Source organism: Lytechinus variegatus, chromosome 1 (genome assembly GCF_018143015.1).
Source record: "Lytechinus variegatus isolate NC3 chromosome 1, Lvar_3.0, whole genome shotgun sequence".
NCBI classification, from domain to species: domain Eukaryota; kingdom Metazoa; phylum Echinodermata; class Echinoidea; order Temnopleuroida; family Toxopneustidae; genus Lytechinus; species Lytechinus variegatus.
In genome coordinates, this window is record NC_054740.1 from 68,722,015 (window position 1) to 68,794,103 (window position 72,089).

The 72,089-nt window shown below is 36.4% G+C and overlaps 4 protein-coding genes across 7 annotated transcripts in view; 3 read left to right on the forward strand and 1 right to left on the reverse strand.

Annotated features, from left to right (window-relative positions):
• The first annotated feature begins 3,331 nt into the window (after positions 1-3,331).
• Positions 3,332-23,615, forward strand: LOC121421043 (solute carrier family 2, facilitated glucose transporter member 8-like). 4 transcript variants are annotated; one of them, XM_041615668.1, is made up of 11 exons: positions 3,332-3,421; positions 5,744-5,878; positions 8,818-8,968; positions 11,039-11,251; positions 11,800-11,899; positions 12,752-12,966; positions 16,888-17,146; positions 17,787-17,846; positions 18,320-18,528; positions 20,223-20,333; positions 20,500-23,615. In XM_041615668.1, exons 2-11 carry the CDS (start codon positions 5,766-5,768, stop codon positions 20,539-20,541), a joined length of 1,473 nt encoding a protein of 490 aa, XP_041471602.1. In that variant the 5' UTR covers positions 3,332-3,421; positions 5,744-5,765; the 3' UTR covers positions 20,542-23,615. The 4 variants fall into 4 exon arrangements, with proteins under 4 accessions (XP_041471602.1, XP_041471585.1, XP_041471577.1 ...); XM_041615651.1 differs by having other exon boundaries at positions 20,223-20,316; positions 20,483-23,615; XM_041615643.1 differs by having other exon boundaries at positions 20,223-23,615.
• Positions 23,616-27,009: 3,394 nt separating this feature from the next.
• LOC121421063 (ADP-ribosylation factor 2) lies at positions 27,010-37,215 on the forward strand. Its single transcript, XM_041615679.1, has 5 exons — positions 27,010-27,088; positions 30,956-31,141; positions 32,197-32,307; positions 32,743-32,867; positions 34,410-37,215. Exons 2-5 carry the CDS (start codon positions 30,997-30,999, stop codon positions 34,563-34,565), a joined length of 537 nt encoding a protein of 178 aa, XP_041471613.1. The 5' UTR covers positions 27,010-27,088; positions 30,956-30,996; the 3' UTR covers positions 34,566-37,215.
• Positions 37,216-38,100: 885 nt separating this feature from the next.
• On the forward strand, positions 38,101-58,543 carry LOC121431693. The gene is made up of 9 exons (XM_041629351.1): positions 38,101-38,192; positions 42,711-42,896; positions 44,028-44,138; positions 45,022-45,146; positions 45,773-45,934; positions 54,365-54,524; positions 55,971-56,081; positions 56,485-56,609; positions 57,405-58,543. Exons 2-9 carry the CDS (start codon positions 42,752-42,754, stop codon positions 57,567-57,569), a joined length of 1,104 nt encoding a protein of 367 aa, XP_041485285.1. The 5' UTR covers positions 38,101-38,192; positions 42,711-42,751; the 3' UTR covers positions 57,570-58,543.
• Positions 58,544-69,776: 11,233 nt separating this feature from the next.
• Positions 69,777-72,089, reverse strand: part of LOC121421074 (serine protease 30-like) — a 13,042-nt gene continuing 10,729 nt past the window's right edge. The window contains exons 6-7 of the mRNA XM_041615688.1: positions 71,722-71,864; positions 69,777-70,482 (exon numbers count right to left, since the gene is read on the reverse strand). Of these exons, the coding sequence (XP_041471622.1) occupies positions 70,297-70,482; positions 71,722-71,864 (329 nt within the window). The 3' untranslated portion in view covers positions 69,777-70,296. The remainder of the gene's footprint in view (positions 70,483-71,721; positions 71,865-72,089) is intronic.

The window sequence follows — 72,089 nt, forward strand, 5'->3', positions numbered from 1 at the left end:
GGCATGGGTTGTGACTCGTCATGGGGGGGGGGGGCAGATCGACTGTCCCCCGTAGGTACGCTAGTGCATCATTGTGATAGTCCTTCAAGTGACAGATGGTAGTATATGCACGCAGTTATACCCTTATATATAGAGCCCAAGAGGTTTGGGTAACATTCTTTCTTCCACCTACTGAAAGTTTGCTCGCTCGCTATGCTCATTCGCCACATTATCCAATAATCACACCTCATGAAACGCGATTTTGGTCATGTCTTCCAACTAAAAAAAATTTGCTTCAGCCACCCTTCCGCTCCACTTTTTTTTTCCAAAACCCTGTACAAAAAACGTAAAAATGACCATTTTTATGATTGTGATTTTTATTCATGGTCAGCCCCCACTTTTGGCTCAGCTCCCCAACCCACTTTGAAAATCGTTCCGCGGCCCCTGCGAAGAAGCGTCGCATAGTGGGCCAGAATGAGTTGAAAGTGCGCCAAAATTATATTCCGAGCTAGATTTTTACTTTAACATGTTGAATATGGGTACTTTTGGGCGTAGAATCGAATGAACATAATTTAAATCCGATGTGACGTCACCTTGATACCAAATTTTGATTGGCTAGTTCAAACCCATCTGTGAAAAGACAAATTACGCTAAACAATGTGTATATATAAACTTTGTGTTATGTGCTACTCTAACTATTGAACAGAGTGAATGTTGATTTATGCTTCTCACATGCCTAAAAAGTGTGTATGAGATGCCGAAAATAATCAAAATGATCATTAATTAGATTTATAGAAAAAAACCCTTTAAAATAATCTGAAAAATATTAACCGTGCTTTATCAAGCTGTATTGACTTGTGTAAAACGCAGACTCAACGCCACGAATGTATCACCTTGAGGAGAGTTTTTGGCTGAAATTATTCTACAAGTAAGTTTTATATCTAGAAGAGTTGTTTCCGTTAGCAACCTTATTTTGTAAATTATGCCCGGAATTCATGTCATTTTCATGGAATGGAAGGTGCAAAAGCGAACGGCAATTTACACCCATACCTACGGTGCGCTACGACGACAGCGCGATATAAAATGCCCGTTTTTAACAGGTTTTTGGGGGGTGATGTGTCAAGTAAAATCGGCTCTAATATGAAAACGGGCAAAAATGGGCAGCTAAATTTGGTATCGATTTAAGGCTTAGACATCGGGAAAAATTATATCTATAGAATTTAGACGGAAATCCAAACGTTTCTATTGTAAAATGCAAAAAAACATGGATTTTCAGCCTATTTCGAGGAATAATCATCCTCTAAACCTCATGAAAGGTGTCTTTTATCTACCTTGAACCCTTTCACACGAAAAAGGAATACATCAGGATAATGTGGGAGCCATTTCAGATTCAAAAACCTTTTTTGAAATTGCCTGTTTTTCAACTATACGCGACACCGATTTCGCAAAATGTCACATTTTACGATTTGAGGTAGGAAATTAACAACCTTTATGCAAATTCTGGAATGAAATATTTTGCTGAAGTATTCTTCAAAGTGTTGTCTTTCAGCTGGGCATGACGAAAATTAAAAATCTGAAATTGCCTAAAGTGACTTTTTGCGCACTTTTGTTTCGCCCCGGCCCACTGTTGTTTCAAATTTACCATTCACAATATAGGTAATAGTCTAGTGCACTGTCATATTATCTTATAGGGACAGAAGACAACTGCCCCAGGAACTCCCATATAATTTCAGGGGCGCAAAAGAGAGAGAAAAAAGAAAAGTATACGGACTAATAGTTGAATAGCATATCCATGCTGGGCGGAAATCCCAGGGGATAGGGGGACACAATATCAAATGTCCCTCTACTATTTTTGTTTTTATGATGGAAGAAATAGATCATTCAAAATCCAAATAAAACATTATTTTGGACGAGATGACCTTACGTTTTGGGTGATAACCTTTTTTTTTTTTTCTTGTCATTTTTTCTAGTCCATGGTAAACCTATATACTTTTGGGGAGAGAATTCCGCCCTTGAGCTTATCTGTAGAGTAGGGCCTTATCATGACTTTTATCAGGGGCATTTGTTTTTCTAAAGTTTGGTCGCTATATTTGACCTATAATTCATGTCAGTAATGGAGATACGTTAGTGCAGTCAGGAAAGAGGGCCGTCTTCAATTCCTCCCCCAAGGGGGGGGGGGGGAGCTGTGGGCTTCAGCCCCTACTTTTTTTTCCAACTGACTGAAACGAACAAATTACCAGCTTTTGTGATTTGATTGCATGGCCAGCTTCCTGTAAAAAGTACCTTCTTCTGTTTTGAATTCCTCTGTTCACCTGAAAACTGCAATTAATTAAGCCTTTAGTTGCAGTACAGCATGGTGTAAAAGTACCATGGTATTACTATGGTATTTACATGGTATGTGTTTTTGTGTTTAATGCAATGATTCCACCACGAAAAAATCAGAAAAACACACATAAATATTTTGGAAGAATGTTTTATATAAGGTTAAATATGGAAAATTGTTTACCATGCTTTGTCAATCAAGTTTTGTGAACTCGCTCAATTAATATAGAAGTCAATGACAGGTCTCTAGGTGTAGGATAGGATTAGGAGTTAGGATTATGTATAGGATAGGATAGTATGAATATGGCAAATGTGCGTCAATGACCTTGACACTATTTTTTAAAAAGAACCCACATGGGGCCCATATGGGACACACATGGCCAATATAGCCCACGCAGACAATGAAAGAATATGGTGTTCATGACTCATGACATGGAAGTACCAGCGTAATTAATGGTACAACCATATAGTAATACTATGGCATTTGTACCATGAATTTACCGTATGGTATATGTACTTCCTTAATTCATCTGTCAATTACTTTTACATTGGTAGTATTACTATTACTGAAAGTACTATGGTAAAACCATGATTTTATGGTCTACGGTACCCCCCCCCCCCCCCCCCCACTTTCAAAACCTTTCCATGGGTGTGCATCAGTGCATGACCCCCTGCAGCTGCCTATATATTATACAGCGCTGTCCTGCCTAAATTTTCAAAAGCCTGGTAATAAACAGCCCGGTCATAACATTTTAATATAGTCTTAGTAGATGCCTACTCCTCACTCCCTCCTAATTAGTCGATCATCCTATCACGAAATTTGGCAGCATGCGCAAATAATTTTTGTTCAAAAGCCCCGGTAATAAACAGCCCGGTCATAACATTTTGATATTTTAGATGCCTAATCCTCACTCCCTCCTAAGTCCTATCACGAAATTGGCAGCAGGGCGAGTAAACATTACGATACCCCCCCATCCGATCGCCCACTATCAAACGATGGACCCCCTCCCTTTTTACCGCGGTCACCGGTACGGTCACCTGACTAAAACTCGTCACATGATCACGGTGCTCGAAGGAGGATCGTTTTTTGTCAAGGTTGCGAGTGCGTTAAGGTAAACAGGTAATGTATTTTCTCTTTATTCCTTTTAATTTCAAGAAAAAATCACGATAATTTTTAGACTTTGTTCTTGAATTTCAACATTCTTTGGGTTTAAGTCCCCCCACCATCATGTCCATCCTGGATCTATCACAAATTAATGATAAACAAACGGTCGTATTTTAGTCGTGAACACGGCGAAGACGAGTCGACAACTTCAGTTCAAGCAGGCTGCTCCGCTCCGCCTCCGGGCCCGGCCACGCAGCGCAGCGCTAGGGCTAGGCGCATTGAAGACTGATATTTCTAGTAGGCCTAGAGTATAGTGTTAGAAAAAATCAAAGAAGCTTCTACATTCTACCTGAGGCCTGCTGAAAGCCATACTATAGTAGGTAACCTCACGACAATGGGCTAAGGCTAGACCAAAAGCTTTGGTCTCTGTTTTATTATGTTGGTTGTTCAGCTGAACTCCGTTGGCTTCCCTCACCAAATACAGAGACCGAAGTTCTAGCGCGATCTGTACAGGGGACTCAGTGGCCATATGTTTATGTAGCCTACTTTAGATCGGATAAAACGGGGGATTTTGCATTGCAAGTCCCCTAATGGTGGCTGCACGATAGCGAGCCATCTGTGTACGAGGAGAAATTTTTAAAAAATGTAAAAAAACTCCTCGAAACAGACGGATGCCAGCTGTCTAGGCTAAGGCTAGCTATATATGCCTATGGCTATGGTAAAACTTTATGCTAAAACGAATGATGATGATGTGGATAGATTTGTGTGACTGAGGCACAGCCTAGTATGTTGTTAACCCAGGGAGCTCCGGCACCCAAAGCGGGCTGGAGCCCAGGAGTCGATGTGCAAAACGAGGGAGACACGGGACTGGGGTAGATTTGGGTTCTCAACTTAATATAAAAAATGTTGAAATAGAAATTATGCACTTAGTTACCACGATTATATGGATAAACTAAACTTTTCTAAAGGTCTATCGTGACACACAAATCCTGACATTGAGGCACAGACTGGAACCTCGATAAAACAAAATAAAGCCTCGGTCTCGATCTGCCATTTTGTTTTGAATTTCGAAAGAAGGAAAGTTATGGCGACAGAACTTTGTTTTTTTGAGGTTCCAATCTATGCCTTGATGTGTCAGGATTTGTGTGTCATGATAGACCTTCATCCATATAATCGTGGTAAGTGCATAATTTCTGTTTCCACATTTTATTAAGATTACTATTGAGATCCCAATCTACCTCATGCAGTGTCTCCCTCGTTTTGCAAATTCAACTCCTGGGCTTCGGCTCGCAAAGCGGGCCGGAGCTCCCTGGGTTAGTTTAGTGTTAATGTCTATACTCGACTATAAGTCAATACTCAGTCATACTGGGGAAGTATTCTGGAAACGGAACATTCTTATCTCAAAATGTTCATCATATCTCTGTTAAGTTCTCAAATTGGTATTCTAAAAACATTCTTATAATAATTAAGTGCAATAAAAATTAGGACCAGGCATTATGCTTGAACAAGATAAGCGTATGTTATTCTGACAACATTCTCATCTTTTCTTTTTTTTTATCTTTCACAATATTCATGATGATATTTACAATAGCTAGAGGGTTTTCACATCTCATGATGGCCACATTTTTTTTTTTTTTTTTTTTTGGGGGGGGTTAAAAATCAACAGCCACCGGTAGTAACAAGGAGACTATGGTAATCGGTCTTCCTTCCATTCTTTCTATCATTCACCTCTTATATTGGTTTGTCTACTTTGAAATACTTTCCCTGTTTCTGTTTCCTTTTTTTCATTCATTTTCTTTCTCTTTTTTATTTCTTTTTAAAAATCTTTCTTTCTCTTTGTTTCTCTCGGTATTTTTCTTTCTTTCTCACTTTTCCTTGGCTTTATTCTGTCTTTCCTTTGTTATTTCTTTATTTCCTTACTTGTAGACCTACTTTCTTTCTTTATTTTGTGCATGTTTCAAGGAGTGAAAATAAATTATTGCACATGATATTCTGTTGACATGCATATAATTAAGGAGTGATTCTCTTTGTTAAACTGCCAATACAAAGTCATTTTGATTGGCAATATCTAAAAATTGGTGTGTTGAAGATTAGAAAGGGGTAGTCCTTACAGAGATAAGATTGTGTTAAGAAGATTTTCAGATTACTGATTTTAATTGATGTAGCATCTCGGTAAGAAATAATAAAGGATAAGAATGGAGATACAAATGTTTTCCTTTTATATAATCATCCTTTACTCCTATTGTCTAAGTTGCCTCACCTTATTTGCAATATATGTATAAAGGCTAGACTTTAACCATAATTAAGAGAACATGGTGTCTTTATTACCCCATGCAGATTCTGAACAGTAAGCAATTAGATGCAGGAAGGACAATCAGAAAACATGGACAGCAGAGAAGTGCCTCAAGTTCAGATAAAGGACACAGAAAGCCTCCTGCCCTGTGATGAAAATGAAAAAGTACCGCTCATGGGGTTAGTATTTTCAATTTGCCTAATGTATAGAATTACAAGGTTTAAAGGCAAGAAGAACATATTCAGTTTTAAATTCTATCCTGCATAAATTTGGATGATAGGATATAGAGTCGACCACCCTTTCGTACGGTAAACAAATCGTAATTTGAATGATGATTCCAGTGAAAACTAAGGCTATTGACAAATTTCTAGCATGTGTGAAACCAAACCAGAACATGATTAGAATCGTGAATTCAAATTCACTCCGGTGGTGAATTCCAGTTAAGTTTCACTGAAATCACAGTTTTCGAGTGAGCGTACTGTGTGAAAGGTCCGGTGGTTCTAAAGACGAATTGCAATCATCATTACAATGACGATTCAAGATTCACGTGTGAAAAGGCAACTTTTCACTAGTGTGCAGTTCTTTATTTTGTCCTAGAGAATGGGAGTGCTCTGTCCGTCTTTCTAGGTAAAGAGAGTGAGAAATTATTGTAAGATGGTGATTCATGTTAATTATTTTTGAAATTTACTCTCCAGAGTGATGATACTTAATAATTGGGTGAAATAGGGACAATAAAGTCATTCACCAACATGTACCGGTACATAGATCTGATACTACTGTCTTTAGACCATTGATGGCATACCATTGGTTGATTTTGAAGTGTAGCATAAAGCTTGTATGTGTATGTTGTCAGGGCCCTGGGAACAATTTTTTTTACCAGAGGTGCTGATGTAAATTTGATAAGCAAAAAAAATAGGTTTCACTACAAATGAATTTCATTTTGGTCCCTAGAAATATGACCAAAAAAGAAAAAAAAGAAAGAAAAAAAAGTGTTTTCACTACAAAATGTAGGTCATTTTGATTATATTTCCCCAATTTGCCACACCTACCAGAATTCCAGGGTGTGTTGCCTATGAAATACAGTGCGTCCCAAAAAAAACTATACACTTTTGAAATGGCTGCCAAATAAAAAATGTAGCACTTTGGGGGAAAAGACTTATAGATATGGAAAGCCAATAAAGTCAACTTTCAAATGACACCAAAAAGTTGGAAAATTATTCATGCTTGAGCGAGCACTGCCCACTGAAACAGAGGGTATGCAAATAAGGGTGGGCTGGAATTAGCCTTCCAATTTCTTTCAGATGTTTTGTTTGGTACTTGCAAAGTTGAAGGTTATTTGGTGAGTTAAAGATCAGATGTTATCAGTTTGTTGTTTGTGAAAATTTCATACGTTATTAAATTGAAATTTAATGCATGAGTGATCATGAATTGCAATTTTTAGTGCAGCTTTATCATGTGGATCATGTGGATCTTAACAATGTGTTCATGACAGTCAGGAGAAGAGGGGGTAATATGACTTAGGTAGGTGAAGTAAGTTGATGGGCTTAAGGTCAACAGAACATTTAGCAACCCCTCCCTCCATCTCACCCCCTCCCCCACTTCTCTCCTCCTGGGAGACTAAGCTTGGCTAGGCTGGGCAGGAATTAGCCATACAGTTTTTTGAGAGGTTAGTCCTTTGGAACTTACAAAGCTAAGGGTGTTCTGCTATTCATGAGTGAGATAAGTTTTGGTTTTAATAGGCAAATTTCATGAATTACTCAATTGAAATGTACTGCATGAGTGAACAGGAATGCAATTTTAGTGTAGCATATTCATCTTGTGGACATCAGAAGTGTGTTCATGAGAGTCAGAGTAATGTGATGGTACATGTACCTGTTACAAGCAAGAAGGCGAGGTATGCTAAGACTTGGTTAAAAGGGCATTCCTCTTCTTTTTGTCCTTTTACAAATTAAAAGTCATAGGTACCCTCCCCTCTTCACCTCCATTTTCCAGCCCCCCCCCCCTCCTCTCTCTCTGTCTCATCTCCCGTATTGTAGCCTTTTCAAAACTTAACTGCCAAGTGACCGGTGGCTGATGGTCAGTTTGAATGATTGCCAAAAAAAAATTAATGATTATGATGATTAATGAAATAATTTATTGGAAAAAAAATGAATGTTTTATTGATCACATTGCACATTGAATGAGTTAATTTACTGATAAATTGTTGATTGAATGATTGATAGGAAAAAGTTGATGCCCTAATTCAGAATTAATCATTAAACCAACATTCTGCTCTGGACTTCACGCGTACATAAGAATAGCCATCAGTCTCTCAACAGGAGGGGAGGGTGGGAAAGAGGGAGGGGCGGGGCTGAATGTTCTGTTGACCCTTATTCCATCAACCTACTTCTCCCACTTAAGCCCTATCTCACCCCCTATTCTCCCGACTGGCCGACTCCCATGAACACATTGCTGAGATCGCCATGATAAAGTTGAAATGCTGCCCCAAAAGATATCCAAATGATAAAGCTGAAATGCTGCTCCAAAAGTGTAATTTGTGTTCACTCATGCATAAAAGTTCAATTTAATAACTTTAAAAAATTGCTTAAGCTATCAAAACTGATCAAGGTTGATCATTAATTTATCACAACGCCCTTAACTTTGCAAGTTCGAAATGATTTGCCTCTCAACAACTGAAATAAATTGGAAGGCTAATTCCAGCCCACCCTAATTTTCATACCCTTTGTTTCAGTGAGCAGTGCTCGCTCAAGCATTAATATTTTTCCAACTTTTTGGTGTCATTTGAAAGTTGACTTCATTGGCTATCCATATATGAGAGTCTTTTTCCCCAAAGAGCTAGATTTTTTATTTGGCGGCCATTTCAAAAGTGTATAGTTTTTTTGGGGACGCGCTGTATAATACACCCCCAGCACACACACATGCTTCCCAGGACCTTGTATGCTGTTGACACAGTTTGTATTAAAGCATGCTGAAAATGAAAAGCCTGTAATAGTACTAGTAGAGAAAAAAAAAAATTCTGGTGATTTGTATTTATTAAGTAGAAAATTTGGTGATTTTGGAGATCTGTCAGATAAAAACATCCATCATTAACCATGTTTTAATTTCTTTTTCTTTCTAGCACAAAAATGAAAGGCCGGAATGGTAGCCTGTATTTCATAGTAGGATTGGTTTTACTGGCACCTCTTGTTACAGGCTTCTCCATCGGCTATTCATCTCCTGCTCTCCCAAAGATAGCATTTCCTACGAAAGAGGAAGAATCATGGTTCGGGGTGAGATGATTATTTTTTTAGTTTTCTTCTTTTTGACAAGTTTTTGGTTATCAATTATTTTGAAGCATCATCATTATCATCACTTATTTTTTTGTTTTTATTGTTGCTGGTGTTGCTATGATAATATTATTATCATCAATGATAATAATGATGATATGCAACATTTATGTTTCTAAGCACTGCATACTATGTACTATTACTGTTGCTATACTATCATGATTATTATTAGGTGGTCTATCAGTCTGACAGATTACCTCTTAACCCTAAACAGGCAGGAGGGTTGAATCAACCCCCCCTCAACATTTTCTGCGATCATTCCGCCGCACAAATTTTTTTGACCGCGTCACTCGCAGAGTTGGTACTTTTAAGTCTCGTGCATCTTTTGAGACCAAGTTTACGACGCTCGGGTATGCGGTTCCGAAATTACACGTTTCGTAAGTGCATGTCAGACCAAAAATTGTTCCAAAGCATGATTTTGTGTACAAAGTCAATGCAAATTGAATTTTCTCATCTTATTCATAAAGGTATGATTATTTTTACTTTAAACAGCTGAAATTAATTGATTTTAGCATAATTATGCTTCAAAAAGGTTTTGCAATAAATTTGTTGAAAAAAACAAAGAAAAACAAAAGGTTGAAAAACAGAGAAATACATAAGAAATTCATAAAACATTAAAATACATAAGAAATTGATTTCCAAACCAAATTTTTTTCAATTGCAATTGTTAAGAATGCTACAAAAAATATTTTACCAAAAATTAGCATTCTAGGAACTTTATTTAATGAATTCGAACAAAAAGTATGATTTATGCATAAATTAGCATAATTAATTCATATGAAATAAAATTTCATTATTTTGGAAAATTTTACCATACAGCCTTGTAAATACGTAGCACACTACCAGCGTGAAAATTTTTGTGGCGCTTGCGCGATCGGCGGCCGAGATTCAATGGTTTCCCCCCCCCCCCCCCCCCCCCCCCCCCCCCGGCCACAGAACAGCCAAAAAAGCTTGGCCTAGTTAGGGTTAAATTTATCTGTCTTTATTATGTTTTTCCCCTCAATTTTTGTGAGCCCAATATCTCAAACTTTGACCAATCAATTCCCTTCAATATTTTGTTATTCATGTATTAGGAGTCTATCATGATATGACAGACAAAACAATTCTTTTAGGGTCATCAACATTTTTGTCTTTGATTTTGATTGGCTTAGAAACATGGTTTCTATGGTAACTGTCAGATGAAACATCCAACAAGTCCTTCATGAAATTCTGAGATGTTATTTATTGTTTTGGAGGCCCAAACATGTAGTAGTGTGCACGCAGCACTTTGTAACCGAAAGGAAAGGGTGCTCTATCAAAAGACCTTTGGATTGGATTGGATGAAATGCTCCCGAGGTCCTCATGACTTCATCCTGGTCCCATTTTGTTCAATAACATGATAAATCATATTTTCTTAGCGGATAACAAAATATCAACCAGATTCGCATCACATTAACTTAGGTCAAGAATCATCTTGATTATTTGGGGCCTGTAATACAAAGCTTAGTAATAATAATAATATGTCCATTTATGTAGCACAGTTACTATGTGCATATACTCAACTGCGCTTTTGATACTTGGTATCATATTATTACCCCGGCTGTAGCTGAGCCGCCATATTAATAGGCGCTAAAGCATTCAAGGAAAAATCCTGCCGGGTACCCATTCACCTCACCTGGGTCGAGTGCAGCACAATGTGGATAAATTTCTTGCCGAAGGAAATTACGCCATGGCTGGGATTCGAACCCACGACCCTCTGTTTCAAAGTTCGAAGACTAATCCACTGGGCCACAACGCTCCACAATGGTCGTACAATATTTTCTATGATTAATTGCATTGACTGCAGTGTATAATCAATCATGAAATTCAAGCAATTGATTGTTAACCTTTGTGTTATAGGTCCCTGATCATGTCATAAATGTCATGCAAAGGCCATGACGTTTCCGCCAGAATTTCATTATCATTTTTGCTATTATAATTATTGTTGCCTCAAGTTACTACTCTTCTTTTTCTAATTTTTATCAATTTTGTTAGTCGTTGCTGAATATTGGCGCCATGGTAGGTGGTCCTGTAGCAGGCTTTCTGCTCCAGTGCGGAGGTAGAAAGCTTACCATCATGTCAACTGGTATCCCATTTATTATTGGATGGGTGCTCATAGGCACAGCTAGCAACGAACATGTCATTAATCTCTACTGCGGAAGGATTCTCACTGGTGTAGGATGCGGCATGTCATGTTTGGCTGTACCTGTAAGTTCTTTAATTTGTTTTTCAAAGTATCATTTCTTAACCCCTGCATATCCTTAAACCCTTTTATCTCTTTTAGGCTTCAGACTGTCTTCTAAACCCCTCACTATTTGCCCTCCTAGAGTTAACGCCTTAGGCCTGGACTATTGCACAGCTCACGATTATTGATGGCTTTGCCACAAAGTGTATGTTAAAAGTTCCCTTTAGAGTTTCCACCATGTCTGTGATTTTCTAATATTGTTTTACCCTGCTTTTCCTTAGCCTGGTTTGGTTTCAGACCATCCGCAACACTTAGCACCACATTTTAATCAAATATTGAAAATGCAAGGGAATGCTAGACTTTTGGAAAAGGAGCTTATATGCTGCATTCCCCTCTTTAGCTTTAATAGGTTAATCCTAAAAAGTTAAATGCATTGCCAGATGAATGAAAGCTATCATAACTGCACAATTTGCATGAAAATTGGATATAAAGACTGATTAATGAAGTTTGCTTTAACTCATTATTTTTGGTTGTCCTTCGGTGACTTATTAACATTTATGTCTTTATGCAGAACTATATTTCAGAGGTTGCCCCTCCCAATCTCCGTGGTTTCCTGGGATCTAGCTTCCAAGTTGCTGTGACTGTCGGAATTCTTGTTGTCTATTGTCTAGGTAAGATCTTTCTCCACCCCCCATCAACTTCCAGCCCTGTCTCTTGTCTGCGTGCACAGACCGTGATTTAAACCTTGGTCAACAAGTGAGTTTTCACGCAAGACTAGCGCAAAAATAAGCAAGAGTGCCTTCAGTACGCAAGTCATCATAGACTGCATATTCATTCAGACCACTTATTCCTTGTGAAAGGTTTGCACAGCAGACTACTATTACTCTGTCTCCATCTACTGCTGTACCTCGGAAGTATGCAAGAACCATTATCCAATCCAAAATCAAGCTTAATCATGCGCAAGTCCTTTGATTTAAATGCAAACTAGTATTTGATTTGCAAGCAATTTTTGAAAGAATATTACATGCATCAGCTTAAAAGAATATTTTAATACTATCTCCAATTTATTTATGCAAATTAGATGTTCATGGCATAAGAATTTGGCTTGGCAACAAGTTTTGATAGATTCAGCACATCGGCAAGATTCCTAAAGTTTACCAACATCCTTTGTATAAAGCTCTATTAAGAAGTGCTGTCTTGAGTCCATTTTTCATTGTCTGTTGAATTCTTTATAATTGTTATATTATTGTCTTATATCTTGTATGTGTATTCATTAATTAAAAGCACACATTTTAGCAAATATAATCTTTATGTATTTTCATGTGAAGCGATGTATTCCAGTGGATAAATCTCTGCACTTTGAAATGAAGGGTCATGGGTTTGAACCTTCAGCAAGATATTGATCCACATTGTCCTGCACTCAACCCAGGTGTGGTAACTGGGTAATTACTTGAATGTACAGTGTTGGAAATTAATTATGTCTAGATAGATGGCTCACGATAAATGCCTATTATTATTTTTAGGTATTCCCTTCACCTATTTCTGGCTGGCTTTGACCGGTGCATCATTGACCGCCCTCCTCGTCGTTGCCATAGTAATGGTCCCAGAAACCGCTAGGTACCTGCTCATGAAGCGTTTGAAGGTGCAGGCAATGGCTGTATTGAGGAGGTTGCGTGGTCCCATGGCCGACATAGAATTGGAATGTCGAGAGATAGAAGACGCTCTTGACTCGTCTGATGTGAGTAAAATTTAAAGAGAATTGAAACCTTCGAAAACTGTTTTTAGCTCATCCGGCCCGAAGGGCAAGATGAGCTTATGCCGTGGTGTCCGTCGTCTGTCGTCCGTCCACAATTTCAAAATGCTATTACTTTGCCATTTCAAGTCCGATTTCTATTCTGTTGGCTTTATATGATAGCACTAGGTGGGGGATTCAAAACTTCTACACGGAATTTTCAAATTCATTAAATATACTAATTTATGCGCATTTTTCAAAATTCACAAAAAATGCTTCTTCTTTATTTGTTGACCGATTTTGAATTTTTTGCTCCCATCTGGTAGAACTCCATGAGGTTCACCAAACTTCTACACAGAATTTTTAAATTTTGACCAGAACAATTTTTATGCTAATTTATGCAAAATTTATGCAAATTTTGAAAAATTCACATAAAATCATACTTGCCAACTGTCCCGTTTTTATCGGAATTGTCCCGTTTTTAAAATTTTTTAGAGCAGAAAAATCGGAATGTTCCGATTTTTGAGCCTAGACAAAAAAAATCAATAAAGAAAACGAGAAAAAAGTGTTTGCGCGTGTTCAATATATACGAAATGTACAGTATTGTCTATGACTTCCGGGTTTGAGCTATCGATACACGTAATGTTACAGTCCCACCAACGAAACTGACCGATGGTACATGTACGGTCATGTGTACGGTATGTCAAGTTTCGATCGCTCTCCCAAGTCGATTTTCCGCTGTGTGACCGGGTGTACACATGCGACTGACTAGACTGCGAAAACGTGGTTTGTTTGCATGCGATGCGGAGTGCCCATGTACTTGTGCACAACGCATGTATGCACAGCACCGATCTCTATATGTGGGACATGTATTAATGCTTGCTAAGTTGTTCACGGGGTATGTGACGATCGTGGATTTAACGGGATTTCGCAAAACTAGAGAGGATTTGATCAAAATGAGTGGAAAACGGTTGCAGAAATTTAAAGGGGAGTACAAACAACGATTTCATTTCATAAAGCCAAGCACGAAAGGCGTTGAATTTGCATTTTGCATGTGTTGCCGGCAGGACATAAAATTAAAATCTCAAGTGGAGGAGCTAATGATAATAAGAAGGCACGCCGAGAAGAAAAAACACATCGACAATGAAAAGGCGGATCTCGATGCGACTCGCATGTCCAAAATATCTTCCTTTATGCCCAAAGAGGATACCTCTGTCATTGGAGCCGAGGTAAGATTTACTGATTTTTTGGTGGAACATAACATTGCAATTGATGTTTCTGACCATGCTGGTGATTTGTTCAGACAAATGTTTCCCGACTCAAAAATTGCTAAGGGTTACAGTGCTGCTCGGACAAAAACAAGTAACATCCTTTGTACCCTAGCAGACAGCTATGCGAAAGCTTTGGTCAGTAAAGTCAAGCATCAGCCTTACAGTATCGCTACAGATGGCAGTACCGATCAAGGAGCCGTGAAACTGTACCCAATACTCCTGAAAACTTATGACGATAATATTGGTCAGGTAGCATGTGAACTTTTGTCACTGCAACAGTGCTCTGACAGATCAACAGGGGAGAATATTTTCAAGATCATGGATACTGAACTACAGAACTGGGGCATGTGTGTAGAGTGTCTATTAATATATATATTATGTGATTCTGGTATCATTTTAAGCATCTAATGGCCCTCCATAGTGCTATTTTTCTTTCAGCCCTTGAGGCCCCAATTGGGGCGCTGCCCCTGAACCAAGTCGGGAGCCTAAGCTAAGCGGCCCCATGAACCCCTGGCCGGCCGGGGGTCCAGGGGGCCGCCGGCCAAATTTGTCCCTCTTTTTAGATTTCAAATGTTGGCAAGTATTTAAAATGCTTCTTCTTTATATGTTGACCAAATTTGATTTTTTTTTCTTCCATCTGGTAGAGCTTCATAAGGTTCACCAATCTTCTTCACAGAATTTTGAAATTTTGACAAGAACAATATTTATGCTAATTTATGGGAAATTAATTTATTCATATTTTTAAAAATTCACATAAAATGCTTTTCCTTCTTTAATTGTTGACTGATTTTTACTTTTTTTCTTCCATTTTGTAGAACTTTATGAGGTTCACCAAACTTCTACACAGAATTACAAAGAAATGTTTTTTCTTCTTCATTTGTTGATCAATTTCAATTTTGTTTGCTTTATATAATAGCTAGAGGTGGTGATACAAAATTTCAATATAGAATTTTGAAACTCATTAAATATGCTAATTTATTCATATATTTTCAAAACTCACAAAAATTACTTATTTTTTTATTTGTTGATTGACTTTATATTACATTAGGTTAACCAAGGTTCTACACAGAGTTAAGAAACTTTGACTAGATAATTATTAATACTTAATTCATATGAAATTTATTCATAGATCACAAAAAAATGCTTCTATTACCCTTTTTACACATGCTAAAATTTTCTTAACCCCGTACTATAGGTGGGGCTAAATGGCAATTTAGCCCCACCTATAGTACGGGGTTAAGCTGAGCCCACTTTCTTTTTACACAGCATTTTTGCAAAGTGGGCTAACCCCACCTTTAGTACGGGATTATTTGGCCCTGCAAAAAAGCAGGGTTATCCCAGCAATTGCGGTGCTAAGAGCGATAGTACGGGGTTAAGATCGCTAGTGTAAAACGAAAGTGGGCTAACCTTAACCCCGTATTATAGGTGGGGCTAAATGGCAATTTAGCCCCACCTATAGTACGGGGTTAAGGAAATAGCGTGTGTAAAAAGTGTACGAGTGAAGTACTTACTACGAATGATCAACAAATGTATCTAAAGCATGAGCTACCACTAGTCCGGGGTTAGCAAGTTTCGTGTGTGAAAAGCAAGCATTTCTTATCCGGGGTTAGCAATAACAATTCGGCATGTGTGAAAAGAAAAAAAATAGTACGGGGTTAAGGATAGTACGGGGTTAGCGATAGTCAGGGGCTAAGAAAATCCTGTTTAAAAAGGGTATATGTCATTTCTTCATCAATTTCAATTCTATTTCCTCAATTTATGTCACCAATATAATTCACTACAGTATCTGAAATTAAAATTGTGTTAAATTTTATTGCGAGATGCCGGATGAGCTCCACATCATTGATGTGCTAGTTTTATTTGATCTTTGATGTTGCTATAAATATCATATGCCGAAAAAGCGGCCATTATTTACCAAATTGTAACCCATAATTAAAATATACAAAATATATTGATATATATAGAAGAAAGTTCTAACAACAAATAAATGAATTGAATAAATAATTGAATTGTATAAAAAAGAAAATAAACAAAACTTATCAATAAAAGTTATAGAAAAATTATGTAAATGGTAAGAACATTGCTGTGGTGTCATTTATCTAGTTGGTGATTCGAAAGTACTCTGTTCTTGGTATTTTACCTTTAATGTTACAAAGCCAATAGCTGTGTAATATTTTATTGACATGGTCAGTATGCTATATTGTTAAATTGCAGTGAGTCCGAGGTTTACAATGTTTGCAAATGTTTACAGGTCAATATATCTTATAAAAATAATATCAATTGCTCACAATAATTTGGTAATCTTTCCAAAAATCCTATATTATTCCTTTATACCTCATTCCCACTGGCAACGATTGACTTTTCATAGCTGATCGCAAACAAGTTTGAACTTTTCCACATATTTCTAAGATCAATGCGATTGCTACAACTGGGGGCTGTTGCAGAAAGAATTGCGTTAAAATGCAAGTCGAAATATCAAGCGCAAGTCCCGAATATGGGTGCTTCATTGGCTGAAACTCAAGTTGCGCAAGATTCTTTCTGCAGCGGGCCCCTGATCTGATATGATCACTATGATTATGCCACAATTAAGACCATGGTTACAATGGTGACAGTGTGAACAGGATATCAAATATATAAGATGTATCTCTAATTGCAGGATACGTTCCGATGGTCAGAGTTCTCTCGTCCATACCTCTACAAGCCTCTTCTGATATCCCTGGTACTGATGTTTGTCCAGCAGTTCAGCGGCATCAACGCAGTCATGTTCTACACCGTCAGCATCTTTCAGAGTGCAGCGCCCTCTATCAATGCCAATGTGGCCACAGTGATAGTAGGTGCCGTACAGGTGGTCTTCACGTGTGTTGCAGCTCTTCTCATGGATAAATTGGGGCGCAAAACGCTCTTGATATTAGGAGGTAGGAAGGTCTGAACTGGGGGTCTTAATTGCTATTTATATTGATGGGATATATCAAATGTCAAACCAATTTATCAAGGACAGTATTTTCTACTGTAAAGAGTGATGGTCTAGACATCATCTCATGAAAGAAATAGTATCCTCTTTTTAATCGAGAGATTTTTTGTAAATTTAAATGTTTTTTGTCCTGAATGTATTTTTGTATTGTCATGATTATAGGCCGACCTGTATCACCTGTATTAGAAAAACATGTTGTAGCGCCTGATGCTCGGCCTTGGCCTTAGGCACCTAAGAGCTTCAATATTTAGACGTATTTTCAAGGCATTTTGTATTTTGTACTTACAGTTGTTTTTAATCTACTAATTTTAAATGTTTAATTGTTATGTATGCTAAATGACAATGATGACCAATGCTATCAGTCAACAGTAGTAGTTAGTGTACAGCTATTCTGCATTACTTATTGTTTTGTTGAAGAATAAGTGTAAGAATTGGTAATGAATAGCCTCTTGCGGGATTCCTGTGCGAAAGACACAGCTCTGACTTAAGACAAGGTTATCATATATTTGAGTTGTAACATATTGGCTGGTATTGGCATTGTTACCTCACTTGCCCTTTATTTCTATGACATTTTTTTAATGCAGCTGTTGGTCTGGCAGTCAGCTCAACTGTATTTGGATTGTATTATCAAATCACTGGCGATGGTAAGAAGACAAAAAAAACTCAAATCATTGTTTTAATAAAGTAATAAAGTAATGATTATTTTTCTTTGTTTGTAAGTGCCAATGAATATGTATGAAGTGCCCATGAGGAACGTGCATGTTAATTATGTGTAAACTATTCATGTGGAGCTTGTAGGATAGGAAAAGATGATAAGAAAATATTGATGATAGCAATGGTGAAATTAATGATGATGATGATAACAATAATGGTGATATCATAATATTAATGATAATGGTGATTTATAATGATTATAATGAAATAACAATAGCAACAACAAGTATAACAATAATATTTATAAGAAAGATAACAGTGAAATAACATTAATGCTGACTGCTTTCTAAGAAGGCTTCTTTGATCAAACTCAGTTTTGAACTTTATAAAACCTTGCACCTGTGCCCATCGACATACACTGTACCACCTTACAATTCAACCACATGTTTCTTCTCATTTTCAGATGTTGAAAAGCAGCACAAACTGAGCGCTGTCTCACTTTGCAGTATCATCGTCTACATCATCTCATTCTCGTTGGCATGGGGACCGATTCCCTGGCTGATCATGTCGGAAATCTTCCCTTCCAAGGCAAGAGGAGCTGCCAGCGGTATCGCAACTGCCTTTAACTGGGGTTGTGCCTTTATTGTCACAAAGGAATTTTCCCATATGCAGGTGAGTTAATGCTGTATATTTGACCCAATCCTGAAAGTCAGGCAGCGAGGTGACTTGATTAAACGAACGAGGTGCCACTGCCTCAGTCCTAGGCCCCGTCTTACAAAGAGTTGCTATTGATCCGATCAATCACAACTATGGACGGCCAGCAACGTCAACAACGTCAACATCTATTATGCATGTTCGTTCAAAATATTTTCTATGATGTATATTCATGCATTATTTTTTGTTGTTGAAAAATTTCCTGTTGAAAATATTATGACACTGATGGACTTTCATAAAGTTACAATTGATGGGATCAATCATAACCCTTTGTAAGATAGGGCCCTGGACATAACGGGGAGGAACCCTACCATTAGCGTACCTACGTACTGCCCACCCTGACAAGTCACAACCCATTCATGGGCCGTATCCCTGCCCCCATTCCCCCTGACGAGACAACAGTGGCCCCGTGCATTGAAGTTGAAGACCTTTTTTTTTTGCTTGTCAAATTTCTTGGCGGAAGATTTTGCCCCCCCTGTGGAAATCCAAGGTACGCCACTGAACCCGACATTTACCAAACGGAACGTCTGGTGGTAAATTTCTGCTGTGGGTGGTCCCTATACTGTCCTTCAACTTGTTTTAGGTATGCATGCATATAGGAATGCCAATGGTCTTAGGTAGTGGTTAGTTCTTAAAGAGTGACAATAATCTCATTAATGTGTGGGCTCATAGAGATCAAGCTCACAGATATTGTTGAATCCATGAAAGGTCTCTTATTTTCAATGAATAAGAATAATATAATAAAGGAATTATCAGAATGATTTCCTTTAATGACTGAAATTAACAATGTTATTAGATTAATTTGATGGTTTGCGCAATAACAGAATTAAGTACATATATATGCAATATAGTTCAGACCTGGCAGTGACTGAGGGGAAAATTTTGATTTTTAGCAGGTCAGAATCCATCTAGTCATTATAAAGGGGTGCCAGCGCAGGATAGCCATGTTGCTACCAATACTCCCTGCTCTGCTGCTCTGGTCATAGTCTTCAAGCACAGACTCAAATTTGACACTTTAATTTATTATACCATGTCTAGAGTGAAGACTAGACTTCGTCTGTGTCCAAGATTAGCAGAGTCTGTAATGAATATAGTCTCACTACTTCAGACTCTGCATTATGCACTGTGAATTGTTGGAAAAAAAGTCTGTGCCTGCAGACTACTCTGGCCACATCTGCATGTGACAAGCTCCACAACAGGCACATGATATGATACAAATCGTCGCACGCACCACGAACCGTCCTCTCTGCGCACTTTGATGCGAAAGTTAAGCGCACTGTATCTATTCCACGAACCGTCCTCTCTGTTCCGTTGCCCACTGTGGCATAAATAATTAACTTCAAGAAAATATAAAGATATGGGATGAAACTTTGGAACCTGAACTTTTTAACGAAGACACTGGTAAATAATTTGCTCTCCTAGTAGGTGCACTTATTGCTGGTTTAAAAAAAAACTTTTCTTTAAATGCGTTTTCTGCAGAAGTAACTTTCGCATAGAAGTGTGCAGAGAGGACGGTTCGTGGTGCGACGAAATGACAAAACATCAAATATCATGCTGATCATGCCTTGCAATGACCCAGCGATGAAGGCACTAATACGGGCCTATAGTTGATTTATGAAAAGAAAATGTATTTTGTTTTGTTCATATTGTAGGTGTCATTGACCCAGCAAGGAATCTTCTGGTTTTATGGTGGAATCTGCTTCCTCGGAGCAGTCTTTGTCTTCTTCTTTGTACCAGAAACCAAAGGGCGTTCGTTGGAAGAGATCGAAGCTAGCTTTGCGGGCAACGACCGTAGAAGGAGATAAATTACTTAAGTGACACAACTCCAATATATTGCCATGAATGCATTTGCCTTTTGATATTTTACTTATTCTTGATCAAGTAATAGGGAATGAGTTAAATTACTACAAAGGGCGCTCGTTGGAAGAGATCGAAGCTAGCTTTGCGGGCAACGACCGTAGAAGGAGATAAATTACTTAAGTGACACAACTCCAATATATTGCCATGAATGCATTTGCCTTTTGATATTTTACTAATTCTTAATCAAGCAATAGGGAATGAGTTAAATTACTAGTCCCCAATTGTAGTACTGAATGATTATCATTTATACCATGTATTTCCTAAGCACTTTTCTTTAGAGTGCATTATTACTCACTATGATTAGTAAGTGTACTTTTTTTAGGGTTGCTATTTGTAATAATAGAGCATTCCTTAATGTTCGCTGGTGGGTGTATGGTCAAAAATATTACTGAAAAATTAGCAAAATAAGTTGGCATGATTTTTCAGCTTTTAACTTGTCGCCTTTGAAAAGAGGGTGAACCATCCATGTACAAAGCCTATGGAAATCACATATCACTTTTCCTTTAGTATATCTAAATCTGGTAGCTTGCACTATGGTTCTTCATGTATTTCAGGTAGTGTTTCTGTACAATAATATCACATTGTTAAAATATGCGCTACATCATATGCTAACTTGATCTCAGTTTGGCCCTTATAGGTTTCAAAAGAGCCAATTTAAATTTATTTCAAGTTCAAAATAGCTCTAAATAGCTCAAAATAAAAACCATTCCTTTTCCTCGAGTGTGTCTACCTCCAGTAGCTTGCACAACTTCATTTATTTCAAGTAGTATTTCTGTACAACAAATGTGTGCTACATCATAGAGTAAACTGGTGTCAGTTTGGCCCTTGTAGATTTCAAAAGAGCCAACATAAATTGATATCAAGTTCAAAATATCTCAAAATCGCTCAAAATAGAAACAATTCCTTTTCCCTGTTTATGTCTACCTCCCGTAGCTTGCACAACTTTATTTACCGTATTTCAAGCAGTATTTCTATACAATAAGATCACATCGTAAAAATGTGTAATGCATTATCAGGTAAACTGGTCTCAGTTTCATAAAGACTTGTTATAATAACAAATGCCTAATTACTTTAACAAGTTTACTATCAGCCAGTCATATTGATAGATTTCAGTAGATTGAAACTCTCAAATATATGTTATTATAACAAGTTTTATTAATCTGGCCACTTGTTTTATTTTCCATGTGGCCACAATTCAGAATCGAATAGGGTACTTTAGATCTGACTGATAGCCCATTGTTGTGACGAAATGCAGGGTTTTATCCATTTGTATAATTTGATTTCGTACATGGCTGATTAGCAATTTGTGGGATGATATGATATATCATCAACCACTTTTGAACTGTTGATTTTGTTGCAAATGATGACTTTGGGGGAAGTCCATAATAGTTCACAAGGTATAACCATGATATAAATTCAAGTGTGTAGTATGTTATACTGTACTTTGATAAGGTCCATATGTAACTTTGTATCCATTATTATCACAAGCCATTCAAAGCTGATTCATATACAAAGTTTTTAAAGTGTACATTGTTGACTTTGTGTAGACTTACAAATTAATTCGAGAGTAAGCTTCATTGTCTTGAGATGATTCTTCCTGCATATTAAAAAGTGCCTAAAAGTCACAACATTTATTTGATTATTATATAATATCGTGATGATAAATCATTTGCTACATGTCCCTCTGCTTGCAAGTGGCAGGACACATGAGAAAACACTTGTTATATAGAGAAACTTGTATGTATTGTAAAGACCACCGAAATGAGACAAGAAAAGTGGTCTTTATGAGCAGGTGGTCTTCTGGGATAGACATGTTCTTTTAATGTATGTTTCAATAGGGACTTCTAATTAAAGGAAACTATATTTGTAGTCTTTATAGACAGGTGACCCATCTATACCGGTGGACACTAAAGGTCTAACTGTAAATAGAAAGAAATGAAAATAATTGTATTTAAGGAGGTTGTGCAGGATATATTAATTTTATAGTTCAGAAAGATGTATTTCCAAGCTGTGCTTGCATAATATATATGTTATAGTTTTGATATTTGTACTTTTATATGATATATTGATGGCACTTTATTGTCAAATTTCAAAATTAATCAGGTGTATTAATCTACTTACAACATTGAGAGACATTTAAGATCATATGAAAGTTTTTAACCTTGTTCAAAGTTACATTAGAAAGCACAACAAGCAGTGAGACTACCACAGGCATTTCACTTGTCAAATTGAAAATAGTCAAATTGACTGGTTGCCAAATAAAAAGAAGACCCCCCCTCTTGTTGATATTTATTTGGAAAATAGTGATTTAACATGGTTATTTTCATTTGTATTTCTTTTTGTAATGATAAATTGTTTTGAAATGGGTAACCACAAAGAGATCTTGTCATATAACTATCATGAATAATGTGTCGTCAAGAGAGAATAATCATTGGTTGTTGCTCACCATGGGTAAACTGATGAAATGTGTAATGAAACATCCACCAAGGGATAAAACCAAGTACTAGTAATTACCATGATAGCACTAAAGTATCATTTTGTGATGTTTCATTTTCTAAACTATCATTAAAAGCATGTGGTTTCAGGCAGTGGTGGTTCCAGCTAAAGGGGGGAGGCTGGGGTTGGGTAGTGATAATTTGATATTTTGTCTTTTTAAGAGAAAATAACTGATCATGACAATGACAATCAGTTGTAAGTCTTTGATAACCTTTCTTTTTTTTGCATGTCAATATCTTCTTGGCCAACAATGAGGTAATATCTTGCCAATGAGAATTGTTTTATTTTTCTGACCCATCCCCATTATATAATCCTGGAGCCACCACTGGGTTCTGGGATTATTACTAAAGTTATATTTTTTGTTGATTTGGTTTTACATCTAGCCCTTTTTTCTCAGAAAAAGTAATCATTGACTCATAGCAATGAATCAATTGGGCTCCCATTTTCCAATTTCAATGTAGCGATTTAGGATGAATAAGGTGTAATTGGGAATTATATGTATATATGTATATCTATATTTTTATATCTATAAATCTGTTTTTGTCTGCTACATATTATACAGCTTTAATTGTCATGATTTCATTATGAAGGTATGCTCAACATTTCAAAAGCAACCTCAAGTAACTGCCCATTTAAATTATTTGAGCCATAGAAATTTGTTAAACTTTGGAGAAATTGGACTGAGAAGAGGTAAATAGAATCCATGACGTTTGAACTGGCAACAGTTGCTCCAATGGAAAGCCAAACATAAAACTTAACCTCCAAAATTAAATAAACTCTAATAATCCATATCTTTACATTATTCTGAACCAAAAACGCTATTAAAATCCTCACTCTAGCCCTATGCCCTCTGAGATATTAAAGGAGAATGAAACCTTTAGAACAAGATAGCTTGTGTGAAAACAGAAAAATCAAAGAAACATCAACGAAAGTTTGAGAAAAATCGGACAAATAATGAGAAGGTTGTGAGCATTTGAATATTGCGATCACTAATGCTATGGAGATCCTCACATTGGCAATGCGACACCTGTGATCAACTCTTTGCATTACTTTTAGTATATATATTTCACTTAAATTGCCTCTTTTATCACATCTATCAGTATACCATGTGTTCTTTCTATAGGAGGGCATGTAATACAGATTTTTAAAGGATACATCATGGATAAAGAGCTTGTATCACCATAAGAAAAAGCAAAAAGACCCTTTTGGGGGTATTTTATAGTCCCATCAAAGGGAAAGTTGTTCACATGTGACATCACACATCCTTGTTGCATTGCCAATGGGAGGATCTCCATAGCATTAGTGATTGCAATATTCAAACACTCATAACTTTCTCATTGTTTGTCCGATTTTTCTCAAACTTTTGTTGATCTGTTTCTTTGATTTTTCTGTTTCGACACAAGCCTACTTATGATGAAGGTTTCATTCCTCTTTAAGACCGGGACAAACGTTGCAGAAGCAAATGTTGTGTGAACATATACATTCAGAAGAAAGAAGTGATTATTTGTAGACTTAACTGTGCTTCTTTTGCCAATTTGTGTCCAATTAATTCACTTCTAAAGCTAAACTCACACTTCTCTTTTCATTTTCTCCTTCTGTTGAAAACATTTATTTTCAAATATATATATTTTTTTACTTGTACACTTGAACATTAAAAATTCTAGGTTTTCGAATTTCATGATCAGGGTCTTTGAAATATTCTCAGCAGATTATGTATCTTTTTGTCTTATGTAATTAAGGGCTGTATTCATTCTTGTTGGAAGTGTTTATTTTCTTCATGAATTTTTCTTCCAGGGATGTGAACCTGGGTGACTGGGCACTGTTTTCTGTATAAAAATACATATCTTGAAAATGTTTTCTTCTTAAAGTTACAAGGGTTACTTCTTTGAATATAAACTGGCAACTAATAAATATCAGATTCTATTGTACCTACATGTATGTTCTAGTAAGGGTGTATTATTTATTTTTGAATTTAATGACAATGAGAGCTGACTGAATCATGCTTCTCTTAAAAGGGAAGTCCATCTTGAGAATTTGGCAACTAATAAATATCAGATTCTATTGTACCTACATGTATGTTCTAGTAAGGGTGTATAATTTTACACTTGAATTCAATGACAATGAGAGCTGACTGAATCATGCTTATCTTAAAAAGGAAGTCCATCCTGATAATTTGGTTTTTATACAGATTAAATAGCAAAATATATTGGTGAAGGTTTGATGAATTCCATGAATGAGAGATTTATGAATCATTAACATTGCTTATTTGTGATGTCACAATTATGTGAACAGCCCCCATTTATTATGTCATACAAATTCCATAAATTAGATTTTTTTTAAATGTCACATGATGTATGAAGATAATTTTCTTGAAGAAGGGGATATGGCATGATGTGGCTGATGGTATATCTACCACACAAAATAAAATCACTTTCAAATTTGTGAAAATGTGGCATTATGGAAGTTTATATCACAAGACATTTATAGGATCTGCTCTATTGTGATGTCACAAAAAAAAATTGCAAATTTCATTAATCTCTTTTTTTCATCAAACCTTGATGTATATTTTTTTCTTTAATTTTCTTTTTTTGTGTGTCAGAGCCATCTTATTATCAGGCTAAACTTAATTCCTATCAAATATCTCCAACTAAAGTTTCTGGTTAGATTGAAAGCTATATTTGTAGCCTCATTGCAATATGGGGATCTATGATGTCCTCCAATTAAGTAGGGATAATAAAATAACAAGATGGAAATCTATACCATTGCTTTGTTAACATGTTCAAAGTTTGATATTTTAGTTTCTAAAATATAAAAATTGAAGTGTGAGATATAATGAGATTACTCAAGAGGAACCATTCCAAAATAAGATTGAAAATCTCAATCTAATAGAAGTCAATCTTTTTTTAAATCTAATTTTGGATTGGCCTAAACCACAATCAACTTCCCATCATGGAATTTAGAGAGAATAAACAAGAGGAGAGATCTAGCTGAGGCTAAATCTATATTTCATTAAGCTCTTAACATTCATCTGATTTTTCATCAATATTCAGAATTCTCTGCTAAAGAGTTGGGTAAAAATCACTAAGTAAATCACACAAGTAAAATTTTGTTCCATGTTATGTTAAATACATGTAAATGGTAAATTCTCATGCAAGAATGTGTAAATTCTATACAGGCACATTTGGTATCATTTACCCAAGAAACATTCCTTCACATGTTGAGCCTCTGCCTGGGAGAAAAAAAAAAGACAATAATGTTTACATTATACTGAGATTGCAGACGTATTTATCTCAAGATATCCCACCAGTGACCACATTGTCCCCCCCCCCCCTCCCAGCAGCAACAGCTGATAATTCAACAATGATTATCAATGATTTGATAATAATGATGATGATGATAGAAAATATATTGATGACAGTGACAATTATTCTGATGATGATAACGATGATAAGACTACTACTACTACTACTACTACTACTACTACTACTACTACTACTACTACTACTACTACTACTACTACTACTACTACTACTACTACTACTACTACTACTACTACTACTACTACTACTACTACTAACTACTACTACTACTACTTCTACTACTACTACTACTACTACTACTACTACTACTACTACTACTACTACTACTACTACTACTACTACTACTACTACTACTACTACTACTACTACTACTACTACTACTACTACTACTACTACTACTACTAATACTACTAATACTACTACTACTACTACTACTACTACTACTACTACTACTACTACTACTACTACTACTACTACTACTACTACTACTACTACTCAGCCTGCCTGGTGTGGGTTTTGCTGTGTTATAATATTGATGATAGTATGACAGATGTCTATCAACGAATATTGTTGTGAAGTTGATGACATTTTTCCTTGGATTAAATATTTTAAAAACAAAAAATATACCAACTCGCAAATGAGACTACAAAGAAGGAGACTTTTTAAAATTAAATTCAAGTTAAAAATCTCTGAAAATATTGCATGGATATTAAACTTATTGAAGAAGGCGCCTTGACCACTCGGCCACGGCATGCACATATGTTGGCGGTTGACGCCCTCTACGCTTTACTTCGTGAAGGTAAAAGATAATCTTGAACGTTACGTTTCCGGGACTGGTAGTGGTATGTATTTTTGTCTTTCTGTAACTTTAGCAACATTTCTTACTTATATTGCCTGGTCATATTTGGGGAGAGTTCCATATTCACTCCACTGCAAATTGAAAAAAAGAGAAAACTTTGCAAGAGAAAGATATTTAGTGGTTACTTTTATTGACGGCTACGCCTACTTGTCATCTCCATGATGAGTGCTCATTTCAGTTTTCACAGCGACCGGTGACTCACCATCGTTTCGCCCGGCTGCGCCCGAGCCGGCTTCGCTGTCGCTCAGCTCGGCACTGGTGGGGTGTCCACACTTGCCGCACATAAATTATAAAGGAGAATTAGATAAATTAGCCATAAAGGAGAATTAGATCTAGATCTATATGGTCTTATTGTATATCAATGGAAAGGTAATGATGTGGGGATTATCATTAGATTAGGTCATATGAAAATAATAGTCATGATAGTATTACTAAGGAGAATTAGATAAATTAGCCATAAAGGAGAATTAGATCTAGATCTATATGGTCTTATTGTATATCAATGGAAAGGTAATGATGTGGGGATTATCATTAGATTAGGTCATATGAAAATAATAGTCATGATAGTATTACTAACTAGTATTAGTAGGTTGGCATGGTTGATGGTTTGGGGGTCGGGTGTCCGGACATTATAATTTTGAAGCCTTCTTTTTTGTCTTTGGATTACACTAAAAATATGAATTTACTAGCTGTAATCATTTCCATTTTGTTCTCTATAATATTTCGTAACATTTTGTACTAAAAATTGATGATACTTGTAAATTTTTCCAAATGACTTTCTAAAATTGATCGTCTGTACACACAACCTGTCCGGACACACAACAACTCACCCATGGGTTCATATCGTCTCGCGAGTGAAGGATTATCAGTCATACGCACGCGACACACCACTACACTTCGAAAATACAGTGGGCTTTTGCCCACATAAAAGATTATGTTTAAATACATATTCCACATCCTGCTATGACACTTACCGAATCATTTAGATCCTTCCGTGACTTCTCCTTGAAGTTTCTTTCTAAAAATATGTATATTTTCTTGATCTTTAGTGAAGATTTTACGGAGATAGAAATCAGTCAGCGTTGATATCAATTTTCTCCTGAAGAGGGCGCGCGATTTATATTCATATCAAAGACACGACAAGGGAAAGAATAGGCACCTACACTATTTTACACGCATATCGACGCAAGGCATTACGCAAAGTCCGTGAAGTGTCCAATGTTTTCATTGTATAGACTTTGGTATACCGTATACGTATTATTGACGTTCGTCAAAGCTTGTACTGCTGGTTTCTTTCCAGGCACGTATATTATTTTCATTTTTTTTATCAGTCATCTTTTTAAATTAATGCAAATGAGTGTTATCATCACCAATAATACTCATTAATTATGTTTTTTGAAGGCATTTCATTAATTGGTGCCCATAATTAGTAAATTAATCATGAGGATTGCGCATTCAAAGAATTTAGATACAGTTATAAAATTACCGAGGAGCTGAATCAAGGTTGTGAAATTATTAGCGCCACCAACGGGCTTCCTTGTATTTCCGTGGAAGAGACAAGCGAAGTCACTTTCGAGGCCGAGGTAAGCAAAATGTGCTTTTTTTATCGGATTATTATTTTATTATTCTTTTACATTCAACAAACTCTTGCTACTTACCGGCAAGAGCCCCGGTGCGTAGCGAGAAGGAGCTTCGGCAAATATTACTTCAGCAATGAAGCGATGTTTGCCGACTACTTCGAAATCCAGGGTCAAACACGGTCTATTGTACGAGGTTAGTACATACTAACCTCGTACAATGTGTGAGTGACAACAACTGGGCCACTAATACGGTACATAACTTAATCGCATGCTTAAATTAGGGCCTAGGTAGGTGTAGGTCGAATTCGCCAAAGTAAAATTGAAAATAAAAAAAATAAAAGCTTGTTTGACTATGAGCTGGCAACTGTCTGCTTCGAGGAGTTTTTAAACATTATTTTTTTAAAATTTCTCCTTGTACATAGACGGCTCTGGAACACGAACGTGCACCCGCCATTTGAAGAAAAAGAGAAAAATCCAACAAGCATAACTCTGAGAATTTCATCAAAATCGGATGTAAAATAAGAAAGTTACATGACATATTTAAGTTATGCTTAATTTCACAAATCAGTTATTCTGGTCGGTATGCAAATAAGGGAACTGATGACATCACTATTTCTTTTGTATTTTATTATATGAAATATTCAAATTTTCTTCTCATTTTCCTATGCAACAAATTTTTATTCCTCCCTGAACATGTGGTATTACCATTGTTGTAACATTTTATGGTTCAATTAAGTTGGTCCTTAATGCCTAATTGGTAAAAGATGAAATGCTATATGATTCAAACAATAGAAAACAAAAGAAATAGTTTGTGATGGACATCAATGACTCTCTCATTTGCATGTCACTGAGTTGTGAATAGACGTTTTTTTTTTAAATAAGTGAAACTTTCTTATTTTACATTCAATTTCGATGATTTTGTTTTCTCTTTGATTCAAATCAACATTTTTCTGAGGTGGACTTGACCTTTAACTGTGAAAGTGTCAGGTGACCGATGGTTGATTGGTCAGTTGTTTAAAAGAAATTGATTATTATGATTTATGAAATGATTTATTGAAAAAGCTGAATGTATAATTGATCACATTAATTAAGTTGATTTACTGATATATCGTTGATTATAGGTAAAGGTCCTCTCTTGACTATATGTATTAACAATCAGTCTCAATCTAAGCAGGAGGGGATGGGGGCAACTGTAAGTCACTTTTCAACCAAACTTGGATTGTAGATGTACTTAAGGGGACCTGCATAATATGCTGCAGTCAGAGGTCACATGGTAAGGTCAAAGGTCATTTTGGTGTCAACATTAAAAGTTTACATGCAAGACTCTCTTATGACTCGGCAACCGAAAGTCACTTTACAACCAAAATTGGATGGTAGATGTACATGTACTAAGGGGACCTGCATGTTATGCTGCAGTCGCAGGTCACATGGTAAGGTCAACGTTAAAGTTTACGTGCAACACTCTCTTCTGGCACATAACTCCACAACTGTAAGTCACTTTTCAACCAAACTTGGATGGTAGATGTAGTTAGCGGACCTGCATGTTATGCTGCAGTCGGAGTTCACATGGTGAGGTCAAAGGTAGGTAACATGGTATAAGGTCAGTGATCGTTTTCAGGTCAACATTAAAGTTCACATGGTAAGGTCAAAGGTCATTTTCAGGTCAACATTAAAGTTTACGTGCAAGACTCTCTTATAACACATGAATCCGCAACCGTAAGTCACTTTTCAAGCAAACTTGGATGGTAGATGGACTTAGGGGACCTGCATATGATGCTGCAGTCGGAAGTAACATGGTAAGGTTAAAGGTCATTGTTATGACATAATTCCACAACCGTAAGTCACTTTTGAACCAATTAACTTGGGTTGGAACTGTACTGATGAGACCTGCATGTCATTGTGTTTAGAGGTCACATGGTAAGGTCAAAGAACATTTTGAAGTCAACATTAAAGTTTACGCGCAAGACTCTTATGACAAATGTTATTCCATCCCAGTTATTTTACAATGAACTTATGATACCATTCTGTTGCATGCCCTCGCAAATCACAATATTTCTGGTTACTATCACAAGTGGGCAAGACACAACATTATGCCTTGTTGTTTGTTTTGTCCTCAAGTTGTGCCAAAGAACCTGAACCCTGTGTTTGGAGTTTTCATTTTGGGCCCTCCCTCTCAGCCGTATGACTTAAATGTACAGTTTTCTTTTAGTTTAGATCTTGTATGCTGTACATGTATATTTATTTGTTACATTTCCCTTTTGCTGGTGCAGGGTGCAGCTTGTCCTCATACTTTTGATCAGAAGCTTCAGTCATGGGTGCTTTTCAAAGTCTTTTCAAAAACCTATTTGGGAAGAAGGAGATGAGGATATTGATGGTTGGCCTGGATGCTGCTGGTAAAACAACAATTCTATATAAACTCAAACTAGGTGAAATTGTCACAACCATTCCAACTATTGGTGAGTACTACCCATCGTAAAGCTTTCATCAGACTTGGTTTGGTTTGATCTTTAAGTCATGCCAGGAGGTCCCCCCACATTTTTGTGTTAAATCTGAATTAAGATGAAAAGCTCTCCCTGCAACATGATATTTTCCATCAAATTGCCTGCCCGATTTTGAGTGCATATTTGTGATGCCTGGGTATATGGTTATGAGGTTAACAGTTACGCTTAACTTTGTACTTGCACAATGGACCATTATTTGAAAAATGTGGACAAATCCATTACATATTGAGTTTTGAGATGAAAAATTATGTATAATTACCCTTGTTAGTGTTTAGTAGATGCATGATCAAAGAAAAGCTGGTAAATAAAAATGGGTCAAAAAACGTTTGAAAAATCACAACATGTTGAATTACAAAAAATATATTAGAATATGATTTAGAAGCCACAGTCTATTGGAAACAGCATTCAGTGATTAAGAGCAACAACATCATCAAGTAAAGAGAAAAGCTAAATGTTTATAAATGAATTTGAGTTACTACGTTTAATTTCACAGTGTACTAAGGCCCCCTATCTTCTATGCATCAAAAGCCCAGTCTACAATGTATTTTGGATTATATGCATGTTTTTATGCATGAGGGATATGTGGGCATTCAGGTAAATCAAACTATAAGTGAACTCATTGATTATCATTTGCTATGAAAATCAACATGCATGTTGCCTGTGATATGAATCAACATGCATGTTGCCTGTGATATGGTCTCCAAGACTTTGTATTATGATATTTTGCATGAAACAAAATACATGTATTATATTTTATAGTGCACTATATGTAATAGTTTACATGGTACATGTACATTACATCTGATATTAGATAGGAAGGGGCTACCCTTTTCTGTCTCACCTGTCTGTCTGTCTCATTCTATTAGTGTCTCTATCCATTCCTCTCTTTCTGTCTCTTTCTCTCCTTGCACTGATAAGTGTATTCTGTCCAAGTTTCTAAAGTGGTACTGTATACTGACCTCTTGTTTTGATTGAAATAGACTTTGAATGTTTAATATTGTTTCATCTAGGTTTCAATGTGGAGACTGTGGAGTATAAGAACATCAGCTTTACAGTGTGGGATGTCGGCGGTCAGGATAAGATCAGACCATTATGGCGTCACTACTTCCAAAATACACAAGGTAAAAAATAAAATTGATTTGCTCTGCATATTTTGCTGTATAGCCCATAAAGCTCATGTATACTTCTAGAAACCTATCAAAGTACTTTATAGATATTTGAGAGGTTGTAGTTTTCCGATTTTGAGTGTCAGTTTGTTCTCTGGTCATTGTTCAATACAGTCAAATCCTAGAGCTGTTTTGGGTATTTTTGTGTCGTTGACTTGAAAATAGGATCTGGTTCAATGCTGTGTTTATTGTAATAAGAACTGCTAATCTGCAATATGGCACTTTTGTTGTTAACTTAGAATTTTTGATATACCAGTACTTAAGACAATACATAATACATAAGCTTTATTTGTTCACTTTGATAACTGATTTGCTCTTTAATATACACCACTAAAGAAAGTTTGGGTGGGTTGGCACACACTACACTTAATTCTTCTATATTTTTTTAAGGTCTCATATTTGTAATAGATAGCAATGACAGAGAAAGAATGGTTGAAGCAAAAGATGAACTCCATAGAATGCTTAATGAAGATGAACTACGAGATGCAGTCCTCTTAGTATTCGCGAACAAACAGGTCAGTTCAAAATGATAATGCTAAATTGCTAAAACCCCATTCCATTGATCCCTGAAATACTGCTGAAAGATCTCTGAGAGACCATGAATCTTGCTTGATCTTTCAGAATTCTTTCCATGGACTTTGCCTGGTCTTTCAATGATCTCATGAGTCTAACGGTGATCTCCACAAAAATCATGAGAGACTGTCGAAAGATCATGGAAAGACTAATGAAAACTTTGGAGGTTATTCGAAGACCGGTGTGTTGGCTCAGTTGGTAGAGCGTCCGTCTCACAACCGGGAGGTCGGGGGTTCAAACCCCGGCCGCGTCAGACCAAAAGACGTTAAAAGATGGGAGTTGCTGCTACCCCGTTTGGCGTTCAACAATTAAAGGGATAGAGCCTCGTCGATCTGGCGCTGCACGGTGGCTGCCGGGCCCACGATCAATTGGGCAAAGCAAATTTTCTGAGTATTTAATTTCATGTCTATTTCGAACAATAAATTTTGGACCTTCATTGAAAGATCAATTTCCTGTAAGACCGCTGAAAGTCTGGTTTGAACCGTTTCAAAAAGTTTTGGAACTCATGGAGACCATGAAGACCACTGAAAGATCCACCAGGAATCGTGAAAGACACCGGAGATCTTTGGAAGTTTCATGGTCTTACAGCAGTCTTCAGAGGTCTTGCTCTCTGTGGAATGGGGGTTTTAATAGTCTTATTGATCTCTCAGCCCTCTTCAAGGTCCTAATGTGATTTTGAGTCTTATATGTAGATTTTTCAGGATTTTTTCATTGCTATTCCACAGAGACCATAAAATTCAGTGATCTTGGAGACTGCCGAAAGCCCTTGCCAATTTTCAGCATGTCACTGATCTTCAGCGGTCTCCATTCTGTGGATAGGGGCATTCAATAATGTAATATGCATGTTGTTCTTTTTGCAAATACATGCCATGTATGTCTGCTCCGGTATTCAGCAATATATTCTGGGTGTAGTACTGAGGAAGGAAACTTGTTCATACAAAGGTAACGCGTGGTTGTACAGAGTATAGGCCTCCTTTGGTCTGTGAAGGCCATAGTTATATTAATCCTAGTACAACTTGCATTTCTATATATGCTACTGGTAAACTAGAGTAACATTTTTTAGATTGCATTCATTCCCAAACATGGTCACTTCTGTATTTCCCCCTGATTTTTTTTCTCTCCTCAGTTCAGCTGTCAAATTGCAGTATCATAGCATGGTAATATTTCTTGGATTTAAGCTTCTGAAAATAGATCATTCTAGTGAACGGATCCATGGCGTTTGCTCCCACAACAATAGCACCTACTGAAAATGCACATGTTAAGCCAAAGACAACCCTGAGCGTCATCACTTATATTAACTTAATCATAATCCTCACATGATTCTGAACCAAAATCATATCATAAACTGCACCCTCAACTTATATCTTGAGAAATGTTAGTTGAGTAGCAAAGATTGTAAGAGCAAATGCTGTGTTACTCTGTGAACTCAGACCACTAATTCAGATTGATAATAACATATATATTTCCACTTTCTCATTGTACAGGATTTGCCAAACGCAGCCAATGCATCTGAAATCACAGAAAACCTGGGCTTGAAGTCATTGCATAATCGGAAATGGTTCATCCAGTCGACTTGCGCCACATCTGGAGATGGTCTCTATGAAGGTCTTGATTGGTTGTCCAGAGAATTAAAGAATTAATGAGAGCTTTTGCTTCCTATAGGGTGGATTTCAGTCAAATAAGTTGTACAATTGACATAGCTAATGACTCTTTGCCCGCTTTGTTAGACTAGGGTAACATACAGCAGACTGCCAAGTTCAACTCAAGTCACATTCTATTCACAATACACACAGGGTGCATTAAGTCTATTGCTCATACACATGTACACAATAGTGATGTGTGCATGGCATTGTATTGTGTACACACCAAGCTTTTCTTTACAATAAACCAATCAAAAGCTATTTTATGCTGAATTGGCATAGTCCATGCAAACCCCTCTTCAGGTTGCACCTTGAATTTAATGTGGCACAGGAGTGATTCTGTCCATGGCGGGCAAAGAGTTGAATATGAAGAATGTTTCCAGAAGTCACATCTTAAAGCTGATTTAGTTTAACTTAAAGGAAAACCCTCCGATATTTGCTCATTTATTGAAGCTTTCATTTAAAATGTATTTTTATCAGAATTTTCTGAGACTGTCGATGATCTGTCATATATTCACTTTTCTGCAGTTTATGTGGAAACCAATTTGATATTAGAGTGACTTATATTTAAGGCAGTTTGGGTAGCGAAAAAGAAGAGTGGCACAAGACTGAGAAGATGCTTAGTGTCCAAAACTAGAACATCCATAATCAAGATCAGATTTGTTAGAAATCAATATCTTGACCATGTGACCTGGCTTAATCACATTTCTTATGATTTACATATATCTGTTTCTTTTCAGGCATTCAAAATGGATAACTTTCCAAAGTGCTTTAAATGTATATTGTTGATTATTGTAAATTTTTATTATCAAATTATTAAGCTTCATGCTAAAAATTAATCCATCCTAGTGATGTAATAGTACCTAACAAGACATATTTTGTATGATTGTGATATAAGTGATGGCAGTTACAATTTTCGTCAAATGTCCTGCACTACGTGCTTGCAAATACAACAAAAAAAAAAATCAGGAAAACACTGGAAATATGCAGTTGGGGAAATCAGTAAAGTGTATTATTTTATGGAGATAAAATTTCATGTAATAAAGGCATATTTCCAGGTTGGGTGTATAAATTGCTATTTTTGTTGTCATTTTTATACTTTTTTAAATCAGGCTTATTACAAATTGACCTAAAATTTATATCATGTGGAAAATTTTAACCTCATCTAAAGGACAAGTCCATGCCAACAAAAATTTAACTTGAATAAAAAATAAAAAAAAACGAATGTAAAATAAGAAGGTTATGACATTCTGAAGTTTCACTTAATTTCACAAAACAGTTGTATGTACTTCCTAGTGAGTTTGCAAATGAGGTCACTGATGAAATCACCCACTCACTATTTCTTTTGTTTTTTATTACATGAAATTTTCCAATTTTTTCCACATTACTGTGTGAAATAAAGTTTCTTTCCTCCCTGAACATGTCGAATTGCCATTGTTTTAACGTTTAATGGTTCAGTCAAATTGGTCATTACTGTCAAACTTGTAAAAATTGAAATATTGTATAATTCACACCATAAACAAAAATAATGAGTAAGGGACATCATTGACTCCTATATGCACATCACAGAGTTGTGCATGAAACTGTTTAGTGAAAAATAGGCGAAAGTTTTATAGAATGTCATAACTTTCTTAATTTATATCTGATTTTAAAGAAATTTTCAGCTGTACATGTGGTTGTTTGATTTTCCTTTATTGATTCAAATAAAAAAATTTATGGGATGGACTTGACCTTTGTTACATTTATACAAAAAAGTTACTCTACCTAGTGAGTAGCAGAAAATTTACTTCCCGAAAAGGTCTTATAAATTCTTATAAGCGTCATTCATGAAATGTGAAGTTAAATGTAGTATATAAAAGTGTTTTATCCCCAATCTTTTTAAATCATTTTCATGTGGACTGCGTTCATGTATGAATGAACAGGAGACATTGTTTGAAGACAATGCAAATTTGTTTATTTTATTTTCATATTGTACAGCCCCAACACCAGTGAGAATTCTGACATCTCATGTAGCCCTTAACCTGTTGGAGATTGGATGATTTGACTATAACACATGTTTCCATAGACTCCAGCCTGCATATAGGCAGGCTTAGTCTCCAGCGGGTTAAGATTGATACTAATTGTTTGTAATCAAGTATAATCTAGTCAAATTTTGCCATGTTGACTCATCATTATATTGATATGGTGAGATATGTTACCTTGCCATGTCGACATATAAAAAGTTGTATGCCGCCATGGTGAGATATGTATCCCGCCAAGTAGACTTATAAAAAGTTTTATGTCAATGTGGTGAGATACATTATCTTGCCAGATTGACTTATAAAAAACTTGTATGTTGTCATGATGAGGTAGGTGGTAGAGAGAAACAATGTAACGCACTATAACTTTTTATAAGTCGACTTGGCAAGATCACACATTTCACCATGTCAACATAAAAACACTATTATTTAAGTCAACTTTGCAGCAACTTTAAAGTGCTATTGTTGTAATCTTTTTTTTGCTAATATTTCAAATCTAGTGCTATCTTTTGTCTTGATTCATTGTAATGATTCATATTATCTCTGCTTTTTTCTGTTTGTTCAATTGTGCATTGTAGTTTTTTTTTAATGAACAAAGTTTAATTGAAAATATATGTACATATCTATATTTATCTTTTTATCTCTGTATGTCTAATTTGTCTGATATGTATTTTTAAAAGTAGGCCTGCATGCATAGCACAGCTTTTTATGTGACCTAATTCATATTTCTTGGGACTGCACCAATGTTGAGAGTAATTAGATTTAATTTTAACTTAAAAGAGGTATAAAAAACACGTTTTGTACAAAATAGTACAGTTAGTACAGAATTTACATAGTTAAAAAGTACACATATTTGACAGGTTTTTTGCTAAATTCAATGAATTACTCCAAATATATTGATAAAATGGTAATTCAGAATACATACAAGATTGAAAACAGATGTGGAGAGTGAGGAGAGAGAAAAAGGAAGACAAATTGGTATACATGTAGAAAGGATTGAAAGAATATAAGGAAGTGAGAAGAAGATGAAAGGGGGGGGGGGAGAGGAGGGGGAGGGATGGAGGGAAGGGGAAATTAAAAACAGAGGGAAAACGAGGAGGGGTAAAAAGAGCCCCCCCCCAAAAAAAAAAGTTCAAACAATGGATATGCTCCACATTGATAACATAAGCGATCAAATACAAAATTTTGGATTATGGTCAAAACTGAGGAGAGTGACTGGCAACAATCTTTCTTCTTCTGGAAACAGTACAGTCCACCGTCTGGTGTATTGTCGTACTGGTGAAGTGCAGCGTGCAAGTGTATGTACATTATCCAATAAAAAATTGCTTACAGCGTGCAAGTATTCTTCATGAATAATTGAATGTTTTGGTCCTTCCATACAAAATTTGTTTCCAAATTTGTTTATGAAAATTGCTGCTAGTGCAGAAATCTAATAAACTGAAGTCATGACAAATTGGGTAACAGAGAGAGAGAGAGAAAAAAAAGTACCAAATGAGTGCTCTAAAATATCCTGAAAGCAGGATGCCGTAAATGTTGACGCCCTCTACGTTTATTATCTGATGAACCATTAAAATATCGAGAGAAGCGGAACTGAAGATAACGGTAGGCGGTAAGTGTATTCTGTTTTATCTTTTTCTAATTTAGGCCTATATCTAGTATTCATTTTGTAACAAAGCAATAAGATCAGTGAAAGTGAAAAGAAAGGCCAGCCTTATCTTGAAATGTGTCATATTTGGTATTTTGTCAGACTGTCAGTGATATTTTTAAAGTACTAACGTCGTGAGTGTATGACTGTGATTGTGAATGTGAATTGTGAATGAGTGAATGATGTTCTGTCGGTGTCAATCTGTGGTGGAGCTGATCTTGAGCTGAGGCCGCGCCAGAGCTGAGCCGGAGGACTGATTCTGACTCCGAGACGAAAGATTAAGAAAAATCAGAAAATGTGTAGCCCCCTCCCCCAAAAAAGCTCTTCCTAAACAGCGGATTTGTCAATCTTGTTGCAGACCAAAACACCCTACGCTACGGCCGGGATTATATAAATTGATCTACATGTAATTTCATGTTTAGCCACTTTCACTTTGCTTATGCCTGGTATCAAAGAAAAAGAATTCAGAATGAGAGGTAGGAGGACTAGGATTAGTCACTCATCCTACGAACGAGGTTATAATATAATTAGCATGATTAGTGATGAATGACATAGCGGCGTAGGCGCACGGCCAATATGGTAAACTGTCACCCATGTCGAGAGATATTATCTCCAATATCAGAGACTTTCGTAAAGAATTTGGGTATCCAATTTCAGAGACAGTTTGGGAGACCAATTTGATTTCCTTTGTTTACATTTGCTGCAAAAGGATTAACTTGGCGGCAAATAAAAATGTATGAGCAGATTCTTTATGAAAAATTACCCTTTTTTCACTGTCTACTTTAAAAATACACTGTCGACTTTTATTTTAATAAGGATTTTTGTTGTCATCCACACACAAAACAAATTGGCTTCTGACCTCAGACAAAATTTTGGGAGGAAAGCAAGTCTGTGACTGTGGGAGCTTTTCTCCCATATTGGCTGTGCGCTTCTTTTGACTGAGGTCGCGTGTGTGTGTTTTTTTTAATCAGGCTGGTAAAATGATTTTTTTTTCTTTTTATATTCTAACAGTTACATGTAAATGCTAAAGCCCTTAACATTAGACTTTAGTTCTGTTTGACTTTGAGCCCGAAATTTGATTTTAAGATACTGTAATGATATGATGAACTTCACTTTAGGCCTATGCCTGGCAAGTTCTCCCAAGTCTGCACAGTCCCCCTTGTCTGCCCACATGTACGCGTAATGTATCACGGCCGTGATCTGGCAAAACTGTAAGTCATTTTTTGGCGTTTTTTAGTGTTTCTTATAATATTGAATACGCTCTTTCATCTGTCAAAATTTCAAATTCTAACTCCAATTATTTTGGGAGATTCGAAACTAGGCCCGTTTCGGGTACACGTGTACACGCACGGTCAAGTCAGTGCACGTGTACTAAATTCCATCACCGTGTACACGGTAGCATCTGCATAAACAAGCTCACAGCCTCACATTAAATCTTAGTTCTCAGACACTGCACATGTTTTAATTACTAATATGTCAACATATTTCAATTAATCCAGAGTGAGTTCACTTCCAAAATCGCCAATTTAATCCACATTCTTTCTGGAGACTCACGTTTTTGTACCACGAAATGGGTCTGCTCCGGTCTCAAAAGCTCGAAAGCGTTGCTCAATCACACTCAGAGTCAATTTGAGAATCACCAATTGCGATAGCGATCATCGCTACAACTTACGTGTTATACGCTCGCACACAAGCCTACAAACAAACGCTCTTCAAATTGGCAACATAATAATGAAAATTAATCGATAACTTCAGTTACACTTATTCTGCAGCGATCTGTGCATGCATGTACGGTACAGTATACAAAATGCGCATCCAACGAGCGTCGGCGCTAGCTAGGGCCCTGCACTGATTTTCTTTTGCATTCTTTATTAATTTAATGCGCTGCTAAGCCGAGTAAACTTTTAATTTGCACCAATTTTTGTGGATTGATACTTCAAACTTCTCAGGTAAGCTTTAAAACCGTGACGTAGGCTATATAGACCCCTTTTTATGACATATTGATGCGGGTCCGTGTCGACATGAAAACAGAACTCGCTCTCACAGTGTTTACAACGTGTACACGTGTACACGACCGAAAAACACGCCGTGTACACGTGCATCAAAAATGGACTTTCAAAACGGGCCTATTCGAAACCCAGTTTTTGTAAAATTCTCTAAAAAATCACCAAATTTAAAAGGCAGAACTACGTAAGTCGACTTACAAAAGTAGTTTTTCAAGCTTTGACGAGAATTAAAAGGCAGAACAATAGCCGCAAAAGAAGAAGGTGATTTATCAGGCAAAACTACGTATCTCCCAAATTCTGCATTTTACCGGTCGCTTTTTTAAAACATACGCACTTTTGCCTGATAAAATCGATGACACACTCCGAGCTTTTTATCAGGCAAAACTACGTATGTTCTAACTTATCAGGCAAAACTACGTATGTCACAAGGTACGCGACCGCGTGGCAAATGTTTATCAGGCAAAACTACGTATGTCACAAGGTACGCGGCCGTGTGGCAAATGTTTATCAGGCCTACGTATGTCCTCCGCATGGCAAAGTTAGAGATACGTAGTTTTGCCTGATAAACATTTGCCACGCGGCCGCGTACCTTGTGACATACGTAGTTTTGCCTGATAAGTTAGAACATACATAGTTTTGCCTGATAAAAAGCTCGGAGTGTGTCATCGATTTTATCAGGCAAAAGTGCGTATGTTTTAAAAAAAGTGAAAAATTAGAAGATTAAATGAGTAAATCAACTAGTTTTTGGTGCCAATAGCTTAATATAAGTTCCGCAGATCAAAGGAAAACAAAAAAAATCGATATACCATTTTCCACTTTTCCAAGAAAAGCAAAAGAAGCAATGTAAAATATTCAAGCTCGAATATCTCGGAATGGCAAAAAAGTAGATACGTAGTTTTGCCAGATCACGGCCGATCTGCCCGATTAAGTATGCAACGAACACAAACTTTTCATATGCAAGTTGCAACATATAGACAGATATTCATTAAAAAATCTGACTCAAAATGAAAAAGTAATGAAGTTTGGGCAATTTCATGTGACAGCCTCAAAGTGCAGCCTCCTTTCTCATCAAAATACCAGAATCGTGAGCAAAGTGAATGAGTGCGCAGACATGGGGTACCATTTTTTTTTTTCAATCTGAAAATGACTGCCCAAAGTTTTTTCTAAGAAAATCCTATATGACAAATTATTATGAGATATTTGGTACACTTATAATAGGAACATTAATAATTGTTCAAAAGATTTTGTGAAATAAAAATAAATTCATGTTAAATCTTAACTCATTGGGTGCGCAGACTTTCATGAGACTTGGGGACCACCATCATACTAACTGTCTACAAACATGAAGATAATAGATTGGAAAAGAATAACCTATACATTTAGCAGATTGAAAATGACAATATTTCTACACTTTGATTCGTCAAAGAGACCACACACCCACCAAAATTCCAACAGTTCCCATGTTGGGCATGCTAGGGCCGGGCGGTGGGTGCCTCCAAGTTTATGTGGTAATCTCTACTTCAAATTGTCTGTGGGCTGTGCATGTTGTTTTGAAAACTTTATATTCAGCCAATCAGAACTCTGGTGTTTAGATTTCATAATACTCGCAAATCTCGTCAATTGAAAAGTTTTACACTATTTGCCAGAGGAAACAGTGGAAGAAATTTCTGTTTTGAGGCATCTCTTCATGCTAGAAATTCAAATTTATTTTATTCAAAGGAAGTGAACAATGTGAAAGAGTAACATTTATCTTTCTTATGGTATGAAGACATTCAATTTTATGTGGAAAGTGGTTAAAATATATTATGAGAAAGAAAGTCTCACAATTCACACAATTCATGAGATTTTGCAAGGAGGTGAATTCAGCCAAGAGGATTTGGATGGCCTCTTTGGTCAATAGCATTTTATAGGGACCTGCAGTCTGACTGAAGTGGTTTTGTCCATTTTGGGACATCACAATGTTTTGAAGTGGCCAAGCCAAAACCTTGTCCCAAACCTTATTGAAAATCTGTGGAGGAAAATTGATGTGAAGGTTAAAATTAATGAACTGGAAACCAATCAACTTGACCTTTGTTGTTATTGTTAAGGAGAAAATTGCAAATTAGGAGGAGTGTTGTAAACTCACAACATCTGTCATTGCAATGCAAATAAAGGCTAAACTCTATATTTCATAATTGATTATTAACTTGCAGTTTAAACAGGGGTATGAATAACTTTTGAACATGCAGCTTGTTAGAGGAATAAAACAGAAATGAAAGAATTTTAATCTGAGAAGCATGTATTTCATATTTGTATTCAAAAGCTTTTTGTAGCTGCTAGTTTTTGTTATTCAGAGAATAAATTGAATCCTTTCAAAATCCCCCAAGATATCTGTGGTACATTTATGAATACTTTTGAGCACTATACAGTGTGTTGAGTTTTTATTGTAAAATTTAGCTTGTTTATACTGCTCATTATTTCCCTTTTGCTGGTGCAGGGTGCAGCTTGTCCTCATACTTATGATCAGAAGCTTCAGTCATGGGTGCTTTTCAAAGTCTTTTCAAAAACCTATTTGGGAAGAAGGAGATGAGGATATTGATGGTTGGCCTGGATGCTGCTGGTAAAACAACAATTCTATATAAACTCAAACTAGGTGAAATTGTCACAACCATTCCAACTATTGGTAAGTACAGCACATCTTCTAAACACTCGTCAAACTTTTAAATAGATTTCTGTTTTAATTGTGTGGCAGACTGACATAATTTTTTTTTGCTAATGCTACATACACACAGGCAGCTTGCATGTAGCATGAGAAAGAAAATATATGTTGCTTTACAATTGATTTCAGTGTCATCAACCTCAAAATATTAAAGGTTTGGGCTTTGAATTTGAAATGTCATCATAATTTATTTCATGAATCAGGACTTATTTCATGAATCTTCACATTAAGGTAATCAAGTTTTGCATATTTATTATGAATTTCAGGTCACACACAGCCAAGAATCAAAGGTCATTGGGGTCAATGAACTTTATCCATGTTGTATCACCATAAAAAAGGGATGAATTTTTTGTAACTTACATTTTACCCATTCTGATATGTTTGCATGACATTGATGCTAAGAAGTTATTAGTGTAAATTTCCTGCTTTCTAGTTTGCTAATATTAAAAAAACACAATTTCAGAGAATATGTAAGTGATCAAGACATCAATGCTTATGTCTTTGAATATGAAACCACCTCCATTTGAGTTCAGATGACCATCTGAGATCATGTGCAGAGTAGAAATATGCATGAATTTGATGTTTTCAAGCTACATTTAATGTGCAAGTTGTAGACTGAATTTTATCTGCAAAAAACCCCAACAAAACTATGTTTTGTTTCATGTTTGTAACTTTCATTTCCTTTATCCTTTTATTGAACTATCTGTCTCTGTCTCTCCCATCTTACTGTCAACCTGTCTTATCCCTATTGTGTCTCTGTTTGTTTCTGTGTAATTAAGTTTTTCAGACATGTATCAATTGCATGAGATATGATTATTTACATCTGGGACCAACATTTTACGACACTGTCCAAAAGACATGACCAGGGCTCGAACCTCATACCTCTGCTGCTCTGCATCAATTTGTAACTTCATACTTTCCCCTATGTATTTACATGTATTATGGATTACACCACAGCACCCATTGCCCACTACATGTAGTAAAATCATTCTGTCTTTTATATTGTTTATCCTGTTCAAGTCTCTATAGTGGTATTCTAAGCTTTTTATTGTGAGAAAATAACAGACTTTGAATGTTTAATATTGTTTCATTCAGGTTTCAATGTGGAGACTGTGGAGTACAAGAACATCAGCTTTACAGTGTGGGATGTCGGCGGTCAGGATAAGATCAGACCATTATGGCGTCACTACTTCCAAAATACACAAGGTAAAAAATAAAATTGATTTGCTCTGCATATTTTGCTGTATAATGGGTCCTTGATCAACATGGTCAATCCCTAGAGCTATTTTGTTTACGTGTCTATCAAATTAAAAAATAGGATCTACATAAAGTGTCTAATGTTGCAAGACAAGGGGAATATTACATAGAGGGCTTGGGTGATTATCCCAGGGCTCAAAATTCTCAAAATAGCCTTGGAAAGTAAAAAGAAAAAACAATATCCCTGGAAAACCCCATTCACTGCAATTTAAGAGCTTACCCAATATTTTAGATATAGGCAGTAAATAGAAAAGATCTTTTTTTTTTCCTTGAGAGAGCTAGAAGTAGAACTGACGTAAATGTCGCTCATGAAATATATTTTTGTTACACCTGCAAAGCAGAAGTGAGACTGGTGGCATTGTTAACAATGCAATGTTGTCCAAGGTTAAGTGTTTGAAATATCAGCATAACTTTGTAAGTCCAAGGACCTATTTAATGAGATTTGGACATTATGTAACCAAGTATCATTGATCATTTGACACGAGTATCAAGGTCAAAGGTCATTAAGGGTCAGTAAACTTTGACCAAGAATGGCATAAACATGAAACCTAGCCAAGGTTAAGAATTTTAATATTTAAGATAACATTGAAAGTATAATTAATAGGCTAATTCCAAGTTCCATAAAACTTACATCATCAGATCATGAAACTTGGATAAGGCTTGTTATTTTGTTTATTATTTTAGATTATTATTATTTTTTTTAAAAACTGAAACTGAAAGGGAAACTGAAAGTGGAATAATGACTAGAAGAAATAATGCTGACAGTATGATGTGATTGTTGAAAAGAATGCTCATCATTTCTTGTTATTGTCTCTATTCTTCTATTTTTTAGGTCTCATATTTGTAGTAGATAGCAATGACAGGGAAAGAATGGGTGAAGCGAAGGAAGAACTCCATAGAATGCTTAACGAAGATGAACTACGAGATGCAGTCCTCTTGGTATTTTCAAACAAACAGGTCAGTTTGTGTAATAACAATAAATCACTATTTAAGTATTGAATGATTTCATTTTTCAAGTGACGCAACCAGCGTAGGAAATCCACAATGATGACTGGTGAGTTTGCCCTCATGATGACCCGAACCGTCCCCAAATTTTTAAAATTAAAGCGTATCTTTTCTAGAGTTGCCCCAAGATTCGCCATAAATATTGTTCATGAACATCTTGGAAATTAACTTTTGACATATAGAAGATTGATGGTATTATAGGCATTGAATGGTTTATTTATGACCTCTTTCACCAAGAGGATTTTTTTTTGTGTGTGAAGGATGCCATGTCTGGGAGAATTGCCTCATGTTTTTAGCATACATAGTGCAAAAGCATAGGCATCTTGGGCATAAGGGAAGTTATGCCTTGTGTCAATAATTACAGAAGAGAGTTGTCAGTTTGTTGATCTACTCATGTAATACATATGATTGGTTGGCAAAAACAGAATGGGTGTATTGGAGATCAAATGTGGGACTATCATCAAGCTATCATCTCTTGGTGATGTGAAGGATACAAGAAGAGAAGATAAGACGATTTTCAGAATACATGTACCACCCATGATTGATAATGTATTCCACTTCTCTTTGTTCATGTACAGGATTTACCAAATGCACTAGATGCTAACGAGATGAGAGCAAACATGGGCTTGAACACATTGCGTAATCGGTCGTGGTACCTCCAAGCAACTTGCGCTACATCAGGTGATGGTCTCTATGAAGGTCTGGATTGGCTGTCCTCCGAATTAAAGAAGAGGAAGAATTAACATCATGCGCATCAATATCTGTTTCTACTTCCTTTTGCGTGGATCTAGTCAACTTATGAGTCTATACAGCTTAAAAGAAGAAAAAAAATCTACTCTGATATGAAGATGGTTTCCAGAACTATTGAGACAAACTGCAGTTCACTTACGCCTGATATAGTAGACTCAGTTTTCAACATATGTCTGGTTTGTGACTGATTTGTTGAAATATGTTTTCTTTTTCTATTTTGTAGAGAATTTGCTCAAATTATCCATGTTTTGTCATATTTTTACTTTTCTTCAGTTGATATGGAAACCAATTTGATATCAGAGTGAATTCCATTTTTAATTAGTTTGGTTAGCGCAAGGAATATTGATGCAAAGCTTAGGCCATCAAATAAAGGTAAAAATACTATGCTTTGGTATCAGGATAAAAACAAAATCACAAATATTTTAAGATTATGGATATTCAAGATAATTTTTTATTTCCTATTTCTTGAAACCTGTGCATAAGAATCATTTAGTAAGTATCAGCAATCTTGCGAGAAGGATTTTCTTTTAAGTCAATGGTTCAAGTCAAAGGTCACTTTAGGGGCCCATCTTACAAAAACTTGCGATTGATCTGAACAATTGCAACTATGGATAGCCAGCAAAGTCAACATATAAAATGCACGTTTGCTGAATTTTTTTGTCTAGATATGAACCTATATCTGTAAATTCATTGATTTCTTGACAGTTTGGTGTGTTCTCCTTTGTTTACAAAGGATATTTTGCACATTTCCTGTAGGAAAAATTTATGACACTGATGGATTTATCAATCGTCACTCTTTGTAAGACTGGGCCCAGGTCAATATTAAAGCAATGATAGAGATATATATTTTTAACATACTGTCAAAAGTTGCATACCAACTTCAATGAAACTTTTACAAGATGGCTGTCTATTTTCATAAATCATATATCATGTACTCGGAATATCTGTACCACCGCACAGAAACATTTGCATTATTCAGATCACTTGAAGTCGGGCCAGTCACATGTTTCGGATGGTAATGTAAAACATTGTTGATCCAAGATGAACATAATATATTGTGACGTTGCTGTGACAATACTGTTTGTAACAGGGCCTCTGTAAACATATGGTTACTGCAGCTAACATTTCTGTGCGGACAGTACAGGTTATTTGAGGTCAATGAACTTCAATACGTTTTAACCATGATAAGTAATCTTGACTGTAATGTCAGAAATGTTATTTTTGTTCTAGTCCATGAGAATTGTACATACTATAAAGTGTAGACACTTATGTGAGTAGGAATGTAAAGGCACAGTCGGAAGGCCCGAGGCCATCGGAGGTGAATTAACTAAAGGTGAAATTATGAAATTTAATATATTTTAATCAAATATCCATTTATTTTCATATTTTATGAAAATTGTATCTAGTATATACAAAATATTCAATGAGAAAAATAGAAACAAGTAGAATAGCTAGATGTATACATTTTATCCGTAAATGTGATAAATTGTTGAATAACATCACAAGGTTAACACACTCTGCTTGTAAACTGAAGGCATTCTGCCATGCGCACATTTTTTGTTTAGTATCAATGCGTAAATTTAAGACAAAACATTTTATTATTTGTTATTTAGGTTGTGCTAATTGTCTCTTGGGGCTTCAAGGCATGTGATTTTGCCCATTCTGAGCTCCTCCTGTAATATGATTCTTTATTGTATAATTATGATAATTATGCCATTCCTACTGCACAGGAAATGAACATTATTCTTCTGTTAACAAACAAAGAGATATCTGCTTAATGTTGGGTGAAATGGTAGCAATATTTATCCAGAGAATTCATTTTATTTTATGAGCAAAGGAAGTGGTATGGGTCGCATTTTGTAAATATATAGATAGAATCTATTGTTGTTTGTGATTGTGTACTGAGGTAGTATTAATTGTGATTGAAAACGATTATTGAACATTAAAAAAGTCTAAAAATCAATTTCTTCCTTATTGCCAATTGCCAAATTCATCTTTAATGAAAAGAATAGGCCTACATCATACATACTTTTTGTTAAGGTTTGAATGGATTAATTTAATTCAGTAACCATAGTTGCTGGAAGCACCCTAAGGGGGGGAGAAGGTTTTTACTTGCTCCAAATTAAGTGATAGTGATTATATTATTACTACTGATAATGATGACAAATAATGATGATGGTGATAATTATTATAAAAATTTTGATTATGAATAAGAAGAATATCGATGGCAATGATAATGATAATAAGAATATTAGTGACAATGATAATGAAAATGATAATAGAATTGATAGATGATAAGAATATTAATGAAATGAATGATTCAGCCAATGGATGGTTGTGCATCACGTGTATGATCCATTTTGTAGTGTTATGAGCTGCAACAAAAAAGGTGCGGCTACTAACAGCATACACGTACATGTGAATACTTCAATACATCCTTCCCTCAATATTTTTGAATTCATATTTATATAAAGGAGCTAGATGATATGTATATACAGGATAGTATGTGTAATTGTACATGCTCATAATCTTATATGTTTACATTGCGGGAACTGGTGACTACACAGTTCACTATTTGAACAGGAATAAATGTATAACATTTGAAATGTATGTGTCTATGTGCCCTTATTTGTATCCCAGGACCAAAATCCAATTGAAACCAGTTGGATTTCCAACTGGTTTCAATTGGTTTCAACTGGTTTCAATTGGTTTTAACTGGAATTTAACCATTTCCAGTTGAAACCAGTTGGGCAACTGGAAATCCTAACTGGAACCAGTTGGGCAACTGGAAATCCTAACTGGAACCAGTTGGGTAAATGGATATGACTTCCAACTGGAAATGATTTCTAACTGGAACCAGTTGGGTAACTGGAAATCCTAACTGGAACCAGTTGGGCAACTGGAAATCCTAACTGGAACCAGTTGGGTAACTGGAAATGACTTCCAACTGGAAATGATTTCTAACTGGAACCAGTTGGGTAACTGGAAATCCTAACTGGAACCAGTTGGGCAACTGGAAATCCTAACTGGAACCAGTTGGGTAACTGGAAATGACTTAATTCCTACTGGAAATTATTTCTAACTGGAACCAGTTGGGTAACTGGAGATGACTTCTAACTGGAAAGATGGGTAACTGAATTCTAATTGGAACCAGTTGGGTAACTGGAAATAAAACTGAAACCAGTTGGGTAACTGGAAATCCTAACTGGATCCAGTTGGGTAACTGGAAATGATTTCCAATTGGTTTCCAATTGGAAATTTTCCAGTTACCCAACTGGATCCAATTGAAACCAGTTAATTTGCATATTTTCTGCCAGTGTGCACAGATTAATGTTTTATGAGATTCATCATAATTTACAATCTATTTAATTTTTTTTCAATTTGATTTCCACACTTTTTTCAGATAAGTGTTTCCAATACTTAGCAGTGAAAACCATGTTCATAAATGTTATAGATTATAATTAAAACAGATTCAAAGATAATTAGTACACCACTGTTACCAAATTACATCAAATAAAAATACATATATTTGAAGAACTCCAATGAATATATACATATGAAAGTCTGTATTTTATCAATGCCCTTTACATTGGTATTAATAGACAAATAACATTGCTTCTGTGTTGGCATGAGCAATAGTTAGTGCAAATGCTAATTAATTTGTAACTAATTAAGTTCATTCCAACTGGAAGTTCCAATTGGATCCAGTTGGAAACCAATTGGTTTCAACTGGTTCCAGTTGAAAACCAGTTGCCTCCAATTGGTTTCAACTGCAGTTGAAACCAGTTGCCTCCAATTGGATTCAACTGGTTTTAATAGGGAAATTGGAACAACTGGAACCAATTGAAACCAATAGCCAACTGGTTCCAGTTGCCCAATTGGTTTTAACTGGAACCAGTTGGCAACTGGTTTTCAATTGGAACCAGTTGTTCCCTATTGAAACCAGTTGGCCAACTGGTTTCAATTGGTTTTGCTCTAATTGGTTTCAACTGGATTTTGGTCCTGGGTAATCAGATATTACAGGTATGTACCTTAACATATATGGTATCTTCGTAAAATTTTGTCTTAAATAACCATACTCAGGTGATGTTACATCCTTTAAAACAAGGTTAGGAACTTGATCATTATGGCCAAAATAGTGAGCTAGGGAGCAGAGTGACTGAGCAAATATTTAAAGTACATGTACCAAAACTGAGCCTGTTGGGAATCAAGCATTGGTCATACAATGTTGTATTGGAAAGAAGAAAAATGAATAAACAGAATGGTGAAAATATGAAAGAAATCGGACAAGCAATGATAGGTATGGCTGTTTTAATTGAGATCTAAGACTGTAGATTTCAAATTGGCAACTGGGTAAGAAAATGATGACAAGGGGCAAGGAAAACTTTCCCACAGGCCATGTACTTAGTAACCCTAGTTTTCCAGGATTTTTGTCTTCGCCCAAGTACCTATTCTCCTGGGGCAGTAATCTGAATATAACCCAGGTGGTACAATATTTTATGTCATGAAGGAAAAACTGAATTTGAAGTTAACTTGAAACAAATTACATTCTAGGTATTTTAAGTTGGAGTATATGGAAGAGTAATCCTTGCCATACATCACTATGACATCATATATGCTGCCAATTCGACTGTGATTTTGATTTTTCTATTTCTTCTAAAAACAAGTTTTTATTTGAGTTTGATTCCCCTTAAAATCTGCCGCATGTGGTGCTCTAGCACTTTAAATGGAGACAATTTCTTGAGAATCAGAGCTGCTAGTGTAGTCGATTACAGTGCTTTCTTGCCGGGGGGGGCAGTCAAATATATTGCTGTACACATGCGTGACCAAAAAAAAGTGTTAAAGGGGTGTTTTTTTTCAGTTTTGTACAAGGGCCACGCGGCACTCGTTAAGGGTATTTTAAAAAAACTGATTTTCCAAAAGGGTGGTTTTGAAAGACTGGTCGATCGCGGGGTTGAACATATTTAGGGTATTTTTTCCTGAGCTTTTTTTTTTAAAGACTATCCAAACGTGTTTATAGGTATTCCCTGGGGCTTTTTCCTCTTCGTTTCTGAAAAGTGTTCAAGTTCTTCCCGATTTTAAGCTACGACCCTGGAACAGGCCACGGAAATGGGGAAAACTTGTTTAGGGGACATATTCTGTCAACAAAGTGTTTAAGGGCAAAAATGTGTAAATACACGAAGCCTGCAAAAAACTTGTTTAGGGGGTTATATTGCACAGAGACAAAATCGTTTAGGGGGTGTTTGGAAATAATATATATTTGACTGCCCCCCCGGCCCTCCGGTGCGTTTTCTTAATTTTATTTACATCAGCATCTGGCAATTCTTTTAATTTGCTATTTTCCTACTTCCTCTTCTAGCCCCCACCCCACATCCCCCACATACACCCTAACGCACCCTACGCATTGTACGTGTACTACTACTACGCGTGAATACGAACCACCATGTACGTACAGATATGCCGGATACCTACGTAACTTCCGGATGATCACTGATCTCTAATCTATCTATTAATACCAATACTGTTTTTTTTTTGCAAGAAAATAGAGTGGTGACTGACTTGTGAATCACATATAAAGCATCTGTATTTTGTAACGTGTAAGTATTATTTTCTGCTGCCATTTCTGTGTTCATTTGACTTGAAATGCTGTAGCCTTTATACTTTCGGCCGTACTCGTCTTTGCATGAATAACAGTAACACCGGCGATCATGTGCATTTAGTGGTGCACAGTAGTGAATGGGAGATAACACGATTTCTTGATAAATGTATTACGAAAAGCACAGGAGCGAAATCACCACCTACCAGTATGATGAGGTGTCCAAACTTCGCGGACTTTTAAAAAATATTCATCAGGCTTAAATTTGTTCACAAAATATTCATACCGGTAATTTATACCAAAACAATTCAGGAAATAGTTACCACATTGACGGCAAGATCGTAAACTATAAAATCTTGGACGAAAATGTAAAGTCATGAAAGTAGGTCAAAGGGGTTTCGCGGGTATCGCGATCTCAAAATTCTATTCTGATCGGCGAATGTGCGCTGTGCTGTAAAACCGTTCTGAAAAAGTGTGACCTAACTTCGCGGACCAAAGTTTTTGTAGGCCCTAGAGATTTAAACAAAAACTCAAGCTCAGAAGTGAAATGTTTATATCAGATTGACAGCAAAATGCTATATAGAATCGGTTAGTAAATAGTACCACATTTAACTCACATTTTTGATGATTTCTGCTTGCAAAATGGTGATATCGTGATGCTTGTTGAGAATATCAGATTTCTTAAAAATGGACACTAACGGTGACGAATATGCCGATCTTTTGTCAATAATTTCATGAATAGTGAACTCATCCTTAAGAAACTTGCACCAAAGGGTAATTTTAGGTCGCGCGTCGCTTTTCATGTTGATGATGTCAGATTTTAAGGATATTGGCTAGTTTTTTGTCCGCAAAGTTTGGACTCACTGCCATACATAGGGACAGTGATTTTCCGCGATCGCGGAAAACGGACGGAATTCACGGAAATGGCCTTTTGAAACGGAAAGTGGCATTTCAAACGGAAAATCACGGAAAACATATTTTTCTTCAGAATACACAGAACAGCAACATAACAGCAACACACATTTAAAAATCACTTTTATAACGAAAAATAATTATTTCTATATAGTTGTGTTTCATTTTTGATTAATGAATTGGGGATCATTTATTTTTATTCACAAGAGCACTCAAAAACTGTAATTTTAGTATTTTTTTTGTAGTCCCTCTGTGGTAGGTATTAAAATTGCAAGAAAATAGTTATTCAATTCATATATAAAATATATGATTAAAAGATTTAAATTTACTTCAGAGCCAAGTTATATGATTAATAGTTTTACTGGATACTGGCAAAAAGAAAATCAAGCATTTGTCTATTTTGTCCCCAAGAACAAGAGAAAATAGGCCAAACATTAGCAACCTTATTTTCCCCTCAGGGAGTCCTATAAACAGACAACAGGGTTACAGTATATCATCACCTTGTTCATTGAATGAATGGTTGGATAGAATTAATGAAACACACACACAAAAATGATGATATAAATTCAAGACTTCTGTGAAATAAAAGGAAAATGCATGGAGGATAATTTAATAATTTATAAAGATAAGAACAACAAAAATTACTATTTTATTACTGATTAAAGAGGTAGGATTTTAATCTAAATGTAGTCTTAAAAATGGAAAGTGTTGGAGAGTGACAAACATAAAACAGGAGAGTATTTCAAAGCCTTGGAGCACATACAGCAAAAGTAAAATCACCATAGCGGGTGTAGGTTCAAGGACTCTGAACTAGTTGAAGATGGACAGATGAGGATGAGCGAAAAATCAAAGCTGGTTAGACTAAACGTAAAAGAAAAATCTGAGGCACACAACAGGGCAATATTGGAAACTCTGCTCTCCACAGAGCTAAGCTAAAGCAACAAGTGTTGTGTGCACCACAAATTGAGAACCAGTGGTCAAGTTTAACCTTGCTGAAGCTTTATTTTCACTGTTGAGAATTTGTACTTTTTCAGCATACATGTATGTGTGGCCATTCCGTCTCATCATTTAACATTTATGAACTTGGTATAAGAAGCCCTTGAAAAGTGAACCGAATTATGCATATATTCCTAGACTGCATATAACATTTATTTTAAGTCAGCCTTTCATACGCCGAATAATTGCCAAAGTCAGCTTTTTTTTTAGACCATAAAAGTTATTATTATGGTAACTTTGCCATCCAATGGTATACAAATAATGAATGTTCATGAGTGTAATGGACAGGATACTTCATGAGGTGAAAGATGAAAAGATCCATTCAACGAGGCGTAACTGAGTTGAATGGATCACTCATTTCATCTTTCACCAAATGAAGTATTCTGTCCATTGCACGAATGAAGGAACATTCATTATTTGATTATGACACTTAAAACTAGATTATTTTTCATATGGAAACATTTTGATGCAAAATATGATCATGCAATGCGAGCTCGGTCTGTTGATTGTCACGAACTATTGCATGGTCGATGATGTCATTGTAAAATGGTCCGAATGAGTATCAAACAACCATTCAAATGCCAAGGATCTATCTAGGTGTCATAAATTAACTAGCATTGTATCAATGCTCATCAGCCAATAAAAAAAAAATGAAAGTTACAATTTGGATGGTAAAGTGACATTATTAGTAAATTTTTGCAACAGGGCCCAGAACGTGAAAAAACGTGTTCGCCTATTAAACAGATTCTGTGGCCCCAAGAGATTTGACTTCGACAGGTTCTATTGTATGTTAGACACTTCTAGTACTTCTAGTACTGTAAAATTTGTTTTCTTTTAGCCCAGCTTTTAATTACTTTTTAACTTTTTTATTTCCCTATTGGTGTTTACAGGGTGCAGCTTGTCATAATACTTTTGATCAACAGCTTCCATCATGGGTGCATTTGCAAGTTTATTCCAAAACCTATTTGGGAAGAAGGAGATGAGGATATTGATGGTTGGTCTAGATGCTGCTGGTAAAACAACAATTCTATATAAACTCAAACTAGGTGAAATTGTCACAACCATTCCAACAATTGGTGAGTACAGTTCTTTTTGCTCCAACTCTTGTTTACTTAGTGTGGTCAAAAACTTGCAATTTGCAAGCCAAGTGTAACAGAAGTTCTTTATAGTGAGTGATTCCCTACGATTTTGGGTTTTCACAGACCCACACTTACAGCATTGTCTGGCATTTTCAAGTGTGTAAACATACGCTTTTTTTTATTTACATGAACTTGTCAAATGTTCAAATTTGCTAAATATTATAACAAGTTCTATAAAATTGGCCCCTGGTGAATAGGTTATGTTTGGTAGTTGGGAAAACTCTTCCATACTAAGGGCAGTAATCAAAGTATTCTAAAGATAGCATTTTGTTTCATATCTTCATATAGATTAAAACAGACTAACAGATTATATCTCTTTTTAAAGATTATATTCCAGTCATTATTTTGGAGGAATGGGGGGGGGGGGATACTGGGGAACAGTTCTGGCTTTGTTTCTAGTCTTCTCTCTTTCTTGTTCTACTTCGCATTCAATTAGTACAAGATTATGTGCCTGATTCGTCAAGAGGGTTGCTTGTTTTCGTGCATGATGCAAGTGTTTGAGGGTGTGTTTGTGTACATGCCTCAATCCATTATCCTTTACCCCCCCCCCCCAAATAAAAAGGATCATGTTTGCAATTGCTTGTGAAGACCATCTCAAGGAACCCTTGAGATCGTGTACCCTGTAAGACTGTAACCGTCTTGGGTGGGGGAGGGGGCTAATTCTGATAATTTGACTATTTTATTGTGATAAAACTGTTACGTGAAAAGTATGGTAATAGTGATTAGTGTTTACCCATGAGGATCATTTTCAAACTTCTCACAGTCAATCAACTGCCCTAGGGCCAACCACCCTTAAGAAAGTGCCCCCCACATGTTCAACCCCTTGGACAATGGCCCATAACTCAAAGATATTTACCCCCACTACATGTTGTGTACCATAACATAGTGTATTGTTTATTATACAAATAATACATGTTTATGAGTGCAATGGACAGAAAAATCCATAAGATAAAAAATTAAATGATCCATTCATTTCATCGTTTTCTTAATGAAGTATTTTTGTCCATTGCACGAATGAAGAGAACATGCATTATTTGATTTATATGACACCTAAAGATAGATACTTTTTCATTTGAAATTTACGAATTGCAAAATATACTATAGTGTGAGCCCGGTCTGTTGATTGTCGCATACATACTACAACATGCGCACTGCAAACATTGTTTTTACTTGTGGTGCCTTTGGTCTCATCAATGTGCGTGTGCAATGGACAAAGTTTTATGAATCCAAAATTGCATGGATGGTGGCGTCATTGTAAAATGGGCTGAATGATCAGCATCAAATCAACCAAATGACAAGGTTCTATGATTCTATCTACATGTAGGTGTGATATAATAAAAAAATTATGATAATAATGATAAACCATGTTATTGTTTCATCTAGGTTTCAATGTGGAGACTGTGGAGTACAAGAACATCAGCTTTACAGTGTGGGATGTCGGCGGTCAGGATAAGATCAGACCATTATGGCGTCACTATTACCAAAATACACAAGGTAATAAAGGCTTACATTATTATTAAGTGTTAAAGTACATGTAGGTTCTAACAAGTTTGGATAACTTTAGTTGAGGTGATGTATGTGGAAATATTAACAATAATTCACTTGCAAAATTTTACATTCTATTTATCCATCTACATCGTTTTCATGATATCGTCTTTATAATCATGATAATCGTGATTATGATTATAATTATTTCTCAATACTTTCTTCATCAATTCAGCTCATCGGTTCATACATCCATACTTAGTTTCATATGAACGTGACGATTAATCATGACAATTTTTTACAGACCTTCCTCACAACAAATCTAATTTCTCGTTAGTTTTATATAAATTATTGTTTCATTAACTATATTAAAAGTTTACCGATGTGTTTGCATTCCTCTTTTTGTTTTTAGGTCTCATATTTGTAGTAGATAGCAACGACAGGGAAAGGATGGGTGAAGCAAAAGATGAACTTAATAGAATGTTGAACGAAGATGAACTACGGGATGCAGCCCTCTTAGTATTCGCAAACAAACAGGTCAGTTGACATGTACATGTACATCTATTCAATATTTTTTTTTACTATATGAAATTTCTCACCATATGACAGAAATGTATTCGCAGAAGAGGTTTACGTTCCACCTGTAAAGTGGCGAGTCTTAAGTCAATGGACTATGAAGAGTGGATAGAGGTAGAAGTGAAATGGAGAGGTGAGAAGGTTGAAGGTAGGAAGGGTAAGTCCCTGTTCCACTGTGCCGATTTAACTACGATTTCACAAACCTTCAGGTCGGGCAGGATCAGGCGGAAAAATGAACCATTTTACTGGGAGTTAGTAAAAAAATAATTTGGATTGATAAAATTTGTCAAAAGGTGCTGGGGGTTCATTACATGTACGTATTTGTGCCGCTGTTACGCCAGGAAAGACCTGATTACTCTCATCCCATGACTACGTGTTGTGTTGCTTACGCTTTTCTTACTTCCCCCATGATTGAAAATGGGTGTTTACTGATCGGGAAGATCGGCATGAAATTTAGCCAATCACGCCAATCTGAATAAAATGCCGCTGTTACCCCATCTTCACAACGCTGCTCCCGATTTCAACCGATTCGTATCCCGCTTTCCGCTGATCTAACGATCGGGACAGATTGAAGTTTCAGATCGTGATGGAGGAATGGCCCCTTAAAGTATTCTTTTCTGAGATGAGTGTGGTACTCAAAAAAGATGAAAGAAGGTTGTGTTGAGTTAGTGAGGGGATTCTGCATTATGCAGAAATCAAAGGTCTGTGTCTGAAGACTAATAATTTGTTTCCTTTTCCTGTTTATTACTTTTACAGGATCTACCAAACGCAGCCACCGTTGGAGATATCACTGACAAACTTGGCTTGAATGGTTTACATAGTCGACGGTGGTACATTCAGAGCACATGCGCTACATCAGGGGATGGTCTCTATGAAGGTCTGGATTGGCTGTCTAATGAATTAAAAAACACCAGGAAATAACATATTTTTGTCTGTCAATATCTCTCTTTCCATTTCACACTAAATCCATTCATAATTCCTTCTAGACCTTACCCTCATAGCAATTAAAAAGCCAAGTTGACCCAAACATCAATTGATTTGAATGCTAACAGAAAATCACACAAGCATAACATTGGAATTTCATTAAGATCTAGTGACAGCATTATGGCATACTTTTTTCATAAAACATTGATATGTATAATTTGTTCAGTGTGTTAATGAAAGGGATTGTTTCATCATGCACTTTCTGCTTATTTATAAAGTCCTTTTTATACATTTGAAGATTTTGATTCAAAACAATCTTCATTTCATTGGAATACTTGTTATTTACAGTAATGGTTTTACATGTTCCCTAGAGAACATGCCATATTTTACACCATGAAAGTTTGAGTGTTATGCTTGTCTGATTTTGGTGTATTCAGATTTAGTTGGACTTGGATCTTAATGGGGGAATTCACTCTGATATTAAGTGGGTTTTCAACAGTATAAGGAGAGAGCTTATGATTCGGTCAAGTCTTAGGATAACTACGTGTATATAATATATATGAATAAATGTTTTATTACTACCAAATTGGAAAATAGTATTGAACATGGACAAAATAGATTTTTTTGACATCCATATATCAGAGTCAAATCACATGAATGAAAAGAACGCTAGAATTTAAGCAGGGCCCGTTGTATAAAGTTAATATTATGGTAACTTTGCAATCCAATGGTAACTACCATGGAAACGATCAACAATCAATCAGAATCAAGGATTCTATGCAAGTTATAATTGTATGGCAAAGTAACCATAATGATAACTTTTATGCAACGGGGTCAGACTGTCTTTGCTCACTTCCTTTAATAACTACTTTATTATTAAAAATTCATGTCTTAGTATGGCTCTTTTGGCCTTGCAGGAATTCATGAGCAGGGGCATTCATTGGATTTCTGCTAATACTTTGAAAATTAAATATAGATAGATACCTTGGGAACCATTTCCTGAAATATACATTCTGCCAGCACTGCCAAGACGTCACTATCTGACATTTACTATGGTAACAGTTACAGACCTAGGGAGCGTTTCATGAAAGGACTTGTCGGACGTTTTATCCGTCAAAGTGTTTTATCGGACAGTTGTAATACCGTTATAGCTGTGCTTCTCAGCTAATCAACATCAAGGAAAGTTGTCAGATCTGACTACTGGTACTTGTTTGATGAAAATGTTGATGAAACATTCCCCAGGGGCTCTCTCAGCCAATCAGAACCTGGTGGGCGTTACATAAAGCTATTCGTAAGTTAAGAGCGACTTTAAGAACGACTGGTGATCCTTTCTTGTGGTAAATGGTACACACCATTGACAATGATTTAGCCCGCAAGAAAGGTTCACCAGTCGTTCTTAAAGTCACTCTTTACTTATGAATGTTCGGCTTTATGAAGCGGCCCCCAGGATTAAATTGTCAGATGACACATGTTGATGAAACCCCCTGCAGTGGATTCCCCTTTGATAGTGCAAGCATTGCTTTGATGATTTCTCTTTGAAACTTTGAAATATTTTTGCGAAAGTGATTTGAAGCAATTTAAATGAGAGAAAAATTGTATTAAATGGATTGATATTACAGTTGCTTGCATTTCTTTGAAATTTACATTGACAATGTATGTTTCGTGATATGTAATCATTTCAATATAAGAATTGTGACCAGTATTGACTATTCATGAACCAATGAATAATTGTTTGGGAAAGTATTTCCAACCATTACATTTTTTGTGTATTTAACAAAGTATATCTGAACAGAAATTCAACATCTGATTGAGTCTTATTGTATGTACATTTATTAGTCAACAGTTATGAGCTTGTTAAGTCATTCCATTATGTATGGGATTTTGAATGAAAAATGAAATAAAATATACATGGAAAACTCTAATAAAAAGATGGCAATTAAAACTGTTTTTAAGTGTTGGTACAGCAAGTACAGAACAATAGCCTACAGTTTGCCAATGGGTCTTAATTTCAGGTTATGAAATGTGTCATTTTTTTTGTTCTTGCCTGTCAAATAAAATATGGCAGGCAGAGCTGTTTGCTGGATGGATTTCCTGAAAGATTGAGAGAAATTGTAATTCATAAAGTATTTATTAGTAATTTGCGAGTAATAAATGTGTCATGTATGAAAACATATATTTTCATATATCAAAATATTAGGGCATTGATTAATCAAGCACAGATACATGTATCAAATTTTACCATTCATTGCCCATATCGTCCGCTATGCAGCTTCTCTTTGTGAGGGATGTCAGCTTCTCAAAAAAAAATCTAGAATTCAAATTAATTTTCATTTAGGCTTGTTATTAACATGTTATTTTCCAACAGTTACACTGCATTTAAAATGATACCTTTCATGTATGCCATTGTATGCTTATGAACATGGTATCAATATTTGTTGATGATAATATTCCATAAAAAACCTTTTTTAAAAACTAGCGTTGTGGTCTTGTAGTTCTGAATCTCGCCTATGAAATCGAGGGTCACATTTTCCAATTCCAGCTGCGGCGTTGATCCTCAGTGTTCTGCAGTCAAACCTGAAGGGGTACACGTAAATGGATAAAACGGCAGGAAGTGAATTCCTTACAAAGCTGTGAATCGGAATCGGTAGCCCTTGCCTAGCCAGGGTAATTTAGGATCGCCTTGAGCACCTAACAAGGTGGATGTTTGTGGATGTACATACCTCATAATATTATCATCATCTTCATTATACTTGAGTTGTCCTCAAAGCCAGATAATCAAGATGCAGTTACAATCAGTTAAGTACATCTTCCAACCAATCATTGCAAAGAGGCTTTAGTACACCTATATGCATAGTGAAAATTGTTGAATATTGGGAAGCATATTTTTCATATTTCTCAAGATAATATTTCCTATAAAGCTATGGTATCAAGTCATTGTATTGTCTCCATGTTTGATTTGGTGTACATTTTTTCTCTAAATAGCGAGTATGAAGCTTGCTGGTTTTACAAAGGGCATTTATTGATAATCTTGTGTTTGTGACACAAAACAGTAACCTCCATCTGTTTTTAGTGATCTTTCATTAAAACTAGCTTTTCTCAGCCTTCTTTATCTTTGTACAGAGGTCAGGGGAGCTTGATGTAGTGTCAGCTTAACGAACTGGTGATAAAGGAGCCAACCTTGGCCCTGCAATAGCCTTTGCCTAATTTTTAGGTAGCATGATAATTTGTGGTTTAGAATTCGCAATGCGTTGATTAATTTTCATATTGAACATACACAAAAGTTTCAGGAGTATTTAAAAAATAGTTACATGTGTGATTTATGGTTATACTGAGGTGACATATTTTATGCATGATATGTGGATGAATACTAATTAGCATGCATCCTCATGTCCTGAATTGGTCAATTGGACAGTGTGTTCTAAACCACACGCAACTGCACCCTCTAATTTAGATGTGATTAATGTGATTATGTTCAACAGTGAGTTGTAGGTCGGGCATTCGTTTATATCATGGGGATATTATTCAGAGTATGTCCATGGTTATATATATATATAAGTATTTAGAAACTATTTCAACAGTCCTGTGCATGTATATGATAAGTCATTTTTGTATAGAATGTAATTATTGATTTTCATTCCATTTCATCTATAAAACAAAAATGGCTAGGACAATTGCACTGTTTATTAATGAAGAGAAGGGATTGTACATTTTGACTTGAGATATCTCCCCAGTGGGATATAAATTACTAGTATCATTGAGGAGCTACTATCCAGATCATTGCATAAGGTTGTATGTATCAAGATAACTTACACACTGTTTACCATTTAAACAAGAAAACATGAATATAGTTATCTTCTGATATTTTACTTTCTCTTGTCCAATTATCCACATTCAAATGCAGAGTTTTTCAAGGGAATTGCGTGTCATGATATTTTTTTTTCTTTTAAATGTATATTCTCCATGTCATTCAGAAAAAAATATGAAATTCTGAAAAGACATCCCTTCAGGGGATATGAAACCTTACATGATTACTTGTCAAAAATTTGATATTTTTTTATTATAATTCAGTCAATTCAGTAATTCAGGAGGAAGGGTAATCAACAATTAGTATGTACAAGTTTTGGTGATGGTTTAAATATTATGTAATCTATCATATTGTCATTAAATGAATAAATAATTATTGTAAGTCACATGGTATTCATTATTGTTATTCATTTATCAATTTATACATTTGGTTTGATGTGTACATTGTGTGTGAGAGAGAGAGAAGGAGAGGGGGGGGGTGTGGGAGGTTGGGATGTTGGGATGGCGAGAGGGAACAAGGGGGGGGGCGATGCCAGAGAAAGAACGACTGGTGATCCCTTCTTACGCGCCAAACCATATCGCCAATGAATATACAAAATATCACAAGAAAGGGTCACCAGTCATTCTTAAAGTCACTCTTAACTTAATGAAACACCCATCACGAGTTGATGAAGATGATTGGATGGGACCAATAAGGGATGGGAAGGGCACCAGAGGCGGAAAGGCGAGAAGCAGTATGAATTGATCAATTCGTCAGCGGATCTATTCCCTGCTAGTGGCAGTATAGCTAGTGTGCGGCCCCTAAGACTCCCCACGCCTTCACAGTCGGCAGAACACAGGGATATCATTTTCACCCTTTTTCATTGACCAATTCGTTCTCGCTCATTTTTGTCTCACCTGCGAAGCAAAGTGAGACTATAGGCGCCGCTTTTCCGACGGCGACGGCGACGGCGACGGCGGCGGCGGCGACGGCGGCGGCGACGGCGGCGCCGGCGGCGGCGGCGGCGGCGTCAACATCAAATCTTAACCTGAGGTTAAGTTTTTGAAATGACGCCATAACTTAGAAAGTATATGGACCTAGTTAATAAAACTTGGCCATAAGGTTAATCAAGTATACTGAACATCCTATTAGAGTTTCATGTCACATGACCAAGGTCAAAGGTCATTTAGGGTCAATGAACTTAGACCATGTTGGAGGAATCAACATCGAAATCTTAACCTGAGGTTAAGTTTTTGAAATGTCATCATAACTTAGAAAATATATGGACCTAGTTCATGAAACTTGGACATAAGCTTAATCAAGTATCACTAAACATCCTGCATGAGTTTCACGTCACATGACCAAGGTCAAAGGTCATTTAGGGTCAATGAACTTTGGCCGAATTGGGGATATCTGTTGAATTCCCATCATAACTTTGAAAGTTTATGGATCTGATTCATGAAACTTGGACATAATAGTAATCATGCATCACTGAAAATTTTGTGCAAGTTTCAGGTCTCATGATTAAGGTCAAAGGTCATTTAGGGTCAATGAACTTTGGCCGAATCGGGGGTATCTGTTGAATTACCATCATAACTTTGAAAGTTTATTTGTCTAGTTCATTAAACTTGGACATTAGAGTAATCAAGTATCACTGAACATCCTGTGCGCGTTTCAGGTCACATGACCAAGGTCAAAGGTCAATGAACTTTGGCCGAATAGGGTGTATCTGTTGAATTACCATCATAACTTTGAAAGTTTATGGATCTGATTCATGAAACTTGTACATAAGAGTAATCAAGTATCACTGAACATCCTGTTCGAGTTTCAGGTCACATGATCAAGGTCAAAGGTCATGTAAGGTCAATGAACTTTGGCCATGTTGGGTTTTTTTGTTGAATAACCATCATATCTCTGTAAGTTTATTGGTCTAGTTCATAAAAAGTGGACATAAGAGTAACCATGTATCACTGAACATCTTGTGCGAGTTAGAGTAGTGTTCAAAGTCAGCACTGCTGCTATATTGAACCGCGTGATGCAGGTGAGACGGCCAGAGGCATTCCACTTGTTAGGATATATTGAGACGAGTTATTACCAGATTTTTTTATAACGCTTCGCGAGTTGTATCGTCATGATTACATCAGCAGAGAGAATTAAAGGAGTGGGCACAGTGTCCCCTTCCCCCCCCCCCCCTTTTTTGAAGCACTGAAAAAGTGCCTTTTTTACGCAAGAAAATGACCACTTACGAACGTGTACTGTGCCCCTTTCACCTGAGGAGGGCCCATTTTAGATGTTAACAAGTGCCCTCGTATAGGTGCCATATTTTAGCGAAAATGCCCCCTCTCGAACGTGTTCCTTTTACCAAAGAAAAGTGCCCCTCACCATCGTGCTGTGCCCCTTGAGAAGGGCCCGTTTTATGTGTGAGCAAGTTCCCCCTGCCTTCTTGTGCTTATCCCACATCAGTCCCCGCTTTTACCTAAGAAAAGTGCCCTACACGAACGTGTTCTGTGCATATGCCCCTTTCATCTGATAAGGACCATTCACGTGTTTGAAAAAAGAAATAATCTATTTTTTATTTGTCACTACAAAACTTGTAAAGATAATACTACTTGCCTCAAGCTTCATGAGCCATGTGAGTGGGGTAGATAAGTAGAGGCGTACACTGAGATGAGGGGGGGGGGCCTTGTAGGGCTCCCCCAAATTTTTCACGACCAAGAAATAAAAAGAGAGAAAAGAGTGAAATATGAAATTATTTTCTAAATATTAGTTGTTAAAATTTAACACAAAATTGGATTTTCATTATAAAATAGTCACAATTTTGTTCGCTTAATTCGCTCGCAACTTCTTATAAATTCAAACCATCTAAAAGAAGATTTTGTCTATTGTATTTGTGATTAAGTTATGATAAATCATCGCTAAACCCCAGTTTTGTTTTTTTGTGGGACGCACTGTATACACCAGTGGCGTAACTACGGGGGGCATGGGGGGCACGTGCCCCCCCAATCGGCTGACCAAAAAAAAAAACGGGGAAAAGGAGAAAAAGAGGGAAAAAGGAAGAGAAACGTAGTGGGAAAGAAGACATTACTGTTCATTATAATTTTATATTATATCATATTTATGCTATGTTATGGTTATATTACATAAGAATTTTTTTTCATAACTTTATGAGACATAATTTGCTCAGGGCCTATGTCTTCATTGTTCCTGGGGCCTGTTGCATAAAACTTTTTACCTTAGAAAACTCTGGTAAAAACTGAAAACTAAGGTTAGTCTGATATCTGCTATTGACTTTAATACAGGGCAAAAACTCTGGTAAAAACAACCTGAGTTTTCTGAGATAAAAAGTTTTATGCAACGGGCTCCTGGTGCTCGCATTGTCTGTTTACCGAGAAATATAATCATGCTATACTAAAACCTCCCGTTTGCAAGTCAACATACACCAAACTGCCAAATATATTTCCTCGCACTTCGAGTTTAATATTATTGTTTTATGTACAATAGTATATGCTTCTTTTTCATGACTACTTATAGTGATTGCCTCATTTTAAGGTCTTAATATAAAACATTTCCTGTCCGTTCTCACGTTCGCAGTAGGGGATTGGTGAAATATGTCTGTTCTCCATGAATTCCTAGAATCAGTCCTTAAAATGTCCCTTTTTCTAATCTGAATATCAAAAATTTTCACCTCGCGCTTCGCGCTCGCATCACTTGGTTAGTAAACTATGTATGGTCTTCGTGGATTCCTACAAACAAGCCTTAAAATGCCCCTCTTCAGTTCTGAATTTCCTAAATCTTCAGCTCGCGCTTCGCGCTCGCAAGATTTGATCAGTGAAATGGAAATGTTAAACATGATTACAAGTGCTTTATGTTTAGATGCAATTCTAACAAAATCAGCAAGCGCTTATTGGCACTCACATTAGATTACTACGGTGAGATGTGTATAATCTTAATGGATTTCTAAAATATAGTCCTTAAAATCTTCCTATTTGGGGGTCAATATTTACAAAAAATTCAGCTCGCACTTCGCGCTCGCATTATTTAGCAAGACAAGTACGTATCATGATTACAAAAGATTGATTACAATGGCCCTTTTTAGGTCTGAATATAAAAAATTTAATCTCGCGCTTTGCGCTCGCATTATTTGACCAGTGAGAGGCATTTTCGTTTAATGGCACTGTCCTTAAAATTTCTCTAATAAGTCAGTATACCAGCAACTTCGCGCGCTCACTTAATGACTCAAAATTTTTGCTGGTACCCCCCAATGCCATGACCCACGGTACGCCACTGGTATACACCAAGGCTCCTCTAACATGTCTATAGCCCCCTCAAAAATTTTGGCCCATTACGCCACTGTAGATACGTCATTTTTCTTTTTTTTTATTATAGTGCCCGTTTCAAAAGAAAACGGTGCCCTTTTTTCCCTGTACCTACCCCCACACCATGCACACATTTTCAACTTCGCTCCACCGCCCCTGGAACCAAAATCACGACATATCTCCTCGAACGATCAGATCGTAAATCACTAGTATGAAGATATGAATAAGACCCACCAGAATTTCATTATGCCCGACTGCCCCAGCCCTGTACTCTAGCTGTGAGACTTCTCCATCAGGGGCAGATTCCAGGGATTTTCAGGGGGGGGGGGCACATTTTCATCGAGGAAAACATGAAAAAAAAGTTGTCACCCGAAAATTAGGCCATTTCATCTACGAAAAAAAACTGACAAGCAAAAAAAGTTTTCACCACAAAAGGACATTTCGTACACAAAAAAATTGGCAAGCAAAGAAAGAAAGAAAAAAAAAGGTTGTTACCCCAAATTGAAGGAAATTTCATCCACGAAAATTATTGACTAGCAAAAAAAAAACCCCCCTAAAAAGGTCTTCAAAGGGGAGCACACTTGCGTTTTAACGGCATCTTTACGTTACGAATTTTTATTGTGCCTCCCAAAGGGAAGGGGCACAATCCGGCTATGCCCCCCGATCCGCCCGTATTCTCCATGATCTAAATATCTAAATTATCTAAATCTAACAACTCAAAAAAAAATTTAACAATCGTTGGATTTACCTGGTCGCATCAACTGCATCAGCATGAAATAAAAACAATCGGCGCTTCACGACGCATCAATCTGAGAACAATTTTATGCGTCGTAAGTGATAACGGTTATTGTTATGATGCAATTAAGATAAAACAAAACAATGTTAAGACTTTCTCTTTTAGTAATTTAATATACATATAAAAATGCAATAGGAAGACAACATACAATTCAGCATAGATAATAAACACAACTTGAATATATCAATGATAATCGTCATAAGCAAGCACTGACATAAAAACAGGATTATAATTACAGATTAAAGAAAAATATATATATCATAGGATTACAATAAACAGAAAAATTACGCGTATCTACACCAGCATTGAGCATTGAAATACAACCATAGCCTATATTTTCACAAATCAGTTACATTTTGATTTACAGTTACTTCTTTAAAAAAGTTTGAACTATTAACAAAATCAATTTTCATAATCCATGCCTATATGCTCTGAAAAAAGACAGGTCAAAATAAAAAATCCTAATACATATTTTCAGATTTTAAGGCCAATACCGACTGCTCTTGTCTGAGTAAAAAAAAAAAAAAAAACCAAACAAACAAACAAAAAAAATACCCAAACATATAATAGCAGTGAAAGTCGGAATCAGCCAGATTAGTGAACATGGACCAATTAAAAGTTAAATAGATTGCTTTTGACGCCAAACACATAGCTCTTCAGTCACAAATACATGTGATTTTTTTGTCCATTCTACTTTGTAGAATTCAGACCTAAGTAAAAGATAATACTGACCGCATAGGAAACACAATAGCATTATTTTATTCGATAAAATTGGTGAAAGATTGATTATCAAACAACGATTTTCTTTAGAACAAAAATATAGATATGGATAATGAAACATTTTCTAATATTACCAAAACAAGAACATGACTACTCTCTTTCATTGGTTTGACCTCTTATTTCATGTAGTTCACGTGACACGCGACAAAGAAATGGCAAGATATCGCACTTAGCTTAGATTAAAAAAAAAATGAATAGCAATAGAGCATCACAAAAGAAAAAAAAGGAAAGGGAAAAAGACGCACTAAACAGGGGATTAGTTAGGTTTTGAGGTAACCTGTGAATTGGTAGGCCTAGGTGTAAATAAAAATGAGGTGTCTGTTGGGAAAATGATAAATGTTGTTAAAGTTTGATACGCTGGCACAGGGTTGTTGAACTACCACCTGTCGCAAAAAATGATTACACCGTCGCGATCGGTGTAGTCATTTTTGCGTAGGATCAAGAAGGGCTGTTCCAATTGCTTTGGTCCTTGAGTCCCCCCATTATCAGCAAACACTTTTATCGGCAAATGATCACAATGATCGTGATTTTTGCGCAACACGACTTTTGTAAGTTCTCTGCACAGGCAGGACGACGAACTGGGCTTACAAGAGCCACGTTTCAGGTAAAAAAAAATCAGGTCATATAAAAATGAAATTTTCGCTCGCGCTCGATAACATGGGGCTTCAAATATTCCGTTTTCACGTCAATATGCACAAATTAAGTCTGCTCTGAATTCTATGTTTTTAATTTTTTTCAGCGAGATAGGCATCCTATTTCACAAATAGTGCAGCTTAATATAACAAACAAGTGGCACCCCTCTGGCGGTCTCACCTGTATCACGCGATTCAATATAGCAGCAGTGCTGACTTTGACAACTACTATAACTCGCACAAGATGTTCAGTGATACTTGGTTACTCTTATGTCCACGTTTTACGAACTAGACCAACACACCTACAGAGATACATGTATGATGGTAATTCAACAAATACCCTCAATATGGCCAAAGTTCATTGACCTTGATCATATGACCCGAAACTCGCACAGGATGTACTTGATTACTCTTATGTCCAAGTTCCATGAGTCAGATCCATAAACTTTCAAAGTTATGATGGTAATTCGACAAATATCCCCATTATGGCCAAAGTTTATTGACCTTTGACTTTGGTCATGTGACCTAAAATGCACACAGGATGTTAAGTGATACTTGATTACTCTTATGTCCAAGTTTTATGAACTACACCAATATACTTTCAAAGTTATGATGGCAATTCAACAAATACCCCCAATTTGGGCAAAGTTCATTGACCCTAAATGACCTTTGACCTTAATCATGTCACCTGAAACTTGCACAGGATGATCAGTGATACTTGATCATGTTGATTACTATTATGTCCAAGTTTCATGGATCAGATGCATAAACCTTCTAAGTTATGATGGTAATTCAACAGATAACCCAGTTCGGCCAAAGTTCATTGACCCTAAATGACCTTTGACCTTGGTCATGTGACGTGGAACTCATGCAGGATGTTCAGTAATACTTGATTAAGCTTATGTCCAAGTTTCATGAACTAGGTCCATATACTTTCTAAGTTATGCTGTCATTTCAAAAACTTAACCTTCGGTTAAGATTTTGTGTTGACGCCGCCGCCACTGTCACCGCCGCTCTCGCCGCCGTCAGAAAAGCGGCGCCTATAGTCTCACTCTGCTATGCAAGTGAGACAAAAAAAACTTACCTCGCGCTACACGCATTATTTGGTTAGTGAAACATGTATTCTCTTCATGTTTTCCCATAAACTGTCCTTGAAATGACCAAATTTCAGATCAGGACAGTATTTTGGTATTATTGTTTAGTTTGAATCTCAACCTATTTGTAACTATAAAAAGTGCCTATTGAATGTTCTGTTTGTATGTCGATATCGCTGGCGCTCGCAAAATATATACCCACGCAAATTTTTCGGTTCAAAACTACTTCCACAACTTTTAACCAATTCTCATGAAATTTGGAATGCAAATTGGTCTAGAGCAGGGGCGGAAATCTCTCCCAAAAGGAAGGGGGGACAAGGACAAGCGTCTGAAAAAAAATACCTAAAATTTCAGGTCATTTCGACGAAAATATATTTGACAAGCAAAAAAAAGAAAAAAAAGAAAAAGGTCTTCTCGTTAAAAAACGCACGTTTTATTCACATTTTCAGTGATATATTTTCTTAGCATCACCAAAGACCCAAAATAGTAGGGGGACATTTGATATTGTGTCCCCCTACTATTTTTAGTAGGGGGGACACGTCCCTACTAAAAATAGTAGGGGGGGACACGTCCCCCTGGGATTTCCGCCCATGGTCTAGAGGTAAAGATGTGCGAGTCACAGTTTTAGCATGTGTCGAAAATTGTGTTGCCAGGGTAGCAACATATTACAACAATCAATGTGTAAATATCTTGCGGATTGAAGTACGTAACTACTCATTCATTGAACTATGCTCATGAAATTTGGTACACATAGGTATTAGCTGACGATTACCGCATACTTTGACCAAAAACCCAGCTTGGGCATTGCAGGCCTAATTGAAATACAAATTACTTGAACTTATTTAATGCAGTTCCACTCAACCAAACAAGCCGACTGGATGTATGTTTTTTCTTTCACTGAAAGCAAATACTTTCGGCACCGAAACCTTCACAGACAAGCGTCAGACGAGTCTGTTGCTTTCTCCCGTTATCTTTGGTATATGCGCGTATAAAGCAAATGGTCTTGGTATAGACTTCCTACACAACAAAAACTGAGGTGCTAACTGGTGTACATAGACACCGTAGAGGACCACACCAGTCATTTTACACCAAAGGTGATGTCGTGGTGTTATTTCAATATCCAATGTATCAAAACACTTATTTTTGTTTAACTAACACACTTTGGTGACATTTTCAAACGCTAGGGTGTAATTTTATCACCTGTTGATGTGGTCTACTATGGACACCAACTGATGTCAGTGTTGACACCTCAGTTTTTAAAATGTATATAAGCCCCCATCAATCAGCATTCTCCGACCAGGTGATGCACGTCGATATCATCGTCATCTGCGGGATTCAGCGTCGACGGTCTTCATGATGAAATCGTCGAAGTAGCTGGAGACACGAGAGTACACTCCCGGAGCAGGGGCACCTGGATTCCAGCAGCCGTAACCAAAGCTGGTCACCCCAACTACAGACCAGGCATTACTTATACTGTCATGGCACACCAATGGACCGCCGCTGTCACCCTGTAAATGCAAAAAGGCAAGGTTACATTTTACTGATTTCTTTCTTATGCTACGGTCACAAATACCTTTACGAACGCCGTACGTACGATTTCATGCCATTCATTGGCATAGCTATGTATAAAAATCGTTCGTACGGCGTTCAGAAATGTATTTGTGACCATAGCATAAACTCATTGATTTCCCCCAAAACTGCATCAAGCAATAGCAATTAAGCTACAAATTCTGGAGTTCGTAGATCAAGATTCGTAGATGGGTCATAGATTCTTATGACCTTCTTAAGAACAACTTACAAATTTCATAAGAAATGAAATGAGATCGGTACCTTTATACACTGGCCCTAGAGTTCGTATGCTCATTTTTGGTAAGAAATACGATATTCTTTCGTCAGACTTATGGTCATCTTACGATTTCTGTTGCCGCAAGATTGACAGAGGTGCAACTCAAGGCATTCTTAAGTCATTCGTAAAAAGAACGACTTTGCGGTTGCAAAATACCTATCCCCCGAATCCCTTACAAACGCCTTAAAATCACAAAGACTTTCGTAAGAGCGCCGTAAGAAGAATGTTCTTAACACTTACATAGCGGATTCTATAAATGTATGTACGTCGAATGGGTTATTAAAAAAAAGGCGTAAAAGGGGGACTTGGGGCAATGGAAAACCCAAATTTTTAAGATCGAGGGAAAAAGGAGTAAAAGAAAAGGGGAGGACAAAGAATGGTGAAATATAATATTTTCTGAATAATATGAGTCAAATTCTATCACAAAATCTTGTAATGAAAAAGTCTTTGCCCATACGCCATGTCTGGCTCCCTATAAATCTTTGTCTCATTGCGCAACATGTTATTTTTTAAAGATAATTATATCAGACTCTGCGTGTGTTTTCAGCCGAGGTTGATCAACTCCCTTTATAGAAAGCGTTGCAAACAAACTTGATTTTCGAACACGGGCACATTTTGCATTTGGAATCTCCATTTCATTTTGTTTTTTTCAATCATCTTTTTACAAGATCAAATATGATTATGATTGTGTTTGTATTGGGGATAGGCGTTTAATATAATCATCAAAAAGATTTGAATCCGTGACTTCGAATGAATAGGTTAATATTTTCTTGCTCTTATTTAAATTGCAAGATCATGGTGCAGTCTTGCATGGTTATATTATCATCATTTTACACATGGTTTTTTTATTGTTTCTTTTTTTTTTTTTTTTGGGGGGGGGGTTATGTTATCGTTCTTGTACCTTGCAAGTGTCGACCTCCCAGTCAGGGGAGATGGCGCAGATCATGTCCGACGTCACATGATGTCGGGTCCCATAGTCATCGGAACAATTTTGCCGAGGTACCAGGGGCGTTCGACCCTCCTGTAAGACCATCGATGCCATGACTGTGGAGAGAATATTAGTCATTTATCAGTGGATCGAAAGTTGACTACTGTTCTAATCTTATGTACAATCACGACAATAGGCCAATGTTTTAGAATAAGCCTTAACCACGTTAACTTTATACTGTGAAAATTTAACGATTAAAAAAAATGTAGTTATAAATTGATTTTCCTCGGGTAGTACAAGCTGGACTTATCATGCTTGTATAAGAACCAAAACCGGGATCA

Coding starts and splice junctions, on each gene's coding strand:
- LOC121421043 (XM_041615643.1), top strand. CDS start 5,766: ATGCAGGAAGGACAATCAGAAAACATGGACAGCAGAGAAGTGCCTCAA. Junction 5,879..8,817: donor GAAAAAGTACCGCTCATGGG/GTTAGTATTTTC, acceptor TTTTCTTTCTAG/CACAAAAATGAAAGGCCGGA. Junction 12,967..16,887: donor ACGCTCTTGACTCGTCTGAT/GTGAGTAAAATT, acceptor CTCTAATTGCAG/GATACGTTCCGATGGTCAGA.
- LOC121421063 (XM_041615679.1), top strand. CDS start 30,997: ATGGGTGCTTTTCAAAGTCTTTTCAAAAACCTATTTGGGAAGAAGGAG. Junction 31,142..32,196: donor CACAACCATTCCAACTATTG/GTGAGTACTACC, acceptor TGTTTCATCTAG/GTTTCAATGTGGAGACTGTG. Junction 32,308..32,742: donor CTACTTCCAAAATACACAAG/GTAAAAAATAAA, acceptor TATTTTTTTAAG/GTCTCATATTTGTAATAGAT.
- LOC121431693 (XM_041629351.1), top strand. CDS start 42,752: ATGGGTGCTTTTCAAAGTCTTTTCAAAAACCTATTTGGGAAGAAGGAG. Junction 42,897..44,027: donor CACAACCATTCCAACTATTG/GTAAGTACAGCA, acceptor TGTTTCATTCAG/GTTTCAATGTGGAGACTGTG. Junction 56,082..56,484: donor CTATTACCAAAATACACAAG/GTAATAAAGGCT, acceptor TTTTGTTTTTAG/GTCTCATATTTGTAGTAGAT.